Source organism: Acanthopagrus latus, chromosome 23, assembly GCF_904848185.1.
Source record: "Acanthopagrus latus isolate v.2019 chromosome 23, fAcaLat1.1, whole genome shotgun sequence".
NCBI classification, from domain to species: domain Eukaryota; kingdom Metazoa; phylum Chordata; class Actinopteri; order Spariformes; family Sparidae; genus Acanthopagrus; species Acanthopagrus latus.
In genome coordinates, this window is record NC_051061.1 from 7339398 (window position 1) to 7411335 (window position 71938).

Consider the following 71938-nt stretch of genomic DNA (forward strand, 5'->3'; position numbering starts at 1 on the left):
AGCTGGAGTAGATAGGGACTTGTTCTTAAATGTTAAAAAAACAAAACAAAACAACAACCACCAAACAAGCAACTAAACACCATCCCCATAAAATAACTCCATGCAGCTTTTCCTGTGTCCAAATTAATTTGAAAAGACATTACTTGCCTTGTCGAGCTCGTGCAACCACTTCAGATGGGGAGCATTATTAGCTCCACAGCTACAGTGAAGATTTTGTCTTAGAGGGTGTAAACAACACAAATCAATTTGGCGTTTCTGGGCTTCCGTAGACATGGATTGCAGTGGATGAGCTGTATGGTGCATTCTATGTTTTTTTTATTTTTATTTCTTTCAGCTGTCTTTTTAGTTTTAAGTGCCCATCTCCGTCAGTTGTTTAGGAGAATGCTGTTTTGCTACGAAGCTCCAAAAATCTTTTGTGGATTACAAAACTTCACTCTACTTTCCATCAACATGGGGCTGAGTGGATAATTACTGAACAGCTCCTTTAAACTATGAAACGTGAGAAGTAACCAATGTGCAGAAGATATCATAAACACAGATGGATTGAGGCGTTTACTGTTGTTATTTATCAAGTTGGAGCCATTTTACTTCATAAAAGGCAACTCTTGGGTATTAATCTGCAATAATAATAATCATACTTCATGTGTATTTCTATGTATCGCATTAAGTCTTGATTTTAACCAACGCTGTTCAGTAACTGTAGTGGAGTAAAGTCACATGAAGCACTTGAATAAAGCACCCAGTCTTATCCCACTGCGCATGAACACTGACTCCAGGTTGAGATAATAATACTAATCATTTTGCCGCGTGTGCCGTAAAAAAAAAAAAAAAATTCTGCTCATGTGGCCAGAGCAGTTGTTCAGATGAGCAGACAAGCCCACAGGACCTGGCCCAGCCTCGGGAATATCTGCATAAAATGATTCACGACAGAGGAAACGCTGCTCAGAGGGGCTGCCGTGTGGACTCGTGCGCGCACATTATCACCCATTCTTCAGGCAGGGGGCGGGAGAGAGAAACTGTGGAGCGGACCAGCAGCGGACTCCTGGAAACTCGCTGCGCTCCCCTCACCAGTGCCAGCGCCACCAAACACCACCGCTGCGTAATCAGGCAGGTCCAGGGCTGAGGCGCACCGAGCTCTGCTTATTGATAAGACTCCTTGGAAGGAGAGGACCGCAGACGAGCGTGCGACGTTACTCGAGACGTTCAAGCCTGTACGCTTCACGGTTAAAGAGACCCCCCGCCCCCCCAGGAGAGAACTGGATTTTTTTTTTTTAATTGATCGTCTTTGGAATAATTGAAACTTTACTTTTTTGCTTTACTTTTTTTTTTTTTTTTTTGTTCCTGCCTGAGAAGTTCCGATCGTTGTTGTTTGGAGATGTCCTTTAAATAATTGATTACATATAGTCGGCTTTTAGCAGCAGAAAGCGCTTAAATAGAGAAGACTGAAGAATAGTAACAACAATTTGGAGCTTTTTTTAAAAGTTTTTTTTTTCTTTTTCTTTTTTTTTTTTAATCAAGCAAGGAGGAACTTTTTAAATTTCAATTTGTCTTCATTTTGCCTTCTTCTTCTTCTTCGTCCTCCTCCTCCTTCTTCTTCGGATATCTCTGCTGGAGAGACCACAGTGGGGACGGGCGGTCCACGCGCGCGCAGTCCCGCAGGGCGAGCCGCTGTCCCCCCGCGCGCAGTGCTGAGCAGAGAGGGACTCTCGCGCCTCCATAAATGCCCGGTCCGTCGAAGAGGCTCGAGGCTGGGCAGCAACATGAGCTCGTGGGTGCTGCTGCTGCTCGCGTTGCTGGCGGCGTGTCTGCGGTTTGGCGTCGCCGAGGTGAGTTTGACGGAACTTTAAGAGATGCTGTAGCTGCACTGGAGCACCTGTGAGGAGTTTTGAGTCACGCGTCGCAAATGTCAGGAGAAACGACTGAGCTTTGTTGAAAAATTGTACACGAGCGCTGACACAGAAGGCTGTGAAGTGCCACAAAATCATGCTAGCTTCTCCAGGCTCATGTTGAAATCCTTTCATAGCCAAGAATCACCTCATCATTTTTCAAATATGGTGAGCTACTGTTTCTTTTGCTCATAATTCTATGGCATTTTATTAAATTATAAGTAATATTAACAAAAGTCAAACAGAATGCTCCAAAACCAGCCTTATAATAGAATACAGGTGATTTTTTTTTATGACTTTGGATACGTGCACCTGCTTCATTCCCGCCTCATCACAAAATCCAGTCTTCTCCTTATGTGCTTTTGAATGGGGCTGTGAATCCTCACAGAAAACAACTGTTATTCCTCCCATTAACTGGCGTTATGAATGGATGCCCAGGGGCAGACACATGCAGAGGTCGTCCTCTGTGTGTGATGAACCAGGAAACAAGAGGCCTGTACCATGATAGGCTCTTTTCACAGCTGGATGCTCCACGTGGGTCAAGTGATGCATATGTGGATGTGGCTCCAGATGTTGCGCGAGGCCATAAATCAGCCAGTAAGCAGCATCATCATCATAACTGGAACATGTAGAGGCCACATGTTAGTAACAGTAGATGGCCACAGTTGCAATGACACCTTTTTTTTCTTCTCTAAATCGACACACAGATGTTTCTGGTAGGGGTGAGAATTTTGTCAGGAATTTGTCATTCATCAACACAATGTAAAATCACTTGTTCCACTGAATGCTGGAAATCGAAAAACTTAAAAGAAGGCATTCCAATTTCGGCTAGATTGTGACACAGATGAGTCACTGTATAATTGCTGTTTCCAGCCTCAAAGAACCACTTCAGTGGTTCTTATGACTACACAATTATTGTGACCATGATTTTGCACGGAAGTAGCAGCCACCCACTGTGGTAGTAGCTGGCTAGTTGCTGCTTCTTCTTCCTCCCTTTTCCGTTTCATGGCACGTGGCAACCAAGGCGAGAACAGAGAGACATGATTTAAGAGGTCCTAGATCATTTTCATGATATTATCACTTGTGTATTAGCAACACAATTTCAATATTTCATTTTTAAAGGTCCTATTTGTAAGATGTGTTGATTCCCAACTTGTCAAATTGGGATGGTGGCCAACCCGACCTACAATCCCAAAGCATCAGTATTTAACAAAGTTGGATTGAGACTCAAAAATCAACTTTTCTGCAGAATAGGACCCTTGAATACCACAAGTCTGCCTGAATAAAAGTTTCTTAAAAACGAGCAGGCAGTGGTGAAATATGGGCACAGGATTGATGGGCGAGTCTTACTGCCTGCTGAGGTCAAACAGGAAGAGAAAACTTAACCGAGGGTCCTGTCTAGGTCAAGTGAGGCTTGAGGACAACTGACATGATGTTCATTTTATAGAAAAACCTTGACCTCTTTTGCTAAAATAAAGCCTATAGAAGAAGGTCCAGACGCACTTTGGGTGTGATTTTATCTTTGTTTCTGCCTCCCCTCAGATTTCATCTCGGTTTCTGACACACACAATTCAACCCCACAATGAACCGCCGGTGTCGGCCAGTTGTAAAACTAAATGGGGTCAAAACACACACACACACATACGGTTAACAAGTCACTCATGGGAAGTGGAGATTTATACAAGTCAACAATGAGGGCGCAGCCCATCTGTGAGTTTGCTCACAGGACTGAGCAGCTCCTGCACATGCTGGAAACTATTAGCTGCCAATTAAAGTAAAAACAATACAAATGGATTAGAGGAATTCAAACAGACATAATATATAATTCCTTTAACTTCTTTTCAAATTCTGGCATCACAACTTGTTTAATTTGTCCTTTAATTCACTAAACCCGTACAATTTACACATACAGTCTTCCATTACTAGGACTACTCGACATGAAGGCAGACTCGGAGTAAAACACAGTTATGATGGATGACTTCGAATCCCTTTCATCAACCCGTCGTTTTTATTTTATGGCTTCTGTAGGCACCACATGTGAGAGAATGCTCAAATCTGACAGGCCAAGTGTTATAGAGCAAGTAAGCTTCCAAAGGCTTTGAGGTATACAACCAGGAATTCCCCTCGCCGGATTCTAAAGTGATAGTATGGCAGCTGTGAAATGATGGAGTCTGTATAGAAAGAACATTATTGTAGGAGAATGTGTCGAGTGGGTGATAATTTAAAAACGTGCTAATATATGAAGTGCTACTTATGCTGAGAATTTCAAACAGAGGAACCCAGACATTTACTTTTAGATAACAAAAGCTGATCATTATCCTTAATTGCATCAGGCGCCTTTCCACCTCAAAAGGTAAATTATGACAAAGGAATTAATTAAATTCACATTCATTCATGTATTATCGTGCACGTGTAAGCAGTTTCATTGATGCCATGTGAAACCTCACACGTGTGCTGCTGCCGCTGCTGCTGCTGCTGCTGCTGCTGCTGCTGCTGCGCCGGCAGCAAACTCGACCCTCTAATTATGTGCGATTAGATGTTTCTTCTCCTCCCCTGCCCGCTGCAGCCGCTGCCTGTACCTGGCATTCCTCAGTATGTCCAACAGCCTTCAGGGGATAGGAGCTCGCCTCAGACGATTTGTGCTGGATCATGACAACATTTTTACATATTGTGGACCTTTTAAAATGGCAGAAAGTATATGGGACAGCCTAAACCCTCGTGATATGGAAAGAGGAACGTTAGTGTGGACAACATAGGGAACAGTTTTGGTTATACAATACATCGTCTAAGACTTGTAGATTAACAGTCAAAATGAAACGGGTGCTTCTTAGGGACAGAATTTACTTCTGTGCCTAGCCATTGTCACCAAAACTGGGAGAGGGAGCTAAGATGGCGACCATGTAACATGTCAATCTCCAAGAAATTCAGCTCTAAAAGGTGGCTACGAACTTGAACATTGTGTTTATTATTGTAAACAGGAATACATGTAAGTGCAAATACATGGAATTATTCATTTAAGTCAGAGACTGTGTAGCATAACCTCAATTGTTGAACCAGTGTGACCAGTTTTATGCCCAAATGACATCCAATTAATGTTATTTACTTTTCTGAATCGAATCAAATAGAATCACAATGCACCGGAGAATCATTTTTAAAATATTATTTTATATTTATATTTATTTTTTTCTGATATATTTAATGTATCACATCTCTGTGCCATGGTTGCCGTTCAGCATCGTCAATGTGTGTTTACACAATCTGCGGATTTTGAATCTGTTTACATCTGTTTTGTTTATCAGAAGAAGTGTTTATTTAGTATTTCCTGCTACACAAATCGTCATGACAGCAGGCACCACTGTAGACAAAGGCACACATCCTATAATTAACATCAGACACAATTAGCCGAGCAGGCAGATTTGCTTGGTTGGCGAAGGGAAGAAATCGGCATGATGACTCCTCTGGGGCATGGGCAGCTCCGCAGCAGAGATGTGAGTGTAATACAGCAGGCATTTCCCTGCTGGACAGTTTGACTCTCTGAAAAGTCCAAGCAACAATGGGGGAAAGTCAATGGCGTATAGTACGGGCAGGATGAGAATACATGCTCGTGCATGGATGGCTGCTTCCTTTGGCTAAAACCTGCTTCCCGTAGGCATTCATTATATTCTCCAGAATCTGAAGGGAATCTTACAAACAGAAAAGTAAATGCATTCAGCCTTTCACATATTCTATATTTTCAAAAACTGACGAATGGTAATAATAAGAGAGTGAACATTGTCTTTCCTGGTGCACTAACCAGACCAGCTCCTTTGAGATCATCTTCATTGGTTCCATCTCACCGTGAGCTGACAAACCAAATGAAGCACATCCACAGCGTTTAAAAGCAATGTGAGGAAGTGTCTCGACCCACGTCTGATCCTTGTCCATTTTAACCCGTCTTTTATCCATCTATTATACCTCTTTTTCTCTCCTCCTCTCTGTATCACTCCATCCCCCACTTCCTGACTCCTTCCTGACTCCTTTGACCCCTAAATGTTAGCAGATGAGAAGACACAACGTCAATAGTCATTCACCCTGCTCTTAGTGACCATTGTGTGTCTGCTTTGGTTAATACCCCCCTTCCCTCTAGCTGTCTTACCCATTAATGACTGGGGGGGTTAAACCCACAGTCGGTCCATAGAATCACAATTTAAAGCCGCTGCTTGGTTTTAAGTGTTGTGGTATGGACATATTTAATCAAATGCATGTTTTAAGGTGTCACATTGTCCCTTTGTAACCAAAAGTAGGAGAATTTCCTGTGGAGACACAACCTGATATTGTTTATGCCCCTGTGCCAAGGAATTCCATTGTCTTCCAAAAACTATTAAAGACATATAAAAGAGCTATGCTGTCACACTCAGTGATACATTCTTTCATTTTGACATAGTGTGCACAAAGTTTAAAGGCCTGATCTGTTTTCCTGCCATCACTGATTACAAACTTATTTGGTTGTTATATAAAAAGACGTGTTTAACAGCAGGATAGAGTTTCCAATGTTGGGTTTTGGTTTTTGATAGAAGAGATACCATCTTGTTTACATTTCCACCACACACACTAACACTAACACTAACACTTGTGAAATGCCATTCTGCAGTCTTACTCCAGGTCCTGAGAAGAATAGTTTATTAAACTCCGTAATGCCTCAGACAGGAAGGAGAAGTTCTCAAATATCTGTTCTCTGATGTCTGGAGTGATGTGTCTTATTTCTTTGGTCTCACATATTGAATCATATATCCTCATGTGTTTCAGGGGGACCCTCTGCCTGCAGCCCTGGTGGAGCTGGTTAGAAACAGCCCCATCTCCTCCATAGAGGACCTTCAGCTGCTGCTGCTCACTGACTCCGTAGGTAAAGACCTGCACACTCTGATATTACTGCTCATACATATGCTGAAACCAGACTCAGTATTGAGGGACTTAATCAAGACCCTAACATGTTCTGTCCATAATCTCATTCTCACCTTAACACTTTTTAAATATTCACCTAACAAAACACTTCCATTTTTTATCTTATGCCTAAACCTAACTATGTATTTACGATAACATTGTTTCTACTAATATCACCAATTATGTGTATGGGGCAATAACGCTTCCTTGAAATTTAAGACAAAAAAGTACACATTGTTTTCACTCAACCACAGATCAATAAATAAAGTGATGCAGAGACAGCAATGTTAATGCACTCAATATGCTGTCTTATGTGTAATGTTCACTTATAATTGTCAGCTTTGTCATGACCGTGCAGTCTGAGGTACAGTTGTAAAACAGTAGCAAAAGTATGTAAACAAGAGCTCACTACATAATACTAAATGTTTGTAATAACAGTAAGAGGCTACTTTTCTACCCTAGTTGTGACAAGTGAATATCAACAGGATAACAAAAACTGACTCAGGCAAACAACTGGAGAAACAAGAAGCAGGAGAAACACACACACGAAATATAAGGCGAGAATTAAAATGCTGCAACAGTTAGGTCTGGGTCTCCATTTGTCTAGATGTGCACACTCTCATGTGACATGAACTACCCCCACACCCTCTTTGTGTCTCTATCTTCTTGTGCACGCTCATGTTTTCTCACCGACATGCAGAGGGCGCTAGAAGGCCTTAGAATAAAATACACAGCATGAGCCACTCATAAATCACCTTTCATGTCATCATAAATCAAATGCTGTATTTGTTTTTGTCTCAGATGAGGAGGACGGGACTTCTGCAGCCAGTGGAGGTCACAGACTACCAAGGAGCCTTGGTGAGCAAAACCCCCACCTCCTAACTTTTTAGTAAGAGTGCATACAAGACGTGACTTTATTTCATACTGTTAAATTGATGGACTGCTTTCACTCTCCAGTGGTTTCTTTAGATCTTAAAAAAAGCGTATTCATACTCAGACAATGGTTAATTGAAGGTTGTAGTGCTTGCATGGAGGATTCCTGATTTCACCATGAACGCAAAAGTGCTCCATCCTCATTAGTGTAGGACTGTCTGTGTGTGTTCAGTCTGCCTTCCTGAGAGTTGATTGATGTGACAAGTATGGCTTTAGTGACACGGTAAAGTCCTTCTCATTAACCTTTTTTGGCGATCATGATAAAGCAGATGTCTGAATTACTAGACACCAATCTACAACTGTGTGGGTGACTTTGCTGGATTCCCTCAGGCATGGGGAGATACTAATGACCCTTCATTAATCTACATGTAAGCCAAGCCCCATCTCCTATCTGTGTCCTTGTATGTTCAAATAGAGCCATCTATTTCACCTTTGTTAAACAAAGCTGAATTAATTCCCCTCATATTTCTGTGAAACAGACTAGTACAAACCAATAAGAAGTCTTATTAGAGGAGGTTTTAGCATATGTACTCATTTGAAATGCATGAGTTCCACACTATAATCCGCCTGGATGTTTCTGCTCTGCAACAGCTAGAAAAAGCCTTCTGTGCGTATGCGGAACAGTCGTAGGTGAGCTGCATACGTTATAGCCACTCTTGTATAAAATGGTAAATTGAGATTCAGTGACGAGAGCTTCTTATCACACTACTCCATAAATACCCATGCAAACAAGCCAGGTGAGCCACTGTGGATGAGTGAGGAAGCACAGTGGAGTTTAATGTAATTAGAGGCCTCGTATTTGACACTCAGCTCCACATAGCTTGGGATGGTTTGGATTCCTGTGGCAAATAATGAGGAGTCCCATGAGCACCAAGTCCCTACAAAGAGATGCAAAATAACCACAGAGACACAAAGAGATACAAAAAGACACAAGGCAACTACAGAGAGATGCAAAATGACCAAAAATGGATACAAAGAGACACAAAGCAATCCAAAAAAGATGCAGAATGAAGAAATACAAAGTGACTTCAAATACTTATACTAATAATTAAAGGAATTACAAAGAGACACAAAGTGATTACAAAGGGATGCAAATGGCAGCAAAGAGACTACAGTGTAAAAAGAGACACAAAATGACTACAAACTAGTAACAAAATTACTAGGAAGTGATTCAGGGTAGAGGGGCAAACTCAAAATGCAAAAGGACACAAAACTGACTATATTACTCTTACAGTCATGAGTGACATTGTATTGTAACCCATCCATGCTCACAATCAGTCATATCTCATTCCTCAGATGCCCAGCCGGCTCAGCAGGCTCTGTGTAAAGTTCGAACAGAGGTGGTAGAGGTTACCAGGGCGATGTTGGACCGTAGCAATGCTAACTTCCTGTTATGGCCGCCCTGCGTCGAGGTGCAGCGCTGCTCTGGCTGCTGTAACACAAAGAGTCTACAGTGTGTCCCTGTTGTCACGCACACCAGATACTTACAGGTAAACAACCAGAAACACAGAAACATACACAAATGTCACAGATGTAAAAACATTTACATCTACAACATCCCAAACAGGCGCCATGTTTATCCTCTGACTCTCATCTCCCTCTCAACCGCTGCAGGTCATGAAGATTGAGTATATCAACAAAAGACCCACTTACGCTAAAGCAGTGGTGTCAGTGATTGATCATGTGGAGTGTCGATGTCAGCCCGCTCCACGTCCTCCTGTGCCCAAGAAGAAATCATCACGCAGACAGCACAGCCACCAGCATCGAAACCAGACACTCGGACATGAGCAGGTACAGTATGAATGCTATTTAGCATGCTATCAGGTTGATTTAGTGAGATTTAGCGGAACTGAATTTGTTGAATTTGTTGAATTTTATTGTCAAAGGTCAAGGTGCACTCTAAAGATGAACTCCACCAGTGGGATGAGCTGAAGCAAAACCAGAGGGCCCACCTGGAGGATCTCCTGGAGCAGCAGTGGAGCCCCAGAGGAGACACATTCACTCAGCCTGAGGAAGGCTACAGCCTGACAGGGGAGGATGCATCTCGCTCTGGAGAGGGCATCATTTTTGGTCCACACTTGGCACATAACTCCACCAGGCTCCTTGGGACTAAAGACCAAACTGAGAATCCAGAGAATGTCGAGAGGATCTCAGTTGGTAACAAGACTGTTTCCTCACTGGATAATGATGGCGTTGAGGAAAACGACAAGGTGGTGGAAGGTGGGGATGGGTTGCTGCACAACAGGACTGAAGGGACAGTTAACAAGGGAGGAAGGAGCAGGGACGAAGGCACACAAACACAGAGTCCATCATGGCAAGAAGACAAATCCAACAAGTTCAGGCCTACTGAGGCAGCCAGTGAGGGAGTGGGGATCAGGTTCAAACCGACCAAAGAGCCAAATCCAGAGCCTCGAGAACAGGCGAGACGGAGAGACAATGAGACTCCTGACGAAGTGAGGATATTACAGATTGAGGAGGAAAAACTGGAGCAGGAGAGAAAAGAGCTCCTACTCCTCCACAAGAGGCTTGACCAAGAGAAGGAGATACTGAGACAGCAGCAGATGAAACGAGAAGAAGAGGAGAGGCAGCGAGCAAAGGAAGCTGATGGTCAGCATCACCTGCATGGTAAACATCATCATCATCTGCAAACAATAACTACACAGAAACCAGGTAATAGGTATTTTCTAATACTTTGGGTTGATAAAATGACAAAAGAATTTTAAAGGGGAAATTACAAAAATAAAATGATGTGCTGTTAATGTGTTTTTGCTCTCACCTGAATTTTCATGAAGTCATAGATTTTTGGTATTTTTTTATTAACATTTAAAACCTATCCCGACAGTGACAACAACCACTACCACGACCACACGGCTGCCATCAGCTCCAGCAGGACCCAGACCCCCGGCCCGTCCACGGAGGAGGATGAAAAAGAATCGCAAACGGATCAGCAAGGCAGCTATGAGAGCGATGCTAATGTAGAACTCAAACAAACCCAGGTGAGTTCACATAATGTTTAAAAAAATAAAGGAAAAACATACATTTATGAACTGATGATCTTTGAATATATGAGTGTATTATTTCTAATAAATGATCAGTTAAACTACCATTAGTGTTTTGATCACATACAGTATGTCTTCACATATACTCCAGGAGTCTGGCCCAACCATAACAAACGTAATTTTTACAAGCATTCTTAATGGTAATTTAGATTTTGTCGTTTTCTGTAAAACAATTAAAAAATGTTGATGACACGTCCTTCACAAGGGTGCATCTAATTAAACACTTTCTCCAGTTTCTTCAGTGTTTCTGGGGGCCGGAACTGTTAATATAAACAAGCTAATAGCACCCTGCAAGTGTTTCATGGGAACTTTAATGCACTAAATATTTGATTCACTGTGCCAGCATGTACGAAGTTTAAAGTTTATCTTTCTGTTTCTCCTTCAGGGACACAAAGTGAACTTGGTGTATTTCATGGATCCAGAGGTGAAGAAGAGTGACTCCCTTCATATAAGTATTTATTCACTTGTCAGTAACCTGCTCGTCCTGTGAGGTCTCCTCTGTAACACTACTAATGTCTGTCTGCTGAACCTGTAACCACACCTGTATGGAGTACGGCAAGGGGAAGGAGAAGATGGAATATAAATGAAAGGTGGACCTTGCTGAGAGAACACTTGCCTCTACAACGACAGCTGTGGGTATGAAATAAAGAGTGGCAGCCGAAGACTGATGAATTGTGTGCAAGCACAGAAGCTGTGGGGGACTGAAATTGGATCGCTGTAGAACTGTGGAAAACAGTGCAATTTCAAAATTCTTCTGGAAACCTTGTTTTGATATCAACAGAGAGAAACTGCACTTAGACTTTGACAGAACTGCATCTATATGAGGTTTGAATGACAAAATTTGTTGCTGAAAGACTTTGTGATAACCACAAACATACTGGACAACAAAGTGCATTCGGTGGAAAAATGGACATGACAATGGACAGAACTCTTTTGTGTTATTGAAGAATCTGTTGTGTTCTGATAATCTTAGAAACAATCATCGATAGACTCCAACAGTAGGTAATGTTGACTGAAGTGAGCAGTATTTGTGATGTGTGATAGACACACAAGACACGCTCAGTGTTGGGAAGATAAAGCTGTGTAGATTCAAAGGCCTGATATCATTTGTTAGCTCTGCAAGACAGCGATGGTTTCACTTTAACCATATTTAATTATATTTAACTAACTGCAAACACTGGAATCACATGGATGTGATTAGAGAAAAAAAACATCAAATGTTGCATCAGTGGGTTTTTTTTTTTTTACTTTAAAAAATCTCATCACAAGTGTGAAGAAAAGGGTGCTGTCTGAATACTTACAGTGATAGTGTTACACTTGTGACCTGACATCAGGCTTTGTTTTTATTTATTTATCTCTACCATTACTGTGGATTAACTTTCTATACAAATACTGCAAACAAGGTGACACGTGGTTGAGATATAATCCATCACAAGGGCGGATAGGTGTAAACAGAAAAAGACGATAAGTTTTAAGAGAAGATGAAAACCTCGTGTGACCTCCCAGGATCATGCATTGTTGATCTTCTATTTAAAAAAATGTGTGCACGTGTTTGTTTTGTACGCGTAGGTGTGTGGTGTAGTGTGTGTATGGACTTGTTTCCACACCTACACATTTGTCATGCATCTCAGTAATCATGTAGAGGCATCTATCTGTTTCATTCTTTCATAAAGACATGTCTTTTTTCCCCCACAGATTTGTTTGTGATAGAAACAATGAACAACATTCCTTTTAAACTGTGGGAGCACTTCCCTGCGACACACATTTTCAAGTGGCCCCACCTTATTTGATTTATTAATCTCTAACACATTGTTTTGACGTTCCAATTTCAGGAAACAAAAAGAGTCAAAACAAGTCAATCACTACTTAAAAAGGACAACGAAAAGACATCTTTTCCAAATGTACTTTTTGTTTTCATGTCCTTAATATTTCCATTAGTTACCACACATAGTAACACACTGGTGATGCTACTAGTCTCCAATAATCCATTATCATCTGAACATCTTAAATTATTGAAAAAACGGCTTGTACGTTTTTCATGCCAACTTACAACTGTTATTGATTTTGTCTGTTTTATTATAAGAAGTGTTGAAAAAAATGTGTTTGTGATAACTTTGCCATCTAATGCTATTTTCATATGGGTATAAGAAGCTAATGTGCTTAAATCTACTTTGTTTTGTGTTTTCATTCCTTTTCATCTAGTTTTTCCTTGTATATAAAAGGCCAAAGTTTTGTCATATGCAATTCAGAAAAACTGTCTGGCTTGGGATGTCAGCATGTAAGTCTACAGTCATGCTAGCAGCTCCATGAAGTTGTATTTTCGCTCAGCGGTACTTTTAGCTCAAAGCTCACATAGTACAATGTAGTTCAATGCTAAAATGCTAATCCCAATCAGTTACAGTGTTTATGCATTTTATAAGCCTAGTTTATCGTGTTAGCATGCTATAATTAGCTAATTAGTAACAGACACAATGTACGCCTGAGGTTGATGAGAATGAAGTACAACCCAACAATTGCCACTTGTGTGTTGGGTGTATATTCTTTGCAATGACATATTATTTATACGTGATATACTTCAGAAGTTTTATGACAAACATTATCATCAACGACCAGGTGTTTTTTTAGACAATAAACTCTTGGGGGACACACTAGAAGTCAATAGGATAAATGTTGACCCTGTTTGTGACACCAGTGAACCCTCCGACTTTCCTACCAGGTGGATTTATTTACTAAGCCTGTTTGGCTCTCCAGAGACATCGTATTGACTCACAGTGAGCTCTGTTCAGTCTGTGAGAAGAGAGAGAGGGGGAGAGAGAGAGAGAGAGAGAGAGAGAGAGAGAGAGAGAGAGAGAAAATAAAAAAAAGTGGGGGTTGGTGTACTGTAGGTGAACTCTGGCACGCACCCTCTTTGTGGTTTGTTTTTCACATTTACCCACTTGACTCTTGGCCGCGAAAAAGCCCTAAGTCAGCAGCCAGTTGCGAAGTTATGTCTGCTAATTATCAAGTCAAGAAGTCATCTGCTCCCCTGTCTAAATGGAATCATACGAGGGATGGCTTTGAAGAATAATAAATGCTAATACCCTCAGAATTTAACCATCTTTAGAGTAAAGAGGGCTTACTGTGTCTGCAGTTGTAATTATGGCATTAACACATTTTGAGCTTCAATAGCCACGCTCTTCCTCTTGGCTTGACACAATTTGTAAAAAGAATCACAAGCTTTAATGTGGGGAATTTTTCAGAAAGCTGTCTAGCAGCCGCATCTAAACCTTAATCCCCCTGTACGTGACTCCATTACTTCCAGTTGCCCTACTGTCAATCTCACACAGACGTACTACTTCTAAACAGCAGACCATCTCTAAATTCAGCATCGAGGTGGGATGCCTGCTTTTCCACGGGTGTCCGAGCAGCTCCCAACCCCCCACAGACTTCAAACAAGGGCGGGAAAGAGAAGTGCGTGGAGGCTTGTTGACTGTGACAAACACACACAGGGGTCAACCACCATGACAGTGTGGCGGGGTCTCCCAGGGACCAGAGACTATGATTAAAGACGGTTCATAGCTGAATGGTTGACCTTAAAGGACGATATGGCTTGTTGGGTCTCAACAACACTGTTACCTAACCAGCAAACAACCACTGGAACAATATAATGATCCATCGACGACTAGAACCTGTTGAACAGTTTCACAAAGACCAACCTGATCAAAAACCATGACCTGACAATTATCGTTGGTTCCAATCAAGTCCTGTAACATAATATAAACTGTGCTGGCATTCAAATATGTAGCTGACAGATTAGAGCCTTTGGCTACTAGTGAATTTGTAATTTTACAATTTTTACATGTTAAAAGCCCAAAAACTAGGGACAAGCACCTCCAAAACATACTGTGACAGACAGACCCTGATGTGCAGGGTTTACACCGGCTCTTGTGCAAGTTTAATTCCAAATGAAAAGGATTTTTGTTATTCTCATCTTTTCTTTAAAATAAACCCTTTATTTTATTATCAAGGTCTTTCTTTATATATGCTTAAAAACAAGTGGTATCTGACCACATCCTGTTCAGAATGGCCACGGTCAAAGTGGTCAAAATGAAATCAAACGAAGTGGGGTGATTTTCTCATAAGCTTCCATAAAATCAGACTTCTGACTACTACTTATACAGTATGAGCGAGACGCGATAATTATATAAATATGGGAAGAGGTGCACAGTTTCAGGCAGTCTTTCCTGGAAGACATTCACAGTGCTCCACACACGCACAACAAGTGCCAGGAAAAAAAAAAAAAAAAGCAAAACAATTTCTTATTGTATGAGGCGGGTGTGGTTGATGGATGGTTTTGGAAGGTGACAGAAGTTGTAAGTTGCAGCAGCTGAAGTTAAGACTCTCCAGAGAGGTTTAAAACTTGGTCTGAAGTTTGGTTAAGGTTAGGGTGAGGGTTTGTTTGAAGCGTGAAGCAGGTATGGTCAAAGTCAGGGGAGGGACAAGAGAATTGACAAATGATGAGATGAGTTCGTGTTTTTTTTTAAATTTTTTTTTTTTTTACAAAAGACCGTCTCTTTTCCGGATCTTCTCCATTCACAAAAGAGCTGATTATTACTTTTTTTTCTGGTATTAAAGGCATGTTTTGTGTATGACAGCAGATTTAGATCCTCATCTGTCATCCTGCTTGAGGTCAGTCAGGAGCAAAGATAAGAAACCAAACGACAGAATGCATCTAATTATTTGTCCAAAACTGCTTTAGAGGACAGTTCTTAGACATAATTGTGTCTGTTTCGCTCTGGCCTACGCTCCCTGATGTACCGTGGTGAGGAAACAGCAGGCCTTTGAACAGGAGGTTACACAAGCATCCGTGTGGCGCCGCGCACTCCCTACACCTTCCAGCGCTTTTATTTTCCTGTTTTTATGTACAACACAGGACAGGGACACGCTGTACACTGTATCACCACAGACCTACTCTGTCATCAAGCACACGCACACTAGCCCCTGGTCTTCCCATCAACCCCGACCTTTGTCCTTAATCTATTCTTTTCTCATTTCACTGATGAAGAGCGATATGAATCTGAAGCACGTTCACTCAGCCGGTCACTCAAAGCTTCCCTGTCTCCGGGGAACAATAGTCCCTCCAACGGTGACTGTGAGGAATGTGGCTGTTTTTTGACGTTGAGCATCTACAAAAGCCAGGAATGCTGGGAAAACACATCCAAATCACCTTCCCCCTCACCTTCCACAGCACAGTCAAGGCCAAATAGCGTCTTTGCGGGCACCGTGACACAGTCGGTGTGTGTCAAACTGCTCCTCAGCCTCATCAGACAGGAAGTCGTACCTAGCGATGGGCTGGAAACACAGGAAGTCGATATCAGCGTGCCTGGAATTCCAGCATTGTGTTCACTCTGCAGAAACAAGAAAGGCTTGTGCATCGCTCGATCGCACAATATGTTCATGATATAAATGTGCTCCAGTGTTACTGCGTCGAAACCTCACACATGCACATACAACACATGTGTATTACATACCCGCTCCCAGAAACTGGCAAGGCTGAATACAAAACGCTCTGCACAGCCCTGTTAGGCGAGACAGATGTGCAGATAAACAGAGCAATAAATTAGATAACAATGTGAATGTGTGTCTGTGTGTGTGTGTGTGTGTGTGTGTCTGCAGAGTAAGAGAGTATACAAAGCTCCCAGCTGCCAAAATAACTCAGATCTCAAGTTGCTGACTCGTTCGTAAAATACATTAAAATCTGATCAAGAAAAAAATCAAACTGTTAATTAACAAACAAATCTATGCAGACTACAGAACCAACGCTTCTTTTACTGTTGTAACAAGTTTTTTTTTTTTTTTAGTCAAATACTGTAAATGTTCGACAGGAATCAAACTGGAATTAACCAGTTTCATCTGTCAAATAACAATAAATGAAATATGAAATAGGATTCATTTTTTTCTTGGAGAAAAAACCAAACATTTCTGCATTTTCATTTTTATGTTTAATCTATATTTTATTCAACAGCGGTGCATGAGATTAAAAAACAAGACAAAATACAAAAATCCATCCCCATGGATAAAAAAAACTGAAACTGATCGGGCTACCACATTTATTTGTATGTTTGTAAACTGATATTTTTTGTGATTATCAATGTCAACGTACCTTGGTCGTTACTGTGTGTGTTACTGTGTGTGTTACTGTGTGTGTTACTGTGTGTGTTACTGTGTGTAGGGGAGATCTGGGCATCTTGTCCCGCGGGTTGGTCGTCGCACCAGCCGTAACTCCAACACCAGAGGGCGCATTTTAAACATTCAAACAGTGTGCTATTTGCTTTTTCTCTTGTCATTTTGCTCTTGACATTTACTTCATGTGACCATAATGTAAGGGGAGGGCAATTTATTTAATTTTTCAACCATAAAAGTGAAGAAAAACAAAATAATGATATTGTTTTCAACAGAATAAAGGAGAGAAAGAGTTTGTTTTGGAACCCAAATTGAGAAAGTCAGTTTTGGTTTTTGAAAAATAGAATTTACCCAACATAGTCTGACAGCTCTCCCAGTGATGGGGCAACACGGGCTGCTCTTAACCATTGACAGCTCGACAATAGAAGCGAGAAATAAAAAGTTTAAAATTATACATATGTGTACAAGAATGTTTCTATCAATTTAATATGGAAAATGAGTGACTGCAATGTGCTGAGACTCTCCCCTTTACCATTGTACAGGAGAGAAAGGGCGGGACGAGAGGAGACGGATAGGGTTCAGTATAACCTCTGACAGCTAACACACAGTCGGTGCTAATGCTAAGTGTGATGTAAACAGACAGGAGGGACAGGTCTGCCCTGCAAAGTCAAAACACAGCATGGCAGTCATCATAACATATAAATGTTGCCCTACGAGCTTGTGTTGCACTTCATGCACCCTCTACCACGAAAAAAAAAAAAAAAAAAGCATTACAGAGCTTCATCACAAACTGCTCAGGTACATCAAGTGAAAGCTAACTTCACAGATTGCCAGTCTTAGCTAAATTTAAAGCTTAATTGACTTTTCAAAAAAAAAAAGTTTTCTGTTATAAAAAAAAAATTGATTCAGTGAGAGCTTGTAACAGTTACTTTAGTTACTCATAACTAATGAGGTAGTGAGTAAATATAATAACCCTCGGCAGATCTAAATGTCATTTCAATGTCATTTCCTCTGGACTCCAGTGGAATTTGTGTGATTTAAAACGACATATTCCAATCAATGGCTGGACTGCTCTCATTGATATAAACAGGGTGGACAAAATAAGACAAACACCTGTCAGTATGAATGGGGAAGCTTCCGGTAATTCTAGGCACGCGCTTAGGGCCTCGTTGTCACCAGGGGGCCCGGACAGAGGACGATGTCAGAGATACTTTTTCTTGTAAGAACATGACTTACCAATAGTGTATGAACACCAAAACAGAAATAGATAACCTAAGAAATATTAAAATATATCAAAAAATAAACTAAATGAATCAGTACTATGATAATCATGTGGCATTCAAGTAATTTCATTTGTTTACCAAATCTAAAAAAGTGTGTTATTGGTTACTGGGGCTCCAAAAAAATAATAAAGAAATCTGTCCGTTTGGTTTACACCTGGTATAAAGCAAAAACAAAAAACAAAACAAACAAACAAAAAAAAATCCATCGCCACAAATTAGGCTACACCCTCACACTTAAATCAACACCTCTCAAAAAATGTTCCAATGACAACTGATCATAACCTTCATGAAGGCAGGATTTATTGCAGGGCAGTTCTGATGGACGGCATCAGTTACAGGTGTAGCTAATAAACTGGAAAATGAGTGTGTGTTGTGCAGCTTGCCGGCCAGCGTGCAGACTGAGCCTGACTTCATGCGCGTGTGTATGACATTCACAAAACCACACCTATTTACAAGTTGACTATACAAAAGTGCAGCAGTCAGTTACAGACATAAAAACAGACCTGTCCTATTAACGACACGCCTGAAGAAAATACATGTCTCATACATTTAATGTAGCTAAAACTGTTATTCAATTTTTAAATGTCTCTGCAGGCACTTGACAGTGCAGGTGCCACACAGTTTAAGCCCGTAGACTGTAGATAATATACTGTGTGTATATATATGTATATATATATATATATATATATATATATATATATATATATCTATATATATATATATATATATATATATATATATGTTCAGCAACACATAGGCTACAACATTGACAACAAGGTCCTAACTCACACATATCCATGCAAATGTGCGTACATGACCACAGTGAACACGGCAGTCAGTCAGCGAAGTTGCACACTTTTTACCCCCTGTGAAATGCAATTTGCATCATCCTACGTCAGCTGTAAGAGACATGGCACATTTGAGGAAGTGGCAATGCGGATGACGCATCAACACAGTTCTTAAGAAATCTTGCAGGGCCATTCAGATGTGTGGGAACCTTCACAAAGGAGGTAAATGATCTTCATTTATCTGCCATGCTTGTAGTCCATCCCATAGATTCACATGCATTGCATTAGCAGTCTCAGCTCGCTACTGCCCTCCATGGGTCAGCCAGTTAACCTGATAACAGGTCAGATGAGCTAAATGGCTCTTAAACAATCCTTTTGAATGTTTTAAAAACCTCAGATTGCATTTTTCACATAAAAGGGGCATCCATAAAGAAAAACTAGAAATAGATTTATTGGTCCTGAGGAAGTCGTCCTCGTTCATGCTCTTCCCTTTCCAGGTTCGATTCTGCTCTCATGTGGGCTGTGGAAGGAAGCAGTACCCCGAGGCCTGTGTGTTGCCCCCTTGAGGCCAGGCAGTGAGAGGTCCTGAGATGTAATCTGGAGGTCGGGGGCTGATGCTGGGCTCATCGACGGCTGGCTGAACGTCCGTCTCATCAGCGGGGCAGAGCGTGGTACCTGGACGGTGCTGGTCCTGTTCGGGGCTGCCGTGCTTGAGCGTGTCCGCGTTGGCATCACTGTGAGACGCGAGATCCTGTGTGGACCTGGAGACGTTGCGGCTTGGCAGACATACGTAACCTTTCCCGTAGAGGGTGAAGTTCACAGGGGAGGGAGATGCAGGGTCATCTGGCAGGGTTTCTGTCTCTTCACATTGGACATCCACTGGGTTGCTGTTTGCCTCCGATGTCTGTCAGGCAGAAACAGTGTTGTTAAGAACATAACTTAAAGAGGCACTGTGTGGTTTTGTAGAAGATATTCAACTCAGAATTTTGAGATTTACAATAATGATGAGCTAATAAGATCCCCAGAGCGCTGTTTGAAGCTAGGAAGGTGGCAGGGTCCGCCACATATAAACAAAGTGAAGTGGTATGAGACTGTGTTGTCCTTTAAGGTCACTTTGTTTATTCAGTTTATTCAGTCATGAAAACAAAGAGAGTTTATTTTGTTGAGGCAGTCCCTGCAGATCTATATCTTCTGATTAAAATTCTAGCCCAAAACTACAAAGTGCTCCTTTAATGGTTGCAAACTAACTCATGTTTTTTCTTTGTTAATTGCACACATGGCTCTTGTGAATTGTTTCTGCTCACAGTATGTTTCCATAGTACTCACATAGCATTTTACTTTGATTTCATTTTGATTAAAGGTATAGTTCAACATTTTGGGATATATACTTAATTGTTTTCTTGTTGAGAGTTTGATGAGAAGACTAATACCACTCTCATGTTTGGATATTTAAAAATGAAGCTACAGTCAGTGGCTGGTTTAGTTGGCTTGACTTAACTGACTGGTCTGAGGAATGTCAGGTCAAGTGTGTGAGGTGTTCCCAGCGCCTGGATACCTGACGGATGACCCTGGCTGTGGCTGTGAAGAACTGACCTGGCAGAAGATGTACGGCCCGCTGAAGCTAAAGGACGACCCGTCAGAGATTTTCACCTCCACAGCAAGAGACGGCTGGTTATCGCACCTCCAGCAGCCCTCGTCCTGCTTCAGAGACTGTTTCCCGCTGTCCTCGGCCGGCCACAGTGAGGTGTCTGAGGAGCTGCAGGGGAGACACAAGGGCGGAAAGTGTTTTTGCCAGATAACACAGAATCAGCCTGTGAGTTTGTCCTCTCGCACAGCGGAAGAATTTGTTTTCATTATCTTTATCTGCTCGGAAATGTAAAGCGTGAAGAGCATTACCATGTCGACATGCTGTCGAAGCGCTGCACTTTGCACACGGACATGCTCTCGCCCTGCATGAAGGTGCGTCTGTCGACATACTGGATCACAGACAGACATTGTGATTTACATGTCGCACAAAATGAGAGTCACACCAGCACAAATATACAGAAACACTTATTATTGCTCATCTCTTCTCACCTTGATCTCAGCAAGGATTTTGCTTTTGGCCGGAGAAGGAACCGAGTCCACCCACAGAACAACCCTCCTGTGTGTTCAAAACACAGCACGCAGAGAGAGAAAGAGAGTTTCAAACAAAAAGAAAAATCTAACATTGAGAACGCACTCGTCTTTGATAAAACTTTATTCAGCAGATGGGTGAAGCGTGTCAGTCGGGTCTGTGCTACTTTCAGGCTTTACAAAGCGACAAATGGGAGCCCATGTAGCTGCAAAGCAATGCAAGATAAGGCACTTCAACTTTTCTGGGCTTGGCAGCTTCACTCGATTGCATTTTAGATACAGTTTTGCCATATACACGCGCTCTGTTTTGTTCATCTGCCTGCTGTAGTTACACTTTATTTCACAGGACTACAACTTTTAAGGAAGTGTTCAGGCAATCATAAATGGAGGAACTAATATCAGAAACAAATAAAGAAATAAATGAAAGGCTCAGTAAATCAATTTATATACCATCAAATGCACACTAAGATATCTTAAAAAATAAATGAAGGCCTGAAAGGTGCACTAAATTATTACATTATTATTATTATAGTTATTGATTATGATCTTTCTCTTCCTCTTAAAATTTCTTCCACAAAACAACTTGTTTCTGTATTATTTTCATTGTTATAATCCCTCTAATTATTTACTTTTCCATCAAATCTATTTACATTTCTTAAATGTTTTTTTAAATGCATGCATTTCCGTATCACGTTCCCTTTTCTGAAACGTAAAGAGAAATAAAGGAACATGAGTGACGGACCTCTGGCAGGCAGGAATGGTGCAGTAGAGCGTGAGGAAGACTGTGACCACCAGCGCACCGATGGAGAAATAGATCAGGGTGTTGATGGACCAGGAGGCTGCCAGGGGAGAGAAAACAGAACAAATGATGAACGTGATTATGATTACCAACATTCATGATGTGTGTGTGATTGGTTTTAAGGCCCAGGTTGTTGAGGTCTGAATAATCTGGGCACTTTCTTCACTGTCTGGTGGAGCGTACCCTCATTTGATATCCAGTCCACAGGATCGGTCCAGTCCGACGGGATTCCATCATAGCTGGACTCGTGTCCGACGGCGACCAGGGACCTGACCCTGACCTGGTAGTCCTGGGACGGGACCAGATCATCTTGCAGGATGGTCAGGGACATGGACCCCTGTGGAATGGTCCTGATAGAATCTCTCGTAGAACAGTTCTGAAAAAGATGATTGATCAGATTTAACTAGCTGCTTTACTATGATACTATAATATGAGTGTGCATGAGAGCGTTGTGAGGCGTTTCTCACCTGCTCCTTTGTCCTGTAATAGCAGAGCTGATAATACAAGCGGATCCTGGGAGATGTGTTTGCTGGATTGGTCCAGTCCACGATCCAGCTGCTGCCTTTGTTCCTTACCTTTACATCCAGCGGTGGGTTGGGACGAACTGCACAAAACAAAGTTCAGGATGTTTAGGATTTTCAGCACATGGCACTGAAAAAAAATATGTTAATGTTAATGTAAAAATTTGATTTATTTAATATAACTTAAGAATTAGATTTTTAAAAATATATCAGATCACTTAGAGACTTTTAAAAACCAGTTCTTCAAACATTAAGTCTCGAAATATTTTGTTCAGTTGGATGTGCTACTTAAAAAAAGTTTCTAGGGGACTTCCCAGCATGCATTGATATGTTTTTTTTTTTTTTTTTAAAATTCAAAATTTTCCATTGAGGTCATTTTGTTTATTCAGTCTTAAAAATGAAATGCGTTTGTCTATTTAATTTATTTTGGTGTAAAAGTATCATGTCCATGAAGATCCTTCCATTCTGACTGAAGCTTCTCCCTAAAAAACTGCGTAGTGCACCTTTAACTTTAATCCTGATCTGCTTCAGTTTCGTGCATAACAGTTATGGACTCTTAAATGCTGCTCATGATTTTTGGTGAGTATTCAGACAAGTGTGTCAAGTGTAAATTCGACAGAATAAAACCGAGCAATCTCATTGCCTCATGATGAAGTGACAGAGGTGCGGTGGCGCCGTTCGAACACTAGGTGGGGGCCCTCATTCACGCCACGGCTGCTCTGCCCTGTGTGTCTGCACAGCTTCCTGCACATTTATAGGCCCATTGTGTGTTTTTAATTTGGCAGGACACAGTTATCTCGCCCTCTGCTCAGAGGCCCGCCCCCCCCTCCCTCCAGCGGTGCCTCCGCTCTATCTCTCCCATGATGCTCGGCCCCTCTGCCTCGTGCCTACTCACTGTGTTTGGAGGCCTCAAAAATCTTGGCGTTGCGTGTCGGTCGGAGTTCCAGCTGCTGATGTGCAGGATCTGCGACAGTCAGCGAGCAGCTGTACTTCAGCACCGTCCCGCTGAGGTCAGGGGTGACCGTTGGGTTCACACAGCATCTCTCAGACCTGAAGGCAGGGATTGGAAAGATAGAGGGGGGGGATGCATTGGCATCAACAAACGAATGAATTGTACATGAGGGTGGTATTGTCGCGGCGTGGCGCTCGACTTACGATGCAGACTGCTTGTGTCGACAGGACAGCTGGTAGGTGATGAGGCGAGCCAGCTCTCTGCTCACCTCCCAGCTACACATCACCGTCTTCTCTCCGTCCAGCACACAATGCACTCTGGGAATCTGCCCAGCATCTAGAGCCAGAGGAGGGAGAGAGACAGAGCTAATAGCAACAGCTGCAAAGCTCCAGACTTTCCCTGGGCGCCAGTGAAAATGGAACGAGGGAGAAGATTAGAAATGTGAGGGAAGGAGATACGGAGCAGGGTCTAGTTGAGAAGAAAAGACCCTTGTTGAAGTTAATTTGTGTACACGTGATGCTGAGGAGACAGGATTTTGTCAGTGTGTTGCATTTACGCTTCAGATGCTTTCCTTTGACTCACCCTCTTCAGTCTGCCACGTCACCACAGGGCTCCAGAGGCTCCACTGGGCCACGCTGGCCCGGGCCCTCACCCTGGCTTCATACCTGCGACCCGGGAGCAGCAGCTGTTTCTCTAGTTTCATATTGGTGTTTGTTACATTCTCAACCTGCAGGGAGAAGCAAAAGAGATGTGTGTCACGGTGTCACATGTCGCTATGACTTCTGAGGAAACGTCAGATGATACGATAAGAGGCAGAGGAAGGAAAACAGCTGACATGACTATCAGAACCACTACAAAACCTTTAACATCACTTCATCTGTGAGCATCTCCACAGTACACTGTAAACATTGTCATTGAGTAAATGTTAGCATGCCAACACAAGAAGCTACAATGGGGGATAGGCTAAACACATTATTCCAAAGAATTAGCATGCTAACATGTGAGGCTACAATGGTGAACGTGGTAAACATTATGATTTAGACATTGTTAGCATGCTGACATGTTAAGCTATGATGGTGAGCATGGTAAACATTAACATTAAGAAAATGTTGGCATGCTACCGTATAAGGGTACAATGGTGAAAATGGTGAACATTAGGCTACTATTTAGTAAATGTTAGCATGCTAACATGTTAAGCTACAATGGTGAACAGGGCAACTGCTATATAGTAAAATGTTGGCGCTAACACATAAAGCTAGGAATATGAACGTAGTTATCAATATTATTTAGACATTGTTAGCATGGTAACATATTAATCTATGATGGTGAAAACAGTAAACATTAAACTATTATTTAATAAAATGTTAGCATGCCAACAGTTTACACTGAATAAATGTTAGCATGGTGACTTTAGCATAAGGTTGAAACGCCATTGTGAGAGGAGTGGACATTTTTATTTACAGAAAACCACTAGCTTTTTGCGCTATCATTACTCAGTACAAGTTAGGAAGCTGTTTAAATGTCAGTTATTGTGTTCGAGAACTTTTATTGTAGTCTGTAGACTGTTGTCCATTTAATGCTACGCTCGTGCAGTTAAAAACAGACTAATTTCAGTTGAATTTAAGTGTTTCAGACATGCTATGCTAACCTTTCAAGGTCTACTCAACGATATGATCAACAGTATTTGTCCATACAGTACTGTGTCATGTGATCTGAACACTGGTGGCAGAGTCTGTACAGTATGTTTGATGCTAACCGTCCAAATGTCCTCTCCGTCTGTCCTGTAGCTGAGCTGATACGTGATGTTCTTGTTCAGGGAGGAGGTGGAGGGGTAGGGGCTGGACCAGCTGAGCCGTCGGCCTCTGTCACCTGCATCACGCACGGTCAGATCAACTGGTGGGCGTGCTCTCACTGTACAACCCAAACACACACAGCCAAGCACTGAAGTCATTACTCAACTAAAACATTTCTAATATTATCATCACAGTGAAGGTGACAGACAGATGACGCGTAAACTCACAGTGCTGAGAGAGATCCAGAGTCTTGTTGGAGCCAGATGTGCAGAGGGCTTCTGTCTTATTCTCCAGGAAGAACACGGTGTGATTGAGGGCCATGACGAAAAGTTTTGTTTCATATCTACACCGGACAGTCCTGTGCTCGTCGTGCACTGAGGCACTGTGAGGCAAACACTGCCTCCTGCAGACACATGGACACAGAACGGTGGGACAAATGACAATAATTCATCATAGTTTTGATGTTTCAAGACAGTGTCACACGAAACACTTTCTTTGATTTCAGACTCCCTGCTGGTGTTACCTGCCACTGTCCGCCTTGAACCAGAGCTGCAGCGCCGTGTCTCTGTGTTCCCTCCACTCGCACTCCACATGGGACAAGTAGTCGTTGTAGCACTGTAACGATTTCAGCAACTCTGGGATGGCAGGGACAAGTGTTGTTTTCAGGGTTTGTGCACAATATATATTCTGTAGGCAGTCGTGGAAAAAGTGTTTAATTTAAGGTGCAACATGCAGAACAAAATTAGTAATAGGATGTGAAGAAACAACCATTTTGATGTTATTAGGTCTACTTATTGTGTTACAGGGATATCAATTGAAGTTGAGAGCTAAACAGCTAAGGCGTTCTACCTCAATAAGTGATGTCCAGTAGCAACACCCATAACTGCCTGTTGCTGTGAGCTCCCAGTCCAGGCAGAGTCAGCTATTACGACTGCAAGCTGCAGGGTTAAGCAGCAGCAGATACAGTTAGCAGCGGTTTCCCTTGTGATATGCTGCCCCCCTGTTGTTTGAATTCACTGCACTTTTAATTAAAGTGTAGAAATACCACAATTTGAAGATGCTTAATTATTAAAAGCAAAATATACATAAAGTAAGGAGAAGTACTTGTGGTGCACAGCTTTCCCAGTGTCATTTATGCATATTTGTAGATGCACTGATTGATTGATTGATTCAAAAAAAAATAATAATTAAAAACTATATTGGTAATCAATTAACTGCATCAATGCAAACAAAGAAAAAATGTTAAACGTTTGCTGGGTCCAGCATCTTAAATGTAAAGATTTACTTCTTTTTGTCTCTTATGATGATAAACAAAGAGTCCTTGGGTTTTGGGCTGTTGACTGGATAAAAAAATAAAAAATAAAAAAATACAAATAACAAGAAAGAACACTTTAACTTAAGGAAATCACCTCGGGCATGTTGACCCTTTTTCACTGTAGATTAATTTCTTTTATTTTATGGACAAAACATGATCACTGGTGGGCAGGGTAAGCATGATTATCTACGAAAATAATAGTTTGTTTATACAATGAACAAGATGGTAAACGTGAAAATGTTGGCATGCTAACACGTTAAATGACAATGGTGAACAGCATTTACTCCTTTTTGTGATTTATGATAGTTAATAAAGAGACAGTAGGTATTAGACTGTTAGTTGGACAAAAAAACAAAAACATAAAAAAAAAATACATTTTTAGGGACATCACACCGGGCCTGATGATCATTTTGTGCTTTTTAAAAAGGTTTTATTGACTAAATGATTAACTGATTAATTGTGAAAATGACTGAATGTCTGATTAACAACAAAAGTCGTCATCACTGCAGCCCTCGGCATGTTAAAGGCTTAACAACAACGGTGTGAGCAGCACTGTTGTTGTATCGAACGACTTCAGTTTTGCAAAATGTAATTGTGCAGGAATATTTCTGTCCTGAAAACTTTTTTTTTTAAAACCTTGTAACCCTAGAGTGTGCCCGGTTGTTCGTCTGTATGTGTAGCCCTGCGATAGACTGGCGACCTGTCCAGGGTGTCCCCCGCCTTCGCCCTAAGTCAGCTGGGATAGGCTCCAGCCCCCCCGCGACCCTGCAGAGGATTAAGCGGCGTACACATAATGTGTACAGATGATGGATGATGATGATGGATGGACCTTGTAACCCTATTTTTTATTTAAATCAACTTAAAGATTCACTTATTAGTTTTATGAAAGAAAAAGTAATCAGACACGTGAATAATCTAATTAAATAAACACTCTTTTTTTCATGACTGAATAAACAAAGTGACCTTAAAGGACAACACAACGTCATACTGTACTTTCTCTACATGTGGCGGACCCTGCCACCGTTTCTAGCTCCGAACAGTGTTCTGGGGACCTCATTTACCTCCGAGAGCAGCTCGTTTATTCAGTGATGGAAAATATAAATATTTCTGTGCTTGTATTGTTGCAAGTGAAGTGAAAACTGCAGAAACTTACCGTTCTGTAAGCTGCTGCTCTCCTGAACAGAACAACGGTCTGGACCGGAGAACAGAGCCAGAGGAGGGAGCGCTGACCAAAGCAGAACCCAGAAGAGAGGCATCACTTCTGAGAACAGACACAGCCTTTTTTCTTTTCTTTTCTTTTTTCCTTCTGAGATGATCTCAGGAAATTATATTGTGCATTTTCACATCCTCAAGCAGTCTGCTGATGAGGAGGGGAGGTCGGGCTTATAATCTGAGGTAGAGGTTGAGAGAAAGAGAGAGAGAGAGAGAGAGAGAGAGAGAGAGAGAGAGAGAGAGAGTTCATTTACTAGAAATAATGAAGAAATGAGTCACACACTAGCAGTGCTCACTTCCGCTTTGAGTTTCTGCTTGTTGTGGGATATCACCACACATCCGCCTGCCTCTTATCTCCCTCTCTCACATGTGATATTAAAAAGATGCACATGCTGTCTGTCTCTGGAGACACACATCCACCTAAAAAACACTCAATATGACGCAGATGACCGGCTTCTCAACTCCATGTTCCGCCTTCCGTACACAATTAACATTTAGAAGAGACCAGTATGCAGTTATTTACTAAACATAATGTATATTCTGATTCCTTTAAGTTGTAAATGTCCAATTTATTGTTATTTGGTTTATATTCCCCTTTTCGATTTGATTATATGTACATTACTAAAGAAACTCTCTTTGTTTTCATGACTGAATAAACTGAATAAACAAACTGATCATCACAGTTTCATACCGTTTTACTGTTTATATGTGGCGGACCCTGCCACCTTTCTAGCTTCAAACAGTGTTCTGGGGACCTTATTTTCCTCTGAGAACAGCTTGTTTATTCAATTACGGAAAAAGACTAATGTTTCTGAGTTACATCACTAATATTACAAACATTAAAATTTTGAGTTTGAATTTCTTCTCCAAACTACATAGTGCCCCTTTAAGTTTTTAATTTGAGTGTGTGTCCCGCTAAAACTTCCCAAAAGTCCCTTAAAAACCTTTGTCAGCTTCTGATAATTACGTTTTAAAAGGGCTACAGGTTTAATGAATCACTCCTTAAATCTGTAGCTTCCAAATAAATGTACACAAATAATAAGAAATAATATGTCATTTTAAAACTTTTTTTTTTTTTTGTTGCCTGATTTGTGTGTGAAGAACCCCTTTTCTAAGCGGGACTGTCTTCAAATAATGAAAGGAGAACTAATGTGGAAAGAGAAAGAAGACCAAACAAGGGATGGTTGAGATAATCTCAGCGTAGAACAATTAACGATAAACCAAAGGGGGAACTTGAGGGATCACTCAGGCACAGCAGGCTGCCCTTCACGCCTTTGTAGCTGCTGTTAACAGAAGCAGGTTTGGGGGGAAAACCCACCAGGAGAATGTGGGAAGCCAAAAGAGACACTGAAACCAAGCAAGCTTCTTTTGTTGTCTGTGCTGCAGCGGGCCGCATGGCAGGGTGCAAACAGGTCACGAAACCCTCAGCCGCTCAGAATCAAAGGCAAACAGAGTTGAACGCAGATATAAGCATGGAAAACCTGCATGTGGAGGAAATTACAAAATTACAAGAAAATATTTTCTGCAGAAGGCCTGAGAGGGAAGTGAGAACAAAGATCTGATCTGAACCGTTCTCTCTCCTGCGTTTATGACTTAAAGTCACTTGATTCTCACCTGGTGAATCTAACTTTAACTTAAAATCCAAGTTGTGTCGACAATATTTTAATGTCGACAAATTGTTGTTTTGAATGTATATGAATATATATCTACATGGCTTTTAGAATCTCTTTTCCTTAAAATCATTATTGTGATTGTGATTGCATCATTTTATGATCCAGGTTTACGTCTGTGTAAGAATTCTGATGGGTGGTTCCAGCTTCTAACGTTTGTCAGCCAGTGGTTTAACACCTGTTGGTATGAAAAGTCTTGGTGTTTGCCAGTTTGTGGGCACAAAATGCTGACCTCTACAGTGTGTGCCCAGCATGCTGTACTGCTCAACGTTAGGTAGCTGGTGTTAGCGACATAAACCTTTGCTAGCATTAGCGGCGTCAGCCACAATTTCTTTTACCCACTTGCCTCTCCCGTAGAAAGAAGACGGTAACCGAGTCTCAATATTACAAAACATTATTACTGTAAATTACGTCTCTTGTTGATCAGTGGATGACGGGATCAAATATCTACGCTGACGAATCAATCATGTGTCCTGTGTGTCTCAATATTCCACAATTCTGAAGACATTTACTGTAACACAGCTAAATTCTGAGTCACAGGATGTAACGGAGCAACTCAACACCTTTTGACATCAGTTCTAAAGAAGCCCGGTTGCCTTTGACTTCCTCCAGATGTGCCCTGATTTTATTACGGCAAATGTGAGCTGAACATATATTGACAACACTAAACATTAACGTTTTTGTACAAACAGTTCCAAGCAGTGAAATGACATTACCCGTGGTCTTTAAAAATATGACACAACTTTAGAAGTGATCAATCATTCACACAGCCTCATGCAGTAAATCTCCCACTTACCCACCTTTACATGATTTCCCTTGTCCGCCTGTTACCGCTGCCTCCTACTTGTCAGCTCGTCTCCTTGTGAGCACTGTCGAGAACTCTGTGGGAGTTTCCTCTGTGACGACTTTAGTTCCCTCTTTCTGTCCACAGCGACAGTTTATGTCATTCTCACTTTGAGACACCATCAGCTGTTCTTTAATTTGCAGTGTTACGACGGCTGCTGTTTTTGTTTTTTTTCATTTGAACGCTCACGTTCATTTGGATATGCAGCTACTGTGGTGAAAGACAGGTGCAACAACTCTTTTAGATTGACCCACAAAACAAAATGTGCAAATACATGTACATTATTAGCTTATTTGTCACTAAGTCGTAACAGTATCATGCCACATTTTCTTACAATACTCTTACATTTCCTGTTTGAGGGCAGTAAATCAAACCAATTTTGCTCTCCGCTCTCACAGAGGATACATATTTTGGTTTCATGGTACAGCCCACTCAACTTTTGCCATCTAAATACAACTATCAGTGGTTGATAATGAACCACACGCTTTGAGGTAACAGCACAGTCACTCGGTGATTTCAGCCATCGGCAGCTGAAACCTCTCTCAGATATCAGGATGTTCCATTTATTCATAACGACATGTTACAAAGTTGCGTTTGATTCATTTATATTGTTGCGCACAGCTACTTCCCATTCAACTGTCTTACTTACAGTAAACCGCTACCTCACATACTTGACATTTTCCAGGTGACTTTAAAGGCCGCACAGAGCCGTGGAAGTCAATCAAACCGTGGGTGTAGTGGGTGGGATCAGTCAGCGTCGCTTCATGTGGTGCACCCACTGCTGTAGTTTCACATCTCCACGTTGGTATAATGAACAATTTTGCAAGAGATTTTGAGATTAGATTAGATCAGATCAGATTAGATTAGATTAGATTAGATTAGATTAGATCAGTTCAGATTAGATTAGATTAGCTTAGATTAGATTAGATCAGATCAGATTAGATCAGATTAAATTAGATTAGCATGTCAGCATGTCCATCAACACATGTAATTTGCATTCTTACACAGATGATACTGTTTTAGACACTTCGGACCGTTAACGACTCATTTGAATCAGTTGTGTTGGGGCAGTTAAACACTGAAAACATGCAGGGGAGGGGGGCCCCCCAAGGACCCTGATCGAAAAACTCTGCCCTACATTTTGCTCGTGTACAGACAAGGCTAACTTCATGCTTTCTCGAGAATGAGGGAAATGCTGATCTGCTCATCAAGAACAAAGTGCCCTCTAGGATGTCCACCCCAGGGCCCTGTCCACCCGCTGGTGCCCATACTTCTCAAACATCCTGTTTCTGCCTCTGTATCCAGGCATCTGGATCGGTGATTGTTACCTTTACATTCACATAGATAACCTAAGACGCCAAGTCAGGATGCAACTTATAGAAATAAGTCTTCTTTCCAATTTTATTGGGGCTAACAGACGTGACCATTCTCTCTGTATTGTGTTATTTAAAGGCTTGCTCAGTGCTCTTAGATTTATAACTGATGATCCACAGGTCACCCATCTGAGTGTCTTGTATCAGGAGGTAGGATTGCCCTCCTTCTCTGACAGGGGAAATAAGAACTTTTATCCATTCAACTGCAAAGGCAAAAAAACCCCCCAAAACATACTTATCATGTCACACTCATCACATCTGCTCTCAGCTTACACTACATGTACCTGCAGTAAACGGTAATTTTGGAGCATTCGGATATTTTGCCAAACTTTTCTGGAATAATTTACAGCCTGCAACCTGATGTAGTTTTATTGATGGGGCAGTTCAAAACATGGGTAGAATTTTTAAAAATTAATTTTAGGTGTGAGGTGTTTTACGTAACATGGCCATGTTTCGTATTATTTCTATACCTACACCAAGCACATTTTTGAATGCACTTGTTTATTTATAATGCATCTATTTATATTATTATGTAATGATTATTATTACTATTACATATTTCTGTATTTTCATTCTATTTTTGTCATGCTGTTGTATGAATCATTTTATATTTAAATCTTCTTCTATTAATGTCATGACCACTATTTGTCATTGTTATTTAGATTTTAGTTTTAATACTTAAATGATCAATTATATAATATTATATAGCTGTAGATAAATGTTGATAATGTTTTTAAAAGTAATAGTAACAATTAAACGGTGATAAGTCCCAGTAAGACATTTGATGAAAGCGTTGTGAGCTGCTCTCTTTCCTGTTATGACACTGACAGTTGTTCTGCTCGGACTGTTTCTGCTCCACTGAAGGTACGAGACAGAACTCAAACTGAGTCAGAACAACTCAACCAGCAGCTCATCTCGGTAACACTATCACTAAATCAGACTTTCACTTGCAGTTACACTCATCTCAGATCAGACTGTTTTATATTTAGAAGGAAAGGGTGAATAAATATAAAGTTTTACGTGCCCACAGAGGTCAGGGAGCGGATATTTTAACCTGGGCGAGTGCATTTAATCGGCTAATAAACTGCATTTCACAAGTGCAGGAGGCCAATTACTGACTTAGCATGGGCACCTGCAGCCGCTTTCACTTTCTCATCAATATTAATTCCTCGAAAACAAATTAGAAACTCAACTTTGACTCAACTCTGACTTAAATGTGTACTTCAGATCTTTTTTCTCTGACACGTTACCCGTTAATCTGCTAAACCTGTCGATTGTTTAAAGGAAAAGTTCATCCAAAAATGAAAATTCCGTCAGCGTCTACCCATCTTTAAGCTGATGATAAGTTCTGTGGCTGACATTTCTGGAATTTCACAGCAAATCGGCATTTCGGCGTTCTCATAAACAGCTTAACTGTAGCTGCTAAACTAAAATCGCTAGCGCCCTGCCCGTCTGAAGTGGGCTCATGAGCTCACGTGCTGAGGACGTCTGCTGTTCCCCAGTCCTCACACTGCCCTGCCACACAGATTTTTACATGGCAGCACACTTTGGATTATTATACAGTTACACTTGTAACATTTCAATATGACTTTAAGGTCTTGATGCTGTCTGACACATCTCACAGTTCACTTGTCTTGGACCATGGGTCCCGTCACAGTCTGATGGCAGCCTGATGCCTTTGAGTCACGGAGCAGGGACAGAAAACGCATCAAAATCAATGTGACAGAGCGAGAAAGGCGAAAGACGTTTTAAGGGCCACAGAGGAGAAGCCAGAAAACATGCATACGCCGCACCAGATGTTTGTGGTGAAATAAGAATCTGAGGTTAAAGATGAAACGCCGAAAAGTAAAGCTCAGCCATTTTATCTGTTGGTGAGTTTAGTGTTCATTGTTTCCGATCGAAAAGGTCAGCTCGTGTCAAGTCGACTCCGTTACTGGCACTATTTGTTATTCAAAAGGCTCAGCTGACCCTCCCTGTTTCCTTCTCTCTCTCTCTTTGTGCCCGCTGACTTCCTGCAAACAAACATCTTCGACGCCTCGGTCTGTGCAAAGTTGATGAATAGTGAAGATACAGCATGACCAATTCCTCATTTCAACTGCTGCCGCTCTGCTGCGACTCACGCGGTTAGCATTTGCAACACTTTAGATTTAGATTTTAAAGTGAATGTATGTCGCCTCACAGGTGACTGTAAGAACGTATGAACACATGTCAGTGATGTCTGTAATTACAGATGCAGACAAACCATTTGTTGACTGAAAAATAGATGTAGAACATATTTCAGGTGCCACAAGTACAAGAGCCTCTAAACACTCGGGTTGTTTTTTCATTGCACCACAAACTTCAGCACATTCAGCCACTGGCCATGAAGCTGTTCACAGTGGGTTTTTGTTTTTTTTTTCCTCACACTGGTTCAGTCAAGACTGGAAGACAAGAATAGCTTCATTCTCAAGAGAAAGAAGAAAAAAAAATGTCCCTCTGGTTCTCAGAAGCGATGAGGAACTGGCTAATCAGCTTGCTGATCTCGACATGTCAGCCACTTGAGGTTTGTTAGGTGTGGATCACAAGTGGTCAGAGCTCGGCGTGATCGAGTGACTGGGCATGAGCTCATGGGGCTGGTTTTTCTCCCAAAATTCATCAGAGGGTTTTGTGAAGTGACTAGTGCCAGCGGTCGTGTTGTAACTCCGACCGGTTCCCTCTTCCATGAAGTTGTTTTGCTGCAGCGGTGGCAGACGTACTCATATCTTTTGCTTCAGTGAAGGTCGAGATACCCCGCTGTAAAAACCCCCTGCTGCTAAAAAGGGCAACGCTTAACAACAGCCATCATGAAGAAATGCCACATTTTTTACGGTTAAGTAAACTTTAGTCATGACTTACTCTACAGTCAGCAGACAAAGAAACGTATATTCAACCATTTATTAAGCCACTTTAAATGTTTTAAACACTAGGTGCACCTTTATGTCACACACTTGTTTAGTAAATGGTTTGTAGAGCACTTAATTGTTTGTTGACTATTAACAAACATTTAACTCACTTCAAAATGTGCCTTTATCAATGACAGATCTTATACCACTCACAGCTATTATATATATATCTGATGCTTTAACACACAAGCAGCATTTTAACTCCACAGCTGGTGGAGGTGGGGCTCATTGTAGCTACTTTATACGATGTTAGATAGTTAACTCTATTGCACAGGGTCATATTTTTTGTTTTTAATGTGTTAATGAAAGTAATATTAGTAAAATGTCTTTAAAAAAAAAATGTTTATGTACGATAATTACCTAACATACCAGATGAGTAGTATGAGGTAGAATTAAATTGACATACTGAGTCAAAACAGAAAAAACTTAAGTAGAGTAGATAACTGAATGCGTATAATACAATAATCCTTCAACAATACAACGGTAAAATCAACCATACATTGCATTAATGCCATGCTGATAGGTTACATTTGTTATTTCAACCTCAACTGCGCCCCCTAGTGACCACAAACTGCAACTGCTGTAGGCTGTGTGCTCTCCCAGCTCTGTTGAAGGTGGAGGGATTACAGTCAGGTGAAAAACAACGTGCTTCTAAAAGTCTTCAAACAGTACAGACGATTGTTCTAAATGAACTTTATTGTTCTTTTTTTTTTTTTTAAACTTCCGATTGGGAGTGATCTGATAATGCATCAACCTCCGGGGGATAAAAAAGGTTTTTCTGTTTGAAAGATTTTGTCTCTCTGATATAGTGAAAGTTAAAAAAAAAACATCACAGTGTGTAACCATTTTAATTCAGTGAAGACGCAATCCAATATGCAACATTTCTGCTTTAAAATGTTTACGACCGACCAGATCTTGTTTTATGTTGCCTTATCTTGTTGAGTTGTGTATTCTCGGAAACATTCTCCCAAATGTTTCCGAGAGAGAGGGAGGTTTGTTGTTTGTAACTATTTAGGTTTTCTCAGCACTGTCTATTTCATCATGTCCCCCTTTTTCTCATCAGATAGAAGTTTCTTTTTTCAGTGCATTATCCCCCTAAAGGTTATAAACTGTCAGTGCATTGTTTTTTTCTTTGTAGCGTATCTTCAACATTCAGTACCCTGTTGTATCATCTTTAAAATTAGAAACAAATCTGTAAATCCCAATAAAAAGTGAATTAAAACTTTGTGAACATTCTTGCCTTAATCATGAAGTTAGAGTTTGTCTTTTTGTTTACAGTAAAAAATAACGACTCCTAACGATCTTGCGCTACTTTCGCCTTTTTGTTTTGTGTGGGTAACAGACCCCAGGTGACAGAAATTCCATACTGTGCCTTTAATACACCTATTATGAGGGAAGCTATACCAGATCATCATGGCAGCCTATAGTGAATCACAACAGATCAAAATAAACAACGTTACTTCCTTAAATCTTTCCAGATGAAAGTGTGCATTTGTGTCTCACCACAACAGGGAGAGGCATCAGAAACCATTCAAAGCACTTACACGAACAGTTTAAGGAACAAAAAAAGTGTTGCGGGTACGCTGCTAACCTGTTGTCTCCAGTGCTGCACGATACGCTCACGCGCTTTTACATGCCTGACTGGGAAACAACAGGAAGCTTTTATTTCCTCTGCACCACCAACAGCTCCACCACCAAGCATCCTGTTCAGCCCTGCTGGCAGACGCACCACAAGAGGAGCACGACTGTTTCCGTACGGTACGGCTGTCCTTTTGTTAGTCTTCCAGTTCCATCAAAGTTGCAGTCAGACAGTTTGTGCATTGCTGTTAAATTGCAGTTTCAAATGCTGTCCCATTTTGTGATTGCCACTGATCAGAAACGTGCCATTATAAATCCTGCCTCCTGTTGCTCCGACAGCTTGAATTTGTGTCCTCGATTAAACGCCCGAGGTTGAATTTCTCAGAGACATATTCATCTATTGGGCAATTTTAGTCTCCCATGCAACAGTAAACAAAGAATTACTCAGTCGAGGATGATAGCTTAATCTGCAAAATGCTGTTTCATGGCAGGATTCCGCTTTTGATTGTATTGTACTGCGTGAGTGAAAAAATACCATCTTTTTTTTTAAAAAAGACTAAAAGGCTCCTGCACACTATCCACTTCACTTACAATTAACTTCAATGACCACAACGGTTCGGTTCTTAGACCTTCATCATGTTATCTAAAGAGGCCAGAAGAATAATACACTTTTCAGTAAGAGCAATACGCTTTTAATTAATATTAAAAAAAAAGAAAAAAAAAAAGAAAAAGAACGTCAGAACCGCCAAATCAGTGCTAATGGAGTTTATACATGGTGTGATCTGAACGGCCGGACCGATCTATTGTTGTTGACTAATGGCTCTGCCTTCAAGTCTGCTCAGCCGATCCTGCTGCTGGTGTAAAATGAAATACTCTTTGAGGCTAATGAGAATGTAACGTAAATTAATGAGATCAATAGTGAGTGTGTGTGAGAGAGAGAAAAGAGGCTGGAGGAGGAGAAATAAGGCACAGAGTCAATTATTGGACCCCTTTATTAAGAAAGGCACACTTGTCCAATAAGAATACATTATAATAATTATAAAGTAGTTTGCAGTTTAATCTGCCCAGAGTGCTCAGGGCTGATAAACAGCTGGAGGAGACGCGCCGCGCTCGCTCTCTCTCTCCTGTCTCATTAATTTTGTGCCGTCTCGTTCTATCACAGGGCACACACACACACACACGCACACACACACACACACACACACACTCTCGAGCTGTTACTACCGTCACAGCACAGTTGCATTCCGTTACTGCCTGTTTCCCATAAACCACTTGAGGACAATGAAATCAAAAAGGCAAGACCAGGAATCACACTGAAATGTGTGTGAGCGGCGGTGGTGCACGCAGCCACTCCAGTGACATGAGCCCTGAGAAGCATCCACAGCAGCGAGACGGTGCAGCCACTTCCATTGTGTTTCTCACTTCCCTCCAAATCAAATCAAACTGTGATTTTTCTTTATCTGAATAAATCAATTCCGCGTGCAGGGCCTTTACTTCCCCTCTCATGTGCTTGTGCGGCTGGACTGGCAGCTGGAGTCTGATCCGGCCAGCTTGAAGCTGCGGCTCTGGAGTCAGAAAAACGTAGCAGCTTGTAAGACGAAATCCCTCAAAGCTGGCACAGCGCCTGCATTTCTCTCTCTCTCTCTCTGTCTCTTGTTGTCCATCTGTTTTAAAATCACACAATATGTTTGTGGGGGTTTGCTTGCAGTGCAAAAATCTGCGCACACGCAAACGTACAGCGCGCATTCTGGAGGGTGATTTGCCCGAGAGTCTCGGAGGGGAGAATCCCTCGGTGTAGCACATTAGAGTGCAGGAAAACAGCACATTACAGGCGAGCCTCTGGGTATTTTAGATTGTTCGGAGGATCTGTACAGTTGATTTTTTTTTTTTTTAGCAGGCTTTTATGGAAATGGACTGCCACTGTCAGTTATGCATTTAAACAGCTGAGTAAGGTGTTTTTGTCCAAAGGGGGGGACAGGGAGGATTAAGCTCTGTTGGCCAGCGTCCACTCTGCTGAAGCGTCCTTGAGAAAATGAATGAATCTCTGCCTGCCAGCTCCAGAGTACGGTAGCTGACCCACACCTCTGACACTGAATACAAAAGATTTTCACATGCATCGCAACTCTATTATTATTATGCTCATCTTTTTTTTATGGCTGTCAGGTCCTGCTATAATGAATGAGACCTGACCAGTAATTTGAAATCATTACTTTTTGTCCAGAAGGTATTTTACCATGCTGCACCTTTTTCAGTGCAGGGATTCATTCGGCTGTAAAGGTGAAACAGCCAGACATGGCAAAAAACAAAAACACAGAACACAAGATAATTGGAATGAATTAGGGCTAATTTTACCACATTGTTATCATGGCTTAATTACTGAATGGTCCCACTGGGCACAGGCAGACTGAGCTTCTGTTCGTTGATGACTGTTGCCATTCTTTCAAATTACAAATGACCACAAACATGCAAAGCAGCTGCAGTGAGACGAGGAACCAACACAAAGAGATGCGAATGACTAGAAATGACCAGGAGATACAAGATGAAAACAACTGCAAAAGACGTCCACAAAGAGATGGAAAGTGACCACAGGGACGCGAGAAGAGACGGCGACCACAACGATGAAAGAGAAAAACCCAGAGAGATGCCGAGCTTCAAATACGAACAACAAAGAAACCAAACAAACCCTTACGGCTAGATGCTACATTTCAACAGAGAGATACAAAGAGAGGTGACTACCACAATGATGCCTGCGGAAACTTCAAAGAAACAACAATACCACAATGACACAAAAAAATCTACAAAGATGCAAATGACAGCAAATACAAAACCATCGTAGAGACACAGGAAGAGAAGGAAGACATTCACAGAGACACACTACCTCAAAGAAAAGAAACATTACTACAAGAGAACGCAAAGAAACCACACAAAGATCCTCAACAACCAAAGTGAGACACAAAATGACTCCAAAAACAACAAAAATGTCCATGGAAAAACTACTACCAGGAGATGCAAAGTGACAACAGAGAAGGAGAAACACAAGAAGAAAAGCAATATCAGTACAACAAAACACATAACAGCTCCACAGAGATGCCCAGCGACCAAACTGAGACACAGAGTAACCAAAAAGAGTCAATCAGCGAACTTCTATAGATGCAAATAGCAACAAAAAACCCTCCACAAATATAACTGCAATAAAATCAGTCAGCAAGGCAAAACTTAATTAGGGAAGATATTGAGCCCCAGACTGCTCCTGGTCATCAGTGTGTGTGTGAGTGGCTGAGCAGTGATGTGGTGGGGTGCTGTGGGAGCAGGTCGGCACCTGGCACAGCAGCCTCTGCCATCACTGCAGGAATGTGTGAATGAATACGGGTCGACAAGCATTGTAAAGCACCTTAATGCACATCTAAGTCCATGCCCTATACGCGACTACAACTACAAAGGCACACAAAATGATAACAAAGGGATGCTAAATGGCCAAAAAAGGGTCCAGAATCCCATCACAAGATACAAGATGACTATGGAAAACATAGCCACTGTTCTGCATCGTCTTCAATCTGAGTGCCTTGCTCCTGGGTAACAGGGGTGGGGGGCCTTTTGCTGGTCTGTGCCCGGGAGCCCTGCTGTTTATAATCCGCCCATGACTGCTAAGTGTTTCGAGGCTGCGTGCTCTCAGTGATGCTGCACTGCATGTTACCATGTGACCCATTAACCACCCTGAACTTACTGAAAGGCGCGCGACAGATCAGTGGATTTTCACAATATCATCTTCCTCTATTCAGCCTTCTTCTCTTCTTCCTTCCTTTCTTCCCATTTCTCTTCTTCGCCAACCTTTCACCCTTGAATGCATTTCGCCAGAGGCCGATATGCTGCTCTTCTTCCTCGACTCTTCACATGTCACGTCTAGTGCCCTCTGTCATTATCACACCATCCCTTTTACCCCGTTACCCCCGATTCAGTTTTGGTCACCGGCTCTCACAGAGCTCTTATTCCCTCGTCTCCTCTCAACACCCCCCCTGTAAGTTATTGCTCCAAAGTTAATTGCAGTATCCGTCCTGCAACACACCAACACAGGACTGGATTACAGTGTGATTTAATGGATGGAAGGACATTTTCTCCACTCTGAAATTGATTGTCTCCGGGGACTGGCAGCGTGTGACGGCCTGACATGAGTTGCACTTGTGTTTTTTTTGGGTGGCTGCGAGAGGTAACAGTTGTAGTGGAGCTGAGACGGAGCTGTGCTGTGAAATCCGATGGTCTTCTCTTACAACATGAACACACCTGCTTCTGTGTCCTGTTTCGCTTCTTCACCCCTCTCCCTCTCTCCCTCCTCCGCCTCTGCATCCTGACCCTTCCTCCCTTCCTCCCCTGTCCAACTTTCCTCTTTCTCTATTCCCTGCAATCCCTCCTCCTCCTCTCAAACATCACACAATCCCCTCCTATCCCAATCCAGCGCACCCTCGCTCTCTCCCTCCCTCATCCTTTATCTCTCCCTCCCTCTCTCTTTCTCTCCTTCATCTCACCTCCAGCCAGCCGGAGCACCCTCCTCCTCTTCGCGCAGCCTGCCTGCTCTCGTCCACTTTCTCTCTCTCTCTTTATACCTCTCACTCTTGTCTTTTATCTGTCTTTCTCCCTCTTTCTGTCTCTTTCTGTCCTCGACTTCTCTTCGGCCGCCAGAAGCTTGCAGGCTCGCCGGCTCTTCCTTCATCCACTGAGGATTCAGAAGCACTCGGGACGAAGACTCTGTCACTGGAGGTAAGTGTCTACAGTGTGTGTGTGTGTGTGTGTAGGAGTGTGTGTGTGATGGTCATTCACCTGCATCAAGCACCGCTTTGGGAGGCAGACGGGATGACCGGTGTAAAGAAAGGAACAAGGGGACAAAAAGATGTAGTGGTGGAAGACAGCTGTTCTGCAGTGGTATGACAAGAGAGTGAAAAGATGCAAAAGAGGCAAAAAAGGCACTGGGTGAGGACGATGATGGCGTGTCAGAGGGGGAAAAGTGAAAGAAAAGCATGGAAAAAGAGGGGCAATTCTGATGCAGTCAGTCGACTGTGACTGCTGCATCAACAAAAAGACAAAAAAAAAGAGTCAGACAGAGTTCAAGGAGACGGAAAGAGCGGCAAAAACGGAAACGAGGGTGTGAGAAAAAACAAACGGGAAACATGAATGAAAAATTAACTGGAGGGAGCAGCCGGCAGAAAGTGAGCGAAATATTTCAGCAGGGTGATACGATGACGATGGGCATGGTGATGTTTCTCTTCATGCCTACAAATGCAGCGGTGCCTGCCTCCCCCCTCCTCCTCTTCCTCCTCCTCTCCCGTAGAAATCCCATTCACAAACAGGACCTGAAAACAGGCGATGGTGATTGGTTCCCTGAGAGCTGTGTGTCTGTATGTACTTTATTGTGTATGTGTGTGTGTGTGTGTGAAAGAAAAAGAGGGAAAGATGGAGCAGGAGGGAGGGAGGCGGTAGAGGAGGGGGAGAAAGCCCATTACATTCCTGTGCGGGTGACGCTGAGGCTTTGGGAGCAGATGCTTGAATGAAGCTGCAGGGTGTTCGCCTCGCACATGAACATTACCTGTGTTAAACAGCCCATACTGTGCAGCAACGTAGAGCCGGTGAGAGATGTCCACTGCATTTTAAATCGGGGATTCATTTTTTTTATCATCGGCTCGACATCATGTCACAGCGACAGACAGATGTTTGGCCGGACTGGTGGCTCTGCACCACGCACAAACTTCTTTATTTCCCCCCCCATGAACTCTTTCTCCCTCATTGCGTCATCCTCAGCGCTGTTCCAGATTGTCATCCCTCGCCCTGCCACCACCACCGCCACTATCTCGCTGCCGCTGCCAACCTGCTGAGATTAACAGCTGTCCAAACAGCAATGCTATCCTGACTCGTCAACGCCGGCCAATTACAAAGTGACATTTGTGCGGTAACGGGGCGGGGTGGGATGGGCTGTTGGTGTGTTAAGCTCGGAGGACAGGGGAGGTGATGAAGAAGGGAGGAGGAAGAAGAGGACAGATGGGTAACTTTGGACACCTTCACAGGTCACAATGTAGAGAGAAAAAGACAAAAAGATAGAGAAGAAAATAAGGCTGTAGTTTGAGAGAGTGTAGCTGGAAGTAGATGACGAGATATTTCCCAAATCAGGGAAAGCTTTGACCTCTTGGTACTCCAGGTACCTTAAATATCTGTGGCAAAGTTCAAGACAGTCGATCCAAAAGTGATCAAGATATTTTTTTCTGAACAGCAAATGTCGACGTCATGGTGGCAACATAGTAAAAGTGGCAGAATACCCCGAATCAGAAGGAATCCGTACACCTTTATTGCCTGCAGTGGTGAACTCAAGTTGAAGGGGTGGAGACAAAAAAAAAAAAAGGACTCCAGCTGTATGATCCATTCATCATGACCTGGAAGAGAACCACAGCGGGCACTTGATCATGTTTTGTGGTGTAACCCATATACTAGTTGTTGAGATATGCTAGTTTTGACCGAAATTTTGGGCTGACTAGTGAACAGTGCCTGGCAAAAAAGTGCACCTGATAAATGAAATGAAATAATCAATAAAATAAATGAAATGCAAGGCCATTTATTAACAAGTCTGAATATATTTCAAAGGCATAATCATCCATCCATCCATCTACTGCAGGAAATGCATGATCGCCGTTCTTTTCAAATTTAGGAATGGCAAGTAGAGCTTTTTTAGCACTGACCTACATTGCACCCTTGTATGAGAAATTAAATGGAGATGTAGCACCATTTAATCTCTCATAAGTGAATTATAGAATTTCAAACAGCATTCTTGAAGTGATCGGTTGCTAAAATTTAGGTTATGTGTTTTATTCTTCCAGCTAAAATTTAAGCATTCGCATTAGGTCAAACAAAAGATGATTGAGTTTCTTTTTACTGAATGATCTTCAATAATTCCAGATGGGATAAATAACTTTCTGTTGGTCAACAGCAGAGTGAAATGGTTTTTATTTTATCAACTGATAAAATCAAGACTGACTACTCCCTGGCTCTCGGTTTTTAAAGTTCTGGTTTGAATCAAGACTAATTAGGTATCATCTGCATGTACACAAATAATATATTGACAAAGGGCAAACATGTTAAAATCTATTTTCAGGCTAACTTAAAATATAATTTTCTGAATCTTGCCATTTTGGCAGCCAAACTGCAAGTATCAATCAGACTGACGGAAAGATATAATGGTGAATCATCTGCATAAATAGAAAAGAATATATAAATAGAAAAGGGAATACAATAGGACCCAGAATGGACCCTTGGGGTAGACCGCAAGCATGTTTTGTAGATAAATAAATGGAGAAATCAAGCGTCAGAGACAGAAGACAAAGAGGAAGCCAGAGAGAGGACACGGGTGGGACAAGAATTACGTACATACATAAATAGCCATTACTGTACAAAAATGCTCATCTTCTTGCCAACAGGCAGGAGGCTGTACTTTAACCATCTGCACACTCTTCTGGACATTCACCCCAGCCCCCTACGCTTTCCATTCTTAGACCTACACATTATATGTTCCCATAAACTTTATCACCACTTCTCCATATAAAAGTCAGGCGTGATGCATGCTATATTGCCTCCTTATTCCTCGGGAATTCAGTAATTTAATGAGCATGGAGCTCTGTGAGGTGTGAAATACCCAGGTGTGATATAACGCTCCTGGGGGAGAAGACCTCACAAAGTGGCTTCGGGACATTTGTGTCGGGGAGAAAGATAGAAAAATGGTTATGCGCTGGGAAAGTGAGACAAGAAGAGGGACAGACAGGAAGAGAAAGTGGAAGTGTGGATGAAGGAAATAAAAAAAGTGATGCGTGTGTGTGTGTGTGTACGTGTGTGTGTGTGGAGCTGTGAAGTGCTGACGGTGTTAAGGGAAGCACAGAAAATCACTGTAGGAGAAACTTCAGATGGGTGTCAGTGGAATTGGGGCAGGTGGACTGGGAAAGGTGTTCAAATACCATTACAGTCAGACTAGTGGGTTCACTGAGCCTGCCAGTGTGTGTGTTGGTAATATGTGGTCCAGTTGGTTCTGTTAAGTGCTAAGTGTCTCTAAATACTGGTTCGAGGTTCCTGTGACCTCTCAGTTCTAAGGGAAAATAACAAACTGGGGGCTGGGAGTGAAAGAAGAAATGACTCTTTGGGTTTTTTTCTACTAAAGCACTAGATACAGCAGTGCCTTCTCCCCCAACATTACATATAGGTGGTGGTACACTGTTCTATTGTGTATACTGCCATTTAACGGCTCCTGATTTCATCAATAGTGAGATGAATCATCCAAAGAGGGCGTGCTTCAATGAGAGTGTTTTCATGTGTGACTGAGTCCTTCCACTTAATGATTACCATTAATGGGGCATGCAGATATCTCCCTTAATGTGACTACAAATTAAAAACCACTCTGAAATCGTGAAATCATTTAAAATATAATTAGCTGTAATGTGGTGTGATTAAAAAACAAACAAAAAACAATTGATTACATTTCTTGTTCTTTCAAATGGGATTCGAGGTGAAGAATGTGACTCTGGAGGAAGACAGTCGATATTTGAGGCAGCAAACCAACCCAGTGTTTTCCCAGAATCACCTATTTCAGCTTTAAGAGATTTGCGAACATAATGCCATCATGAACAGAGAATAATATCACTGTCTTTAAGGATGTGCTTGTTAGGGCTCATGAGCTACATGCTACAAGCTGCTAAAGCGCTCCAAGTTGACTCGTAGCTGTTTTTTCTACAAAAACCTTGATGGGCACATACATTTACAGACCAGAATATGCATGATAGTTACTTAGTTGTTACCATTATTATACCATTTTCACTGTACTCTCCCGACTGTTGCATAAGCACCCTCAATATAAAACAAGACAGATCGGAGAGTCATGCTAGCTCCTCGGTGAGGCTAACCTTGACGTGCTAACATGTTCACGATGCTCAAGCTGGCCAGCAAAGATGAGTGTGTTGATATTCATTTTACATTCAGCATGTTCAGGATTTGACTTTAGCATGTTAGCTAGTGCTAGTGTTCAAGTGTTTTGAGCAGGTGTAAACGGAGAACCAGGTTACACAATTTTCATGATAAGCAGATGGTTATTTGCAAGTAACATATTTGAAATGTTTTTGAAATTATGCAAAACTTATCACATAATTGATACAATTAAGAAAATTATGAAAATGTATGTAAAATTAGCCCGATATGTAATTTCAAATTATATTATTTACCAAGACACCATTTTTATTTCCAACTAGTGTCTGTCTTCTGCAGGTTGGTAAGCTCAAGTACATTTTTTAACCATTTGTATTCTCACCCATTTCTGTCACTTTAGTGGATCAGTCCAATCTTGTATTTTCCGAAAAAATGACCATTTTTGAATTACTTTATACCAACAAATACAATTTCGTAATCATGAATCAAGTTGTGAAAAATGGCACGATCAGCAGAAGATAAGCTGGATCGAGCTGGAAGTTTTCTGGAAATGTGCTAAGGAAATTACCATCTGTTAAAACCCTTTATGTCATCGTGCAAAACCACATTCAAACCACACGCAATGGACGAAAATCACTACTGGTGGTTGTGTGTGGGCATGTGTGTTTTTATGTGTATTCTTGGGTAGCCCATCCCTTCGTCCTGCATTGACAGCTGCCCTCCGGTTGTGTATTTCCTCCCCTCTGCTGCTCACTGTTGTATGGAGAATGTGAATGTGAGTGAGTACGATGGAAGCCTGTCAGTAGGCGGACCGCTGATGGAAATGCCATTTTATTGGGAAGGCTGGAGGGGCGGCTGCTTGTGTGGGCTTGTTATTGTTGGTGAGAGAGCATCAGTTAATTGTGAGCAGTCAGAGGGAAGCACGGTGCGGAGAGATGCACCCTGGGAAATGGAAACCCCTCTTTGCATTTCTTTACAACCTCTTGACCTTGAATTCTTTGAACGTTATCATCATCATCATCTTTTTCCTCTTCCCTCCCGTCTGTCCATTCCCCTCTTTTTCCCTCCTCTTGTATAAGTCTGTTGTCAGCATTAATCCCCCCTTCGTTCCTCCTCACGTCCTGCTCCACCTGCGAGCTGATGTATAACCGTGAGATAAGTTGCGACTGCTGAGCATATGGTCACCTCGTCGCCACTGTTCCTCCACCACTTAAGAGGTTGTCTGGGTAATTAAAACACCGTTCCCAGCCACGGCGCAGAGGTCGCTCAGAGACAATTTGAATTTGCGCTGATTTTGTCATGAAAAGCACAATTAACCCAGTGTTCGGGGCCCTTGTTAAGAGGCGTTAATTAAAATGCAGATACTGATAAAAGAGAATGAGGAAGAAGAAGATGTCTAACTTTTTTTTTTTGCTGAGTTTTAAGAAAAGAGGGGGAGGAGAGTGGGGACTTGTACAGCTCGACTGGTGAAGTTTGTGCCGCATTTGCTCAACGGGCTCGGCGGGGGAAACATAAACGCCATGACACGCTGCGGTGCCGCGGGTCACCCAACCTTGTCCAGCAGATGCAGGCTGATACTTCCACCGGTGCACAAGACAGACAAACTGTGTAACCGATGTGGGGCAGGTCACGGATGATGTGAATTCCTTCCACCGACCACACAATAACATCTACACAACACACACAAACACGATAAAACAATGATATCTTAATGGGTCAACAGGCACATGGGCTTTTTTGAGTCCTCGTCCCCAAGGTCACGGGCAGATGTTGTGTGAGGTGGCTGGCATCTGGTCGAGAGCTCGGCGGTCTCGCTGGTACGCAGGACGCTCAGTGAAAAAGCATGCCCGACACTGCCGGTTTGGGGCTTATTATAATGCGTGTGTGACCGCGGACAGTTGTGCAAGGTTTGTGCGTGTGCGTGGGTCATTGTTTGTGTGGGTGGCGCCACGCTGGAAGCGAGCCACCGGCCGCTAATATGGAATTATGAGCGCGAAGTGAAAATAGCATCTATCGAAACATCAGATGTTAAGGTTTAGCTAATATTTGGATAAGTGATGGGATTGCGGCGGTGCACGGTGTGTTCTGCCAGACGGTGCTCAGCTGGGCTCTGTGAGGTCATGTGAAGGTGTTGCTCATAATCACAATGAATGGAAGGGTCTCCGGTGTTGTGCTGCCTTATAGCGGATAAACTGCGTTACCTGCGCCGCCCTGAGTGCCCTGGGTTTAACTGTGCAGCTCCCCGTGTGCCTCCTCTTGGTCAAAGCTTTCTCACTGCAGCTCTTCTCACCTCCTCTGCGTCAATACGTTGACGTTATGCCATAAAACACACATAAAACCTTACATTTTTTTTGTGAAGTGTTCTTCAAGCAAAGTACTTTTTTTTCCTTAAGGGAGAACTTAGGTCCAAAGGGTTGGGTGTGTCTCTGAGGACAGCGGTGACACAAGCGCGGGTATTTTTAGCGAGGTTAAAAAAGTCGAGACTAACTTTAGACTGTCGCAGAGGTCAGCCCGGTGCAATGGAAGTCAGCCCGCTTCCAATTAAAAAAAGAAAACACGACCTCTTAAATGAGATCATTAACGAACCCGTGGTCAGGTGGGATAGAGAGCGAGCGAAACTGGATTGAGACTTTTCTTATTTTAGAGCTCGGTCCGCTTTTTCTTTCGTTCTTTTTTTTTTTTTAGAAATGGAAAATTAAACAGGGTGATGATGTGACCTAATTTGACAAAGCCACTTAAAGCCTCCGTCTTCAGGGAACAAAGTCAAAGTGTATATATAGACTTACATCGGCTCTTAAGTGGTGAATTGCACCAGTCTTAAGGTTAAACGTTTATGCGGTCGACAAATGTGATTTTGTTCCGCGTCATGTTGTGCAGCATCATGGTAGTGTTAGTTTTTTTTAATATAAGTGATACAGATTCTTCTTTTATTGGTTCTTGATTTAAGCAACCAAGTTTCAGCTGGTTTTATAATATTAAGGTTAAACTAAAATGAAATACTACTCCACAAAATAACTCTTAGATAACAACAAAGCTGAGACAGACACTCTCCATTCAAAACATAAATTATCCAACAGCGTAACAGTATCAAATAGATAATTAACAGAATGATAACAGAGTGGCGCTGCTTTTCTATTCTTTGTGGCACAGGCGGCAAAGGGAACTCACAGATCAATCGCGAGCACTGTCAATCACTGACGTGATGCCATCAGCCAATCAAATCTGTGCATTTCGTGTCAGGCAGTGTGACTCGAGTCAAACAGGTCCACGCAGACGAGTTGAGAGACAACCGTCGTAGAAAAAAAGGCAGTGACAACAGCGCTTAATGTTTATTCTTCCCACGGGCAGTTCAGAATCGGCATGAGTCACATCTGAGACCGTGGCGATTATTAAAAGTGGCAGTGTGAAGTGACACTACTGAGCAGCACAGAGCAAACACGCTCGCTCAAGTCCAAACTGAGCGCGCAGGAAATCAGTTACTTTATTTGGCACTGAATGATAACACACGTTAGAAAGTATGACGGCATACCCCTTGTTAGAAATGAACAAGTTGCCTGTGTGACCGTCAGAAAACTGTCCATGAAAGGAGACTCAGTGCGGCTGCATCCCGTCCCCGTTTTCAATCATAGGACCTGAGCTGAGTCCTTAAAAGTTCAAATCCGCAAAAGAAATTTCCCCAAAATGAAGCACCGCTTTAAATTCTTCACCTGCTACCCCGTTCCTGTTCCGCATCCGAAATGTTCAAAAAAGGATTATTCAAAGTGAGCGAAAACTTTCTGGCTCCCAGCGCAACACAAGAGAACAAGCGGGGGAAAGGGAAGTCTGCGTTAAAGGCCCGCTGCCCTAAATGCAAAGCACAGTTATCCCTCCTCTGCAGCTCAGGGCTAATGTGGAGCAACGAACTGTCAATGGTCAGCTGGAATTGCATTATCAGCCCCCTGAAGTGAACGACAGCTCATCTCGGTTGCAGAGATTAGGCGAGATGAGCCGTAGCTTCGGCCTCGCGCGGCGGCATTCGTTGTGAACAATATCCATCAATCCCCTTTGAATGTCACGTCCCGGGCCACATCCCGGCCCTCAGGAACAAAAGCCAGGACAGCTGCGGGGAACTTCTCCTTGCATTTATCGCTTCCTGTTACAGCGCTCCCCTTTCGTCTGACCTTCATTTCCCTGACTCTACATTTAATTTAATCCGCAATCCTTATCCCATCACCCATACTCTCTCTTCCCCTGCCTCAATCTCTGCATTATCGCCTGCTTTGCTGCTCAGCTTTAAGCAGAAACATTTGCGGCGGCAAAGCTTCAAAACTTCCCCGTCTCTCTGCCCGCCTCGCTCATTCTGTCCCTCCACTCTATCACTGCTGAGGGGCGGACGGATTTAAATGAGCGGCCAGGCAAAGTCTGCTCATGCAAGGAATATTTTATATATGAGGCAAAACATTTGTGCATATAACGCGCTGCACGAAAAAAAAGGAGTCTGGAGGAAAATGAAGCATTGCACTCGTTTAAAAGATCAAGGTTAGAATTAGTGTGAGGGCAGTTTGACGATTCAGCACTAAAACGACACGTCACCGCGATAGAGACTCGAAGGACACACAAGAAAAGTATCACCAGCGTATCAAAAACAGTATGGAAGTATTAGAGCTCTAAGAAGGTCACGACTCCATGGTTTTACACCTCACACTCCCTCCCCTACTCACTCAAAAGCTTAAAGTGTCACGCATGGGTTAAGTGCATCATTCCGTGCAAACTTTGTTTAGCAGTGCAAAACATTTCTGTACAATTTGGCTCTTCACCGAGAGCTTTACGGACCAAAGAGGCTGGAATTCGCTTTGTGAGGGAAGGAAACAGCCCTGAAGACGAGACCCTTTCACACTGCAGCCGCGAGGAGCAACAAAGCCCGTTTGACAATTAGGTTTGGAAAAATTTAGTTTTTCACAGACGCGTTACCAAATCACGACACAAGGACGGAGACAAAGATTGATCCAGCGGTCCAGTGGCGGACCCAGGACGTTTGGGGGGCAGGGGTGGAAAAAATAAAAAGGGCACCATCTGCAGAAGGGAACCCCAGAGGGCACTTCATCACATCTTATCTACAGCACCACTTTCCTGGTCACTAAGATAAAAAAAGTCAAAGTCAAAATGATTGACAGTTTTTTTTTATTTCACAGATTTTTCTTCCTTGTCAAAACCTGGTGCCCAAATTACCCACAATGCAAGTGAGCCACAAACTGTTCGGTCGGAGATTTAGGCGCATTAGGCTAGTAGCGGCTAATGTAGTCTTGAGCCTCTAGCCTAAAGTAGAGATGAGTAAGCCTGCCACTCATCTCTACCCAAAGCTAGCAGCTCAACAGGGAGCTGGTGAGCTCACTTCTTTCGAACTCCGCCCCTCCAGATGTTTCCCTCTTTTAATCTTGTCGTCTTCAGACCCACTGGAGTGAACTGACACAAACTAAGGGATGTCATTTGTTTGTTTGTTTTGTATCTCATCACACTATACTGTCTGCAATAAAGTCTGCAATAAAATTTTGATTGATTGTTGCCTCCACTAAAGAGGTTTACATTTTCATCCGTGTCCGATTGTTGGTTTGTTGGCAGGATTACACAAAAACTGCTGAATGGATTCCCACAAAACTTGGACGGTGGATGGATCCCAGCCCAAAACTGACCCCATTAACTTTGGTGCCGGTCCAGATAAAGATCTGAGTGTTTTGTTTTTTGATTTTTTTTTTTTACATTTTCTTGAATCGCTCAGGAAATAATGGATGGATCTTGATGAAAAAAAATTAAAAATCAGGTATATGTAAGTGTTTGGGCAGTTATGGGTGGTCCAAACTTCAGAGTGATTCTGGGCTATCGAGTTTACTATTGGGTCAGGCTCGACTGAATTGAATGGGACTGTTGGGTTGTGGTGGAGGTATACTCTCTATCGAGTGCCTTCGTTGTTTTTAATCCTGCAGCATTAAAGTTAAACTCATTTTTGATATTACGCATTAACAACACTTTTTTTGGGCGATAGTCATTTGCATGCTGTAATTATCTCTCTACGTGGTAGTTTGTGTTGTTTGTAGAGGAATCTGCTGCCCCCGGACTGGATTTAATTTGATGTCCCTGGATGCCCTCGGATACCTGACCAAAATCTGAATGTCGGTTGGCGGTGTGCATTTGTGATTACAGACCAGACCCGTGGGGATGCAGAGTAAACATTTTGTCTCAATGTCACAGATCAATACGGAGGACTAAGGCTGCACACCTCTGTGGAACACCTCGAGGACAAGACATGATCGAACTTGCGTAGTATTTGTCTGTGGCCTGTAGGGAATAAAAAAAAAAATCCATCTTGCGGGTTTTAAATAGTGTGAGGTTTTCATTCAGGATTCCTCTCAGCGATCAGATCGAGCGAGATAAACAAAAGGCGGCGGCAGAAGCAACACTCAGCCACAGTGTTTATCCCATATTGCACTCTTGCACCAGACCCATTCACTCCAGTGTCACATTCAATCTGCTGACGCCGGGCTGAGGCCCGGGTTATCATCGGTGAGAGGGAATAGATTGGAGACGGATGACGCTATGATGAGGCTATTTTTGCTTTCATATTGCATGTCTGTGAGACAAGACTTTTACAACGACTTTTGTTGAAGGGGCTGCATGTGTGTGTGTGATGTACCATACATTACAAAAGGTTACATATGGAGGTCAAGGTTTTGTTCGCATGTCCTTATATGTTTCTCTATACATGCGTGTAAGTGTGTACCACCATGAAAAGGTGCAGGACTCTCTCTCTCTCTCTCTATTCACTTCTCCCCCCGAAGCTATAACTCACTTACACTGTCTCTGTCTTTTGTGGTTTTATGAATGACTGCACATTTCTTCATCTTATATGAATGTGCGTATTCCATCCCCAAGCCCCCTGCCCTCCACCCATTTTCCATCCTGCTCGCTTTCTCGTGCTTTGTGAGAAGACCCGGCCGAGGCAAACAGGCCCGCGGCGAGTCCTGAGCGCTAAAGTGTGGACCGAATGTCAGGATGAACATGAGAGAGCTGGAGAATGTGTGTGTGTGTGTGTTTGTGAATGCTCCTCCGGTGTCTTTGTGTATGAGCAGTCGGGAGTGTGCTACTACTGCTGTAACTGTTAGGCTTTTCTGCTGCAAGGTCAATGGAGAGTTACACCCCCCCTCCACCCTCCATCTCTCGCTTTCTCTAAGCACTGCAGGAGTTGCTGTCAGTGACAAGAGGGTGTCAGCTGCTGCTGCTGCTGCTGACCAGGCATCACTGCCGGGGTTAGGGATACAGGGCAACACGCACATACTGGCACAGATTGGCATTCGCGTGCACACTCATGCGTGCGGGAGCCGGCGTTGCTCGCTCACGCGGACACAGATCCGGGATGCGTGTACACAGACCACGCCACCGGCGCTCAAAAAACAAAACAAAAAAAAAGTGTATCGACGAGGCACTTGAGTTGTGCGGATTGCCTTCCCCGCTCCGAGCGTCATTATCCAACTGCGAGGAAACACTGGGAGTCTATATTTGGAGAATCCTGAAGAACCACCCGCAAACTGAGGCGCAGTGCAGAAAAGTCATGTGTCAATATGCAAACCGCTAGGGTAATGATGCATAAAATGAGATGGATTGATAGTACTCTACGAGATGAATGCCTAATTGCAGGCAGCGGCACAAATGAGAATCATTATTATGACAGAGATTGTAGATACACAGTGTGGTGAAGAAACCTCCCATGGCACAAGTGTATTTTGTATGTTGACTCAAGGTCAAACTTCCCTCCTTAAGGAGAAACAAATCGGCTGACAATGTAAGCGAAACGCCCCGAGACGCCTGACTTTACATCCAGTGTATTTAACCAGTCCTCAAACTGCGACTTTAACAACCCCTCCTCCCCTCGCTGCCTTCCCCACCCTTTTTTCCCCCCCTTTCCTTTTTCCTCCTGCATCACAGAACGTGGTCCAGAATACAAATTGTGCTTCCCCCTTTCTTCTTTTGGGTAGCCTATAATGCTGTAGGCCAGAGCAGAATGGGAGACGGGGAGTGAATGTGTCCCGCCGAAGAGAAAACAGAGGCAACAATAGAGGGGGTAAAGCTGCTCTACAGACAAAAAGACGGGAAAACAAAGAGTGGCGGGGATAGACAGACGCACAGAGTGGGAGAGAATATGCAGAGATGAATGGAGGATACAGTAAGAGGGAGAAGACGTTTAAACAAAGAGTTTACTTGGGATGTGTTCGATACAGGACGGGCCGCTGAGTAGTCTTCAAAGACGCGGTTCATTTAGCCGCTCGATGATACGACGCGCTCTCTCTCTCCAGTTAAGAGCGGCTCAGTGCTGCAGTGTGGGGTGTCGACTCGCAGCGGGATCGGCAGCACGACTGACCCTTTCACATTACAGCGAGTCATTAGATTCCATGTTCAGATCAGAAATATCGATCAGGGGAGCTTTGACAGTTCCCCCGTAAGATGATACGACACATCGGTACAGTCCGCTCTCACAGGGTACATCAGACGGGCTCTCGCTCTGGAACGAAGGGCAACGAGAAGTGTGCTGTGAGAGATTCACACTTCAGAATGAGAACCAAACTTTTCTTCTCACCTCTTGGTGGACGCGAGGTGTCTTTCGGTGTCACTGGTGGCATCAACATGCAGCAACAAAGCTTTATTTGAATTTTAGACAAGGTATGAAGTGCCATTCATTTGCGACTCATTTCAAAACTTTTGAGTCCTTCCTTGCTCTCCGAGTTTGGAGACTTCTTATCGTCTGCCTGACCTCATCTTGTGACAATGCAGATATTTTTCCTACGCCAATGCTTTGTATTCAGGAAATAGAGCCTCCGGCCAAGTGTAGCGAGAGCCTGATTTATATTTGATGCGAGGGGTTCAACAAGATCTCTGCCACAGACACCTACGACATTTGATTTGTGGTCCTGGAAGTATGGCACGGAGTCTTATCACGCTTCACGTTACATTCAAGTGTTCCTCCGATGTGGGAACTTCCAGAGCTGGGAAGTCGTTCTTCCATCTTCAGAGTGCCAAGTTGGAATGTGGGACGTGGGGTGGTCCACCAGTGACCCCCTGGTACGGGTCAAACTCCAAAAATCGGATCCCGTGTTTCCTATAATGCAACTCAGCAGTGTCTGTCTGCCTGATGACATCATCCGTGTTAAGTGTGGAGCGCTCTTGTGAATGAAAGATAAACGCTTCGATTCATCGGTGATCTCCACAACACCCTGAGGCGGAAAATTAATTGGACAAATTAAACTTTCATACCCAAATTAGCCTTTCAGTGACCGCAGACTGAACCTGAAGAGGCTCGTGTGTGATCACAGTCTACCCCTGCTTCAGCCGCTAGGGCGCCAGTATGACGCAGAGGGTGGAAAGACTGTTTTTTTTTCTGCGTGAACAAGCATCTGCCTCGAGTGCCTTTGAGCAGGACACTAAAAAGAGGCCGTTCCCCCCTGACGAGGACGACACCTGTGATGTACCGACCGTGGCAAGTGAGCGGTTACTCTTTACCAGGCAAGGTTGTCCTGTGTCCCCTCGCGGACATCATGCAGTGACTCAGACCTCGGAGTCCATCAACCCTCATTAAAATCAACACAAACGGGCCCGTCTGCCACTCAGCCCATAGGATCCCTCGCTCTGTCCGCTGGATGGAAGAGTAAACACTGTCAATGCTTCACTCAGGATGGGCCGCTGCGTGGGGCGGCTGGCGGAGGAGCAAGACGGAGCGACGACATTAGAGGGAACAAAGCGGAACTGGGAGGAACAAACGAGAGGGAGGAGAGCGCCGGCGCCGAGGGAGCGGCGATCGCTAGACGCTTCATATTTTATGCGTGTGTGGTCCACTCTCTCCAAGAGGCGTGTGAGTCAAAAACACAGACATGTGACGGTGATGTCTCCCTCTGACCCCGTTTACCGACCACTCAAACCGTTTTTGTGCCGCGTTGCCCCCGGTGCTCCCACACACACACACACACACACACACACACACTCCCACACACACACAGACGGATCGACATCTGTCTCGTTTGATTCAGTGTTTTTCCCTAAACAAAGCTCAGCCCAACTGCACTCCATCACTTTAAAGCAGCCGGGGAAAAAAACAGGCCCTTACATCACGGTGCTTCGAGCCAGCCAGGCATGACGAAGACTGCAGTATTTTTCAAGAGGACACACACACACACACACACACACACACACACACACACACACACACACACACACACAGACACTAGCCCTCACACAAGACACCACAGTAAACTAAAACGCTGCACCTCCAGTGACAAATAACAGTAGTTAGATGTTCTTATAGCGCCGTGTAACTCTGAGAGGTAAAGTGTGGACCTCGGTGCAGTCGCAGGTGAAGGTTAAAGTTACACCTCAGTGCTTTTCTGCCTGGTTTCACCATTTAAAGGTGCACTATGTAGTTTCACTCAATAAATAAGCTCAAACAACAAGGTAAATTAACATACTTCATACTTCATTTTCACGACTGAACAACAAGAATAAACAAAATGACCCTTAAAGGACAACACAGTTTCATACTGCTTAACTCTGTTATATGTGACAGACCCTGCCACCTTTCTAACTTCATACCGTGTTGTTGTCCTCAGGGAATGGTTTATTTATTCATTTACATGTATGGTACAATGAAACTGTTCTGAGCTTGAATTGTTTCTCCAAAACTAAGCAGTGCCCCTTTAAGTCTTTCTCCTGAATGAATTCTTCAAAGAAAAATTGTATTTGTGATGCAATTTCTGACAGTAATGCCCCAGCATGCGTGACATTGGCTTTAAGGCCTTGTTTCCTGTTGAAATGAATTCCCTCTTCCTGTCGCTGCCATGTCCAGCAGTCGTATCATTCACAAGTGTGTTGTGTAGCGTTTTTGTATCTGTGTGTGTGCTGTACCTGCTCTCTAAAGGTGCATGGATGCGTGAGTGCGTGGGTGGATGGATGTTTGCAAGTGTGTGTGTGTGTGTGTGTGTGATGGCAGCGCCCCGGCCTCCGGGCTGCAATGCTGAAGAATACAACAAGAGAAGGAGGCAGTAAAAATGGACGAGGCGGCGCAGTGAAGAGAAAGAGGAGGGGAGACGTGCAGCCTGCAGGACGGCGACGCCGATCACATGCAACACTTTAGACCTTTCGCAGTCAAAAGACAAGGTCACGTGTGTCGTCCGAATCAGATGAGCTCTGCCACGTCCCGTTCTCAACATGCTCAAATTCAACTCGGGAGCGTTCGTCTGTGTAGTGAGATGTCAAAGTGGTATGAACATGTTGTACCTTGGCTTGGCTGTGTCAGAGAGGCTTTAACAGGCAGGTTGGATGAATCATTCTAAATTGCTGGCAGATGTTTTTTCCGTCATTCACTGTATGTGTCAGCCGGGTGACGGACTGGCGACCTGTCCAGAATCATCTGCCTCTCGCCCAACCCATGCCGGGCTCGGCTCCAGCCCCGCCTCACGACCCTGAGAAGGGTAAAGTGAGTACAAAAGATGAATTAAAACCAACTCTGTGAGAACAGTTTTACGATCTACCTTGAGGAGTTGCTGAGACTTTAGTGGAGCACATCATTCACAGCCTTCTCGACCGCTCCACCAAGCAAATTAGAATATAAACCGAGGCCTTAAAATGTGTGTGGGCGGGCTAGTCGCGACTGGCTGAGTGTTGGATATTAGAAGGGAACATGTCAGAAAGTCCCACAAATTATCAAGATATTAAAGGTGCTAGACGTAAGAATTAGCCACCAGTCAAAGAGTCAGAACCATTAGTGGGCAGCATATCGCTATAGTGACTGCTAACTCCTGCTAACTGTAGCTGCCCTGACCTCCCTAGCTCAGTTAGCTCGGGCCCCAAGGGAGTGGTTAAAGCTTATACTGCTAGCATTAGTGCTTTGGACCAGCATCGTTAGCATACTAACTTCAGGAGAAATCATTGCAACATAGCACATAGACATCATAAAGTCAAAACTGCTTCATTCACTTTTTCTTCTGTTATTCATTTTAGTAAATCTTTTTGAAGATCCTCAACTACAATTGTCTACAGCTACAGCTGTAGCTGCCCTTAACCAGTTAGCTCAGTTAGCTGTGCAGTTAGCAGTTCTGACTGGGAACTCCGGGACCAGGGTTGTGTTAGTGTTTACAACTAGCACCATAGTTTTGGACCAGGACGGGCCAGGTTAGCATGCTAGCTTCAGTGGATATCTCTGCTTCATAGAAACAATGTCAAAACTGCTTTTTCTTTAAATCTGTTGATAATTTTAGTTAGAACATTTAGAACTACAATTCTAACATATTGCTCCCTTTAATCTCTATAAACATACTATTAATGCATAATCTGAAGGAAAGGGACTAGATAACGTGTCAGAAACATTCTTGTTTCTGGTTTGTTTGTAGTCCGAGTATTATCAACCAGTGAAGTTTGAGCAGGATTTTGTTGCATGTAGGGAAACAGTCGCATTGACCAAAATGCAATCTTAGATGTCACAATTTAAGTTTATTTTTTTTTATTTTATTTTTTTAAAACAACTATCACCATTCATATACAAATAGGAGTCATCTCTCAATTCTCTCGTGGCTACTTGCTAATCGGGCAGCCACACCTGAAGAATTAGTCTTTGTCCGGCTGCCTGTTATCTGGATATCTGCCACCTGTTGTCCCCAGAGGCTGAATCTTCGTCACACAACAGTAGATGGGTCGCGAGATTGCCCGCATTTAATCCAGTGTGGCAGTGAGCCATATTATAAAGCTAACTTAGAGGTTCTATCTATTTCTGCTGGTGTATTGTCAGTGGCATTCGTAGCGTCATTGGTTCCCATGATGACAGTTATTTCTGAAGTGTCTCATTTTCCAGCATTGCTCCCTCGAAGATGGTCCTCTCCACTGTCTCTGCGGCTTGACGCGCAGTAAATTCTAAACCCACTCTCCTCTCTGCTCGGCGAAGCAACCGGAGAGGTTTGCCTTCGTGTTTCTTTTCATTCAGGCATGGTGTCATTACACTGGTGTTCTCGCACATAGAAAGAAAAATGACACAGCAGGCACATGATACGACTGAAAGAGAGCCGTCTCACATGTCTGGTTAAGTGTGATTTCCTCGTATATACCGAATAATATCATGTTAGGCCACCTTATAAACTTGACAAAGAGAGGCTGTTTGGAGCAGAGGCTCTGCGGCATGAATGAGATGTTTGATTCATTGTGTCTGCATTGTTTCAAAACCTTTTGTAATTATTAACGATGAAGCCATTTCCATTTTGTGATAAATGCCGAAACCGCATAAATCTGCCCCTCAAGTCAGCGTCACACAAAAACCAATAGGGAAAATTAATTAATTCGGAAACTCGGCGGTTTGCGAGCGACCCGCTGATTTCCACCGTGAAAGATTACCGCCATTCAGAAAACTCCCATTCAGACACAGTGATTCTTCTGTAACACCCAACAAGTTCTAATAGCCATTTTTACACCTCATTGAGCCCGGAGGCAAAATTATGATAGTGCAGCCTTGGAAACTATTGATGCTGCTGTCTGTTTAATCGGCTAGATGAATTAATCCATTTGGAAGGAGAGGGAAGAGGGGGGAGAGGAGGGAGAGGAGGGGAGAGGAGGAAGAGGAGGGGGACGGTAATGGCTTGGCAGAGGACCCAGCGGACGCAGAGATGGCATGGAAAACACATTAGTCACGTGGTTGGACCGTACTTGTTCGTGTGTCTCTGGGTGTGTGTGTGTGTGTATTCATGTAAAACGTTACCTTGCTAACTTTATAATGTTAATATTACATAATCCCATCTATTAGGCCTGGCACGGCAACGCTTTTGTCTAAATCGGGCGTTTTAGCCGAGGCCGACTGGCAAAACATGACAGAGTTTTCCTGGAAAGAGAGGAAAGGCAAACAAAAAAGAGGGGGAAATGCTGGGCACATAGAGGTTGGTGCAATGATGGCTGCTATATGTGTGTGTGTGTGTGTGTGTGTGTGTGTGTGTGTGTGTGTGTGTGTGTGTGCGCGCACTCAAGCCATATCCCGGTCCTCCTGTGGTCATCATTCAATGCACCACACCTGGAGTACGAGAGCCCTTCTGCTGCGGCCAAATGATCCTGCCAGAGGGGTGGAGGGATGCAGGAATGGAGGAAGTGAGATAAAAGGGAGGACGGCAGGGGGTGAAGGAGGGGGATTGGATGGAGGATTTAGGGGTGAGAGAATGGGGGATGCAAAGGAGAGTGCCAGGAGAAGAGAGGTGGTGGTGGTGGTGATGGTGTTGGTGGGGGGGCAAACACGTAGATGTGGATGAAATTAATACAAGGAGAGGGAAGAAGAGAGAGAGAGAGTGAGGCGGAGGGTAGGACGGCCAAATGAGAAGGGGGGGGGGGTGGATGGAGAGGCAGCGAGACAGATGAGGGTGTTAATTTGGGTTGCGGGGACATATTGTCTCTGCGGCTTCGAGTGGATGGACAGGAGCCACCGAGGAGACGGATGAGGGTGGCTGAAATTATAAGAAAAGAGGGGAAACAAATGGAGTAAAGAACGAGAGCGGAGGATTGAATTAAGACACCTGACAAAGAGCGCGTCGGAAAGCCTCATTGCATCCAGCGCTCTCAGTCCACTGGACAGTCTGGGTGCAGCGCCCGGTGTGTGATATCAGAGCAGTGCTTTGGAGGTACCTTAATATCATCCTGGCATTAAATGTATAAAAGTTGTCCAAGGACACTCCCCCTCCTCCCTCCCTCCCTCACAAACTCACTCACCCCAGAAAGCATCTTTTAAATTGTGTAGCTGGCAGAGACGGACTGACGCAGTGTGTAATTACTGTCTAATCTGGAGCCCGTGAAGAGTTGTCCATAAAAAAGTTTTCTCTTCAGGTGGATTCTTTTACTTTGGTGTGAAAGGAAACCACTGCTGTGTTGAAGATGAGGTCAGCGTTAAAGGGGTGCTGTGTAGTTTTTGAAATTCAAACTTTACAATACCAATGAGGTAATAATACAAACTCAGGAATATTCATTTTTGCCGTAACTGATTCAACAAGCTGTTCTCAGAGGAAAATTAAGTCCCCAGAACACTGTCTGAAGCTAGAGAGCTGGCAGGGTCCGCCACATACAAACAAAGTAAAACAGTACGAAACTGTGATGTCCTTTAAGAGCAGTTTGTTTATTCAGTTTATTCAGTCATGGAAACAAAGAGAGCCTCAAAATTCATGTAAATCCAGAGGAGGTGCGCTCTCTTCGACTTTGATCTTTTAGCATAAAACACATTTTGTGTATTAGATGACTTGAAACAATTAGCCAGAAGGGGCTAACACGACCGCCGCCGACATCAGAGACTTGACCGCTCGGCGGTATTTGCTCGATTTCGAAAGCATCCGGGAGCTACTTGAGATGCAGAGAGCCACCTGCCCGTCGAGGCACAGCATCTGATCTCGCCTCGTCTCACCTGAATAGAGAGCGGCCTGATGATGAAATGAGAGAAATGAGAAACCCGTCAAGTACGCTGATGACACTGACAGCTGGCTGTGCCCACCTGTGAGAGAGAGAGACAGATGTTTTTCCAAGGAAGAAAGACAGAAAGAAAGACAGAAAGAGAGAAAGAAAGAAAGAAAGAAAGAAAGAAAGAAAGAAAGAAAGAAAGAAAGAAAGAACACATTCCTAGGGCCTTCTAGCACCAGATGTTGGGGGGTTATGGGGCGACATGGAAGAAGAAGAAATGCTTTGGATGAGTTTCAAAGAAAAAGCCATTTAAAGGAGAAAAGTGACAGGAGAACAAAAACTAAATTGTACAGTTTCAACCTGTGTGAAAAGACGCTGCATGTTTTTGGCTTGGATCGTTAAACTGACAACATCATGGAAGGGGTCGCTACAGAAATACACCTTTTAAAACAGTAAGATCCTGCCAGACTCCATTTGCAGAAACAGTCATTTTATGGTCAGTAAACTAGACATTAAATCAAAACAAAACCATCAAGAAAACCACCTGTCCTGGGGTCGGATCCTGCTGGGGATCCTGCTTGCTTTCCATGCAAACGCACATGCACAATAGGTTAATTCTCTGGTCAGTCAGACTTGACTGAGGCCCTGAATCAGATCAGGAGTGGAATAAATGCAAAGCACCAAAAATGTGTCTTTATAGTTCAGCACACAAACATGCTAACATTAGTTTGAGCAAGTCTGACCTGGTGGTGGCGCTACGTAAAACGACAAGATATCATCAGAGTTACTGCACTTCGCCCTGAGAGAGGCACGAATGTCTTTCCCGACTTTCATGACGGTCCCAGTAGTAGTTGAGATATGTCAGTCTGAAAGTGGCCCGCCGATCGGCCAGCGTATCCATCCCCGGAGTGATGTGGCTAAAAAGAAGAGCGAGTGATGGAATGTGAGAGGGCCGCCATGTGTCTCCTCGCTGCAGTGTAATCCCTCTCTCTCCCCACTGAGCGAGGGGACATCAGTCCTCTTACATTTTCTCTCTCACCTCCACCGTCCCGCTCTCGACTCTCATGTCTCATCTCCCATCGCCTGTGGCCCCGCTTCCTCCCTCTCCGGCATCACCTGCCTCTCCTGATTACTCCCGATGTCTGTCTCCTTGTCTCTCCCTCCCCCCGCCTCCCTGCTCCCCTCCTCACCTGCCTCATCTGTCACCTCTGATTCCATGTCAGAAGCTCTTATTGGCAGACCCCAGTTTCAACAACTACTACAACCCAAATCCTCTTGTGTGAGTCCGTCTCTGGGTGTGTGTGTGTGTGCGTGTGATGTGATTTAAGAGAGAGTGTGTGACCTGGTGTGTGTGTCCTCACTCCTGGCAGCTGCTGATAATGCTGCTAAGCATGCAGGGAAGAGGGGGAAACCGCAGCTGAATGAATGATAAACCGCAGCCTGGTGATCAGAGGGTATCACTCTGACTCCAGCACTTCTTCTCCTTCTCTTTCTGCCGTCGCTCCCTTTGTTTCCCGCTCTCTCCTTCCCTTTCACTTATCGTCTTATCGGATCTGCGTTCCCTTCATCTCTTCCAGGGTTAAGAGTCTTTGGTGTGCTGCTCAATATGTAGGAAGTACAGTATTGCCTGCAGCCTTGTGCGCGCGCGCGCGCACACACACACACACACACACACACACACAAACACACAGACTGACGCTGAACGCTGACGTGCAGTGGCGGCGAGGTGTTTGAGTTTTGAGGCGGCCTGCCGAGTGCCGACTACTTCGGGTGCAGCAGATACCCTTCAGGTGGAAACAGCAAAGGTCAAAGTATTGATCACGATTCATTCTCAGGAGCCCTGTGAGTTTGTGAACGCACCCTTACACGTCTTTTCTTCTTTTCTTTACACACACACACACACATACACACACACACACTGCCCGATGGCCATGGGGAAGGGCTGCAGTGGGATTTTACGTTACTCTGCTGACTGACTCACTCCTGCATTATCGCTGCACTTGAGGTTGTGGAGTAATGGATTCCAATACACGGACTGTGAACACTGTTCAGCCTACACATGAAAGATGCATGACACGCGCGCGCACACACACACACACATACACACACACACAGGCATGACACTGTGGTTGAACCAGAGCACTAACGAATCCCACTCACATATCCGGAGTCACGTGTTGACCTACTGTATACATGCGTTCATGCCCACATGAACACATAAACACTTAATTGGAGCACCATCCTGCTGGAAACATATATGATATACAGTACATTATGCAACGTTTCCCCGAGGCTGATGGAAGCTGAAGCACATCAGCGCCGTGATCTCACTCCCTGTTTGTTCTACTTGCGTGCGCTCCATATGTGTTACTGTAGTGAGGCAGGTAGTAGGTCAGAGAGGTTAATGTAAATGTACAATAACTGAGTCACCAACCTAATGTGACAAGTACCAGTGGATGGGAGCGTGTGTATGTGTGTGTGTGTGTTTGTGTGTGTAGAGGGATGAACAGGCCAAAGGGTAAGCCAGGGGCAAAGTCACAGTTGGAGGAGTCTGTTTGATCCAAAGCAAGCTACGCATGAAAGCATGGAAGAGAAACAAAAAAAAGAAAAAAAGAAAAGAAGGTGAAATTGAATCCCGGGGCTGCTGGATGCTCTTTTTCCCCCCCACAGAGGAGCTCTGACAAAACAGTTGTCTTAAACAAAGCCTTCTCTTCTCTTCTCTTCTCTTCTCTTCTCTTCTCTTCTCTTCTCTTCTCTTCTCTTCTCTTCTCTTCTCTTCTCTTTCCTTCTTCTTGCTCTCCTCTCATCTGTGTTAATCAGGGGACATAGGTGAATCTGTAAGGAAAGAAAGAGAAGTACTGTAGTGATTTTAACCCAAACCACAATTTTCTAACTTTGGTTAGTATCCTGACTGAAAGCCATTATATATGCTTATTATTATGCTTGTTTCACTCATAAATTGGGTTAGGTTTCGGCTACAGAAATACTAAGTTAGGTTTAGGAAAACAGCTTTGTGGTTTAAATATACCTTTTGGGTTAGGGTTGAATAGGTTTGAAAGGATAACTTTCCCAACATGTGTATGTTTCTGGCCTTTTCTCCAGAGTCGCGAAGCTATGAATTATAAAAGCCTGACTGGCCAGTTTCGATGACAGCCCTATGGCCTCATTCATTTATACCAATACAAAGCAACATCAGACCATACAGCTACATACATTCTGGAATCACTCTTTCCTTATAATTTAGCATTTAGTTAATATTTGACACCATATTTGTCAGCTTACCTGATTATTTCCAAGATAATACAGGTGAGACTCCTCACTGCAGTCTTGGTGAGTCGAGACTTTCATGTATCTCTGCTGAGGGAATAGGGAGAGCAAGCCATTCTTCAAATGATTAATCACATCTGTTTCCCAAGAAGTCATGAATGATGCAGAGTTTGTTCTAAAGCTTGGCGACACCCCACCCAGACTGCTAAATTATAACTACTATCTCCTCCATAGTGTAGCAGTGCAGCTCGTTGTGGATGAACTCATTTCCATCCAGGAATTAAAATGAAACCAATTTCTGTTTTTTTTGCCAGGCGTAAAATGAAACACGGTGTGACATTTTCTCGTTACAAAAAGATAAAAAGGCTTTCCATTTATGGTCTCCTCAGAACAGGAAAAAAAAGGTTCCTGTCATTTGACTTCATTTGTCCACTGCTGCATGCGAGGACAGCACCGATGGCTCAGCGTGCAGGTTGAGTGAATGCTTTTTTATCTAATCGGATCATGTGGTCGTAGGTTTGCACTTAATAAGTCTAACAAGTCGTGCCGCCGTGGGACATTAGCAGGGAGTGGATCGATGCACACGAGATGCCAGTGCATTAACTTGACTTAATTATGGTGTCTCTCTTGTGTCCTCACCCAGCACACGTGGATGGACTCAGTTTATTAGGTGCACTCGCCAAGGCTAAAATATTTCCACCTAATACAACTTTCCTGCAATCAATCATATATTTGTGAAGGTTATAATGCATATATTTTTGTGAAATAGTATTGATTCAAATGTACCGCCACTTTGGTATCAGCAGTTGTATTATAATGCCACAGATGCGTGTTTCCATTTTTTTGCCCACCTGATTTGCAGTGTATTAAATGAGGGCAGGCTCAATAAGAGAACACTCTGGTTGGTGGAGAGACTCTGAAAATCTTCAGAAAAAACGCTGTTGAGGTCTGAAGTAACCACACTGAATTAGCTAACACTGTTAAACCTTTTGTAGCTCAGCTACGTAGGCGGCCTGTAACATGTACAGCCTTGCTAAGCTAAATAAAAGGAGAGGGTAGTTGTCACTCTGCAGCTGTGGCTGTTTTCATTTATGTCAGCAGCCTCTAGTTGGTTGATTCAGAATTTGTCGTTGTTGCTATAGCTAATGGAAGCTAAGTGGCTTTAACCTAAAGAAACCTAAACATAGGGATGGATAGCTGGTAGCCAAACTAGCTAACTGCTTCACCTTCTAATATAAATGATATACATTTTCAGCAAATTTGCTGTTGTAGGAGTAAAGGCTCACTACATTTGAAACTGAATGTCGTTCAGATTATTAACCTTTGCTATCGAGTTGCTGTCGCCAGTGATTTAGCCGTGAATGAGGCGTATCTTGACACCGTTATTGGGTATCTGGCTCTATGTTGGCCGGCACAACCACCATCACTGCCGTCCTTCACAATAATATAATCCAAATTCTTCAAAAATAGGGAAAATAGTGCTCCCAAGTGTGACCTTAAAGCTCTTGATGCTTTCTCTGATCAAAGTCACATTCAGTATAATACATGTACATTCTCATGTAGCCTACTCGTACAAAAATGTTACTTGTAGATTGTTAAACATGTACAAATTACAGACAACTACACTTAAGTGGGGATTGCCCCACTAAAAATCTCTGCAAAAAGACCAGAAAACATGTCAGGCAGGATGTTTCTGACTCAGGACAATGTCAGTGTCCAACACACAACATCTGTAGCGTGAATTAAATCAAGGAACATACAGCAACACACATTAACATGCGCTGAAGACATGACCATTCATCATGAACGTAAATGGATGAGCGCACAGTTAAGCTGGAGACACACGTGCACACATACACACTCACAAAGCGTAATAACGGATCCCACTGCGTCTAATGTTAAGACCCGCCCTGCTCTGGCTCTGATTGGCTGCCTTCGTCAGTTGGGTTGGTTAGATTTAGGCATGAATAGATAGATTGGTCTGGGGTTAGGGAAAGAATATCAGGGTAAGACAATCAGAGGACAGGCCAAGCATTGGGATCCATACAGACACATACACTAGCCTTATCTAACGTACACTAATGGCTTCAATTTGTTGTCTAATTGATTGATGGGTATAATGATTAAGGTTCCTCCTTTGCGCTTTGCAGACTTGCAGTGTTGTCCACAAGAATCCTTCACCCAAGCGAGTCCTTGACTTAAATTAGATCTTAACTGCAATGCGGCTGGCTCTTAGTGCACACCAGTTAGGATAATGTGTGTTAAGGACCATCCACTTATGAACGACTCTTAAACGTATACTGTCCATAAAGAGCAAATAAAGTGCCACATCTGCAGGATGAGAGTACACAGCAGGTGCTGTTTTCGGCCTTATTATCGCTCTAATGTTTTTTATAATGTGCAGCATTTAGCAGCATGGTGACACCAAGTTGCCCTTGGATTAAACCAAAAGCAACACATGAACATCAGGCCGCCTGTGACAGACAGTTGTTGGTTATTATCGTAATGTGCAGATGTGGCCATGTGCCGCTGATGTGATTCAAGCTTGAGAGAATTTGGGGGGGGGGGGGATAATCTACAGAGATTTTCTCTTTTTTATTGCCTGACACCAGTGATTTGTTGGAATTCGATACACTTTACTGCTCACACCCCACGCAGAGCGCAGAAAACTTCAAGGTCAAGCGCTTCTTTTCTCAGTGTTGGAATACACATGTATGTGTGCTGGTTGTGTGTGTGTGTATATGTTGGCCAACCTGTGTAGGTGTTTGCATCTGGGAGTGGGAGGATGGTTACACTTATGTACTCCGAAGTGTGCGATTGTGTGTGTTTATCCGTGTGTGTGTGCCATCTGCCGTTTCTTTTCCATTCTGTATATCTCCATGCCCGACAGTTGCTCGTATATGAAGGAACAACACGGAGCCATGCAGATTAATGCACGCGTGCGTCTGAATTCAGATCAATGTCATCCTCCTTTGACAAATTGTTTAACAGGCTGTGTGAACCGTAACTCAAACATTTAAGCCCGTCTCTGTGACTTGTTTACAGCCTGTTTTCAGCCCACCCGTCGCATCGACTCGGCATGATTCACATCGTGTTTGCAGACGTTTCTGTTTGAGTACACATTGTCGTGGTCACGTCTTTTCCTCCCGAGTCTGCTTCCCCTCCACACCTGCACTGCACCACCTCCATCAGCCCCGCCATGTTCCTAGTGTTTTACCACTTATTCCCTGAACCCGTTTTTCTCTGCCTTACTCCATCTGTTTAAGTCCAGTCTTTAGTTCTGTCACCTGTTCTGTTTTCCTTGTTCAATTTAATTCCCCACAATTCATAAATGCATATTTGGTTCATATCTAGTATTTATAATTATAATTATGACATGAAAACAGGAATGTTAAATAATCCATCTGGTCACAGTATCAAATAACATGAACACCATATTCATATGTACATGCTTATATGTGAACTTTAAAAATTGAGTTGTACAAACAAGCAAAACAAAAAGGTAACAAAAAGCAACATTATGTAGAAATGTTGGCGCCCCCCACAGTTTCTGAGTGGAACAGCGACGTCGTGAATGCAAATCTCACGACTGTAACAGTTCGTCAGACATCTTCAAGCAAAACTCATGACATCATAACAACGTTGTGTGTTGAAAATGTGTGTGTTGAAGTACACATGCATGTAACACTGTGATCCTACCCTCTCAATGAAGTTATACAGCGCAGAGACACCATTCACCTCATTACAAGACACTGGACCGTCCACATGATGCTGAAGCTGTTACTTTAAGGTTAAAAGTGACATAATGTGCCTTTAAATTTCCTTTGAATGACTTATTATAACCAGTTCTTAATACAGTGTGCCAGCTTTTATCACATTACATAACTCAAATATCATCTCATAACTAAATTTTATATCCTAATTAATACGATATAAAGTTGGAAAACTGTCCTATATGACCCGCTTATGAACTCCTCTCACTTTGAGCAGCTTATCTTTCAGAAAGCATTTTCCATTTCCTCCCATTAGAGGAAATAAAACATCTAATTTAAATAGCTTCCCCCAGTTTAAATTAACTGCTGAACATAAAAGTGGCAAACTGAGATTTTGCCGGCGATAAGGCTGCCAGTATTGTAAACCTCCTCTGGGGACGCCAGTGACCACAAACGCCGTGTTTAGACCCTCATTTACTCGGCGATAACCCTCCCTGCACCACCGTATCTGCATTCATCTTTCGCTCTCTCTGTCACACCTCCTGAACTCTTGTCTTCTCTAATAGATTTGCCTCCCAGCATGCTCTCTCACAATGACTCCCTCTTTTTCTCTAATCATCCCTTTATCGATAACACTCTAACCCCGACTTCTCTTTGTCTTTTTTTGAGGTTGAATATATAACTTTTACTCAGACTTGGTTGAAAAGTTGAGTCTCTCTTCCTCTTCCTCTCCTCCCTCTCTTGTCTTCGAACACTCGTCGACTCACATATCACGGTGCTTGAACTCGTACTGCTTCTGAAGTCGGTGTCAACTGTTCCCAGACACCTGTTGCCGAGTTCACACTATTCTGCCAACCAAGGCCGGCACCAGATACTGTGTGAATCACACAATCGCCCCCCGTCTCCCATACGGACGCCCCTCACACACTGCAGCTCTCCTCGGCATTCCTGCTGTGTGTGTGTGTTTGTCTAAGTATATCTATCCCCCCACTTGTGTTGTATAGTTGCTGTGTTACCATATGTCTGTGTGTATTCATGCCGCCAGGACAACGCTGATTATCTGTTTTTGGTGTTGATGCCGCTTTGGATCTTTTTGGAAGATGTTGGCTTACATGTGATGTGCTGAAGAACTGTAATGCCGACGCGTATCCTCCCAGGCTCCACCCTGTCGTCCAACTATGCTCACCTCTGGCTCAGAAAATAAAAAAAGAGAAAATAAGATGGCGCCACCATGTTGCTAAACTTGAATTAGTCAACAAACCAATGGGCTGATGCCACTTTGGGTTTACACTTGTGCAGTCCAAAGTCCTCCTCTGTTTTTAGCCATGCTGGCAGAAGGGCCCTTGGGTTGATGATGTCAGTCAGTTGGTCCGCCACTTTGATAAATATATCGAGCAAATATCGGATGGATTATCATAAAACCTGAAATCTGTTTCCTTGTACGTTTGCATGCTAGCTGTGTAAAATCAGCCTGCAGCGAGACAACTTTATCATCTCAGCGGTGATGACAGTGGAACTATAGCGGTGAAAGTGATTAAGACGCCGCTGATGAGAACAACCTTGACACTTCGTGGCTTGGACAGTTCCACCACCGACCCGAGAGATCTCATTTTCCACTCTGTCCGGAGCAACAGACGGACACGTAAGAACAGTCTCCCGTCACTGCGCTCGTACGTCTTCCCACCTAAATCCCATCCAGCAAATCAATTTTTCCTCCGTGCTGCCTTTTGCCTCCTCTTTTGCCCTCCATCATCCTATATTCTCTCTGTCAAGGCTTCCTCTGTGTATATACAGACAGGTCAATCATTCCTTCGGCCTTCCAGGTCTGCTGGCACCTTTGTACTTCTGATAGAGGCTGAGTACGGTCCAATATCTGCAGGCCCTGCAGAGCCTTCCTGCATCAAAAGTGTCTGATTATATGGAGTATATAAGAGGGGGGATTTGTCTTGACACCATCATACTAACTAGAAAGAATATTGATGAAGCAGGTCTATCTATCGATCCATCTATCTATCTATCTATCTATCTATCTATCTATCTATCTATCTATCTATCTATCTATCTATCTATCTCCTCTTCTTGATTTTCTTCATCTGTCTCTGCCTTTCATGTTTTTCTTCCACTCTGCGCCTTTTCAGTGCTAGATGGACGGGAAATAAAAACGCTGAGATAGGGTAATACAACAATGTATGTGGCGGACAAAGATGATGCCATATAACAGCTACTCATGGCGCACGTCTCTCCATCACAGCAACAGAGCGTCTGTCGCGATGCCCTTAAGAAAAAAAGTGTGTCTTCACCGAGGCAATTGCACATATTTTCTTGTTGCCTACCTCCGGTCGCTTTTATGGAGATGACGTTTGTCGCAGTGGCTGTCACAACGCATTGAGTTGATTTGTTGGTCGTACGATGTGAAATGTTTTATTTCCTCACATTGGTATTGGTGTATTGATCACCAAATGGCCCGTGACACTATATAGGCCTGAGCACAACATCGTAATCTAAATGCTTCGAAAAACTACTCAGGTGTTGTTCCAGTTAGATGCACTTATACTGCAGTTATTCTCCGCCGCAGCGTTATTGTCCGTGCAATCTTTCTCGTCATTGTCTCTCTCCTCCCTCTATCATGTCTGCGTCAATCAAGCCCCAGCCTTCTCCGAGCCACATAAATCAGGCGCGCTGACTTTATCTGAATGCAAAACCTTGTCGGAAAAGATGCTGATGTTAGGACTCTGTCTCGGAATGCATCATTCTTCAAGTCCTCCTGCTGTGTGGAGACAACCTGCACAGCGCTGAGGACAAGTGATGTCAAAGACCTGGAAGCTCAGTCCACCATCACATAACTACCCAGGCATTTAGCAGACGCCCTCATGACTGGATCTACTGCACTTCATAAGTGGTCTGGTAATTTAAGGTGCCGTACAAACCATAAGTGCTGCGTCATTAATAAGAGAAGTCGACATCAGCATTCTGATGAATAACAACTGTCTCAGTGTGAGTAGTAGCCAAGCGCAAGGTGAGCTGGATCAGTGCAGCAGTACGAGAGGCAGCTAATATCTGTTTTGGATGAGATTCGAGCACCTAATAATAAGTATAAAAGTCTAATTTTCATGTTGATACTTGTGTCTACTAGAAAATGTTTAAATGGTTTGAGTTACAAAAGCATCTTTTAGCAGTTGATTTATCTTAAAAACAGAACCATGACAATCGTCCGTCAGCAGCAGCATTCCAACTAGTTACATAATACTGCAATGAATGGATTAGTTATTGGACAAAGCGTGGCAATCGAGCATGTTGACTGATTACTGTTGGAGATCCATTTGGCTTGTTTAACTAACCAGGCTCACTTCAGCTCCAACCATGCTCCACCTCTTTGTCCATTTTGGATTATCCAGGAGTCAGATGGAGCCTGGCACCACCAAGGTGCAGACAGTACCAACCACTCTGAGCTTCATCCTGGATCCTCAGAAACCTGAGTGACGTCAAGGCAGCTCAGTCCACTATTTTATACAGTCAGAGGAAATGCTTGCTGGAGAGACGGTAAACAACATGGGTATACAGTGTGTATACAGTGTAGAGACATCTTCTCCATCAAACTTGCTGAGATTATAGAAATAAAACAATGTTAAGGTGAGAATGGAGATATTTTAAGCCAAGACAAGAATAGATGAAAGCCTGAGTGGTTTAGAGATGAGAAGAGAAAAGAAAGGTCGATCGGGGAGGATGGGTACATGTCAGCCTAATGTAACGCTTTGTGATTGGTGTTTTATCAAAAGTCTGGCGTGTCCACGCAGAGTCCACATGCGCAGAAGGCAGATGGCTGGGAGCGAATTCTCCGCGTCGCTCCGTCGCACCAGGCTGCCTTCAAACAGGTTCACAATGTGTCGGCATTACGTTGGCTTACCTGGACTCAGGTTCAAAAGCATCCGTCTCCCTCCTGTCTCCTGCCTTCTCTTATTACCATAACTCCTTCTTTGTTCTTTCTTCTCAGCCTCTGAGTTGATCCCAGACTAACTTCCCTTTGTTCCGAGTTATAGGATGTCATACGAATGTAATCTCATGTTTGACTCTTTCACCTGGCTCGAGACGGTGAGATCAGAGGTTTGCATGCCACGTAAAAAGAAGAGAATGAAAAACCTAATCAGCAGCACTGAAGATGGCGAGTCAAATAAACGCAAGGCCAGATTTTAGAAACAATTAGCATATCGTTTAAATATTTTGCGCTTCACTTTTGTTCTGCAACACAAACGCTTGATTGTCATTGACTAACGAGCTGAAGTGAGGCGGCCTCGGGAGAGCTTCACAATGAGCCGCCCCTTGTTTGTGTGATTAGGATCTGGTGATGGTTTGCATGACTGCTGAGAACTCCCCGACGGCAAATAACACGCGCTGTAAATGAACCGGCGTGCGAGTAAGTCGAGCGGCACGCAGCTAACTCCCATATCCATTTGAAACGATCCCAAACAAAGCA

General features: G+C 43.2%; 2 protein-coding genes and 1 long non-coding RNA gene across 7 annotated transcripts; 2 read left to right on the forward strand and 1 right to left on the reverse strand.

Moving 5' to 3' along the window:
- Positions 1 to 901: 901 nt before the first annotated feature.
- Positions 902 to 13317, forward strand: pdgfbb (platelet-derived growth factor beta polypeptide b). 2 transcript variants are annotated; one of them, XM_037090130.1, is made up of 8 exons: positions 902 to 1826; positions 6672 to 6768; positions 7608 to 7664; positions 9036 to 9229; positions 9354 to 9530; positions 9626 to 10409; positions 10582 to 10735; positions 11184 to 13317. In XM_037090130.1, the coding sequence occupies exons 1-7, from the start codon at positions 1761 to 1763 to the stop codon at positions 10716 to 10718; spliced, it is 1512 nt and encodes a 503-aa protein (XP_036946025.1). In that variant the 5' UTR covers positions 902 to 1760; the 3' UTR covers positions 10719 to 10735; positions 11184 to 13317. The 2 variants fall into 2 exon arrangements, with proteins under 2 accessions (XP_036946025.1, XP_036946026.1); XM_037090131.1 differs by lacking the exon at positions 902 to 1826 and having other exon boundaries at positions 6672 to 6764.
- Positions 13318 to 16820: 3503 nt separating this feature from the next.
- Positions 16821 to 30277, reverse strand: csf2rb (colony stimulating factor 2 receptor subunit beta). 4 transcript variants are annotated; one of them, XM_037090072.1, is made up of 15 exons: positions 30209 to 30277; positions 27680 to 27916; positions 25735 to 25846; positions 25439 to 25614; positions 25175 to 25359; positions 24001 to 24145; positions 23622 to 23754; positions 23362 to 23516; positions 22413 to 22549; positions 22129 to 22321; positions 21889 to 21985; positions 21108 to 21174; positions 20928 to 21007; positions 20625 to 20787; positions 16821 to 19935 (listed from the first exon to the last, which is right to left on the reverse strand). In XM_037090072.1, exons 2-15 carry the CDS (start codon positions 27780 to 27782, stop codon positions 19543 to 19545), a joined length of 2139 nt encoding a protein of 712 aa, XP_036945967.1. In that variant the 5' UTR covers positions 27783 to 27916; positions 30209 to 30277; the 3' UTR covers positions 16821 to 19542. The 4 variants fall into 4 exon arrangements, with proteins under 4 accessions (XP_036945967.1, XP_036945968.1, XP_036945969.1 ...); XM_037090073.1 differs by having other exon boundaries at positions 30205 to 30252; XM_037090074.1 differs by lacking the exon at positions 30209 to 30277 and adding an exon at positions 29057 to 29219.
- Positions 24156 to 26261, forward strand: LOC119014680. The gene is made up of 3 exons (XR_005073037.1): positions 24156 to 24297; positions 25206 to 25314; positions 25406 to 26261. It is a non-coding gene; the product is annotated as an uncharacterized LOC119014680 (long non-coding RNA).
- Positions 30278 to 71938: the final 41661 nt, after the last annotated feature.

What these genes read in the sequence shown, in the direction of transcription:
- pdgfbb (XM_037090130.1), top strand. Translation starts at nt 1,761, where the DNA reads ATGAGCTCGTGGGTGCTGCTGCTGCTCGCGTTGCTGGCGGCGTGTCTG. An exon ending in TGCGGTTTGGCGTCGCCGAG is followed by an intron (nt 1,827 to 6,671) that starts GTGAGTTTGACG and finishes CATGTGTTTCAG; the next exon opens with GGGGACCCTCTGCCTGCAGC. An exon ending in AATAACTACACAGAAACCAG is followed by an intron (nt 10,410 to 10,581) that starts GTAATAGGTATT and finishes CTATCCCGACAG; the next exon opens with TGACAACAACCACTACCACG.
- csf2rb (XM_037090072.1), bottom strand. Translation starts at nt 27,782, where the DNA reads ATGCCTCTCTTCTGGGTTCTGCTTTGGTCAGCGCTCCCTCCTCTGGCT. An exon ending in TTCAAGGCGGACAGTGGCAG is followed by an intron (nt 25,615 to 25,734) that starts GTAACACCAGCA and finishes ATGTGTCTGCAG; the next exon opens with GAGGCAGTGTTTGCCTCACA. An exon ending in ACGGAGAGGACATTTGGACG is followed by an intron (nt 24,146 to 25,174) that starts GTTAGCATCAAA and finishes TTCTCCCTGCAG; the next exon opens with GTTGAGAATGTAACAAACAC.